Genomic DNA, 72,089 nt, shown 5'->3' on the forward strand with positions numbered 1-72,089 from the left:
GATGAATCAAAGGAAATAGACACTCCTATTGCAACAACCACAAATTTGGACATAGATGAACCAGGTTTATCAGTTGATCAGAAGTTGTATAGGGTTATGATTGGTTCACTTTTGTATCTTACTGTTAGCAGACATGATATTATTTTCATGTAGGGTTTTGTGCTCGATTTCAAGCAAATCCAAAGGAATCCCATTTGACTGCTATCAAGAGAATATTAAGATACTTGAAAGGCACTACTGATATTTGCCTTTGGTATCCAAAAGGTAGTAACTATAACCTAGTGGGATATGCTGACACTAGCTATGCAGGTTTCCTTGTGGACAGGAAGAGCACCTCAGGTATGGCACACTTTCTTGGTTCATGTTTTGTGTCATAGGCTACTAAAAAGCAAAATTCAGTGGCCTTATCTACTGTTGAAGCTGAGTATGTTGTTGCTGCTTCTTGTTGTGCCTAATTACTGTGAATCAAACAGCAGTTGATGGATTTTGGTATTGAAGTTGGTTGCATCCCTATCTTTTGTGATAACACTAGTGCCATTAGTATGACAAAGAACTCGGTTCATCATAAGAGAACTAAGCACATAGATGTTAGACACCATTTTTTGAGGGACAACTATGAGAAAGGCTTGATCACTGTAGAGTTTTGTGCTACTGATAAGCAGATTGCTGACATCTTTACAAAAGCATTGAGTAGAGAGCACTTTGAAAGGAACGGGTTAGAATTAGGGATGATTAAGATCACCTAATGGGACCAGTTCAGAATGCACAATTAAAAAAATGAAAAACAAAATTGTAGGTTAGAAAATCTGGAAAGTGTGTAAATATCTAGATTAATATTTGCTCAGTCTCATACTATAACTAGTATACTCTTGTGCCATGTGTTAGTATGACTCACTAATCTCTAATAAAATTTTCTCTATTTTGGCAAATTGAGGCATGATCAAAAGGATTCTTAGTGAAGAACCTGGTTCATCGGTACTGGTTCATCTGAATAACGAGGCATATTTTCTACACTCTGTACAATTAGAAATATTAATATTTAATTCATGAGCAGAGTCCTACCTATGTTCAAAAACTTCAAAAAGTCCTATCATTTTATGTTTGAACTAGTTTCATTTCAACTAGACTCCTCACTGAATTAAAATGCCTAGATTCTAAGGAAGCTTAACCGCCTTTTCAACCTAAAGTTTCAGGGTGATTAGACTTCTATTTGACTACACAAAGCTGTCGTTATATATTATTTACCCTCTCCCTTTAAAATCTATCATCATCACCACTGCCACTCCCATAATTTTCAAAACCATCAAAAATCTTCTATTTTCTCTTATTCTCTCTTCCAAAACTCAAATCATCAATTTCTTCCAGAATTTTGAGAGAATGACAAACCCTCAAGACAACCCAGGCACACCTACTCCTTCCGATCCTCCACTACTCCCCAACCCAGCACAATCCCTCAACCTAGGAGAAGGCGAGTAAAGATGTTTGCTCGAAAACTGTGGCTACAGGTGCACTTTTCAAGAAATTAAATGCAAAATTAAAGGCTAGTCAAGCCCAAGATTCCCAAAACTCTAATGATTCTTTCAAGTCTGGAGTGAGGGGGAAGGAACTGGATCTTCTGATTCTGAACAGGTAACTTATGTGCCAAATCCCTCTACTGAGTGTTGATACCCAATTTTTCCTATATATTTTTCAATATTAAAAATAACTTTAAAATGGCATATATATTCATATGTGAGAATATCCAAGTGTTTTATTATTTTTCCATAATTTTTAAAGGTTTTTAAAATCAATTTATTTCCCTCTTTTATCCATAAAAACCTAATAATTATTTGCAAAATTATTATTTTGGTAACTCATTGATTGGAGTTTCATATTTATGTTAGAATATAGTTAAGGTAATTTTTGCATATTTTTACAAATTTATTTAGTATTTTTAAGCTAAATTGCACGTAATTGCAATATTAGCCTCTTTTAAGATTTAATTGCGTTTATATTCATAAAATCAAGGAATATATTTTTAAATTGTTAATTATATGTTATAAATTATTTTACTGCTTTTAATTTGTTTTCAGAAATTAATTTACTATTTTTATAAAATAAATAGGGAAATGGCTATTTAAAATCTAGCCTGATTTGCTTTAAATTTCAGCCTAAAATTGAGCCCAAATCAGACCCAATTTCCCAGCCCAATTGCAACTCAAACCCGACCCCTAACCCATTTAAACGACCCAACCCGGATTCCCCACCTAACCCCTTTAATCCTAGCCGTTGATCATTTAGATCAACATCCACAGTCCTCCCTTTCCTTTTTTAACCCTGAACGACCCATAAACCTAAATCATTTCTCTACACCCGTCGCCTTTGAATCCTCTTTCTCTCTCAACTCTCTCTGAAACCTCTCAAGAACCCTAGTCGCCGCCATCTAGCCCCACCCTAATCTACCTCAACCCCTGCCTAATCCATGGCCTCTCATGGTTATTTGAGATATGTATCAGCCTCCTACGGCTCCTGGGTGCTCGTTTCTATGGTTTCATGGCTAGACCTCGAGGGAATCTACTCCAGTCCTTGTATGACTTATGTTCATGGCTTTTCTCCGGCTAGCCATGACTTTTCTTCGTCCATTCATGGCCTTTCAAGGTAGATCCTTGACTTTCCTGGTTAGATAGAAAACTTTCAAGGTCTTTCTCACCTTTTCAGGGTCTTCCGAAACCCCAATTTTAAGATCTTTATGATTTTTCTTTCAGATCTACTTTAGATTTGTACTTGCTATGAATGTTTTAAGTGTTTTCCCGAAAGTTCTTCAACTTTTCTTTCAAAACAACCCTTCATTTTCTCCAATTAGGGTTTCTCTTAACCTCTCTTTTAAAAAATCTCTTCTCTGATTCTTGATATTGTTTTATGGTTTTATTATGTTCAACTCTCACCCAGTTTTAAATAAATCTCTGTTTCTGCACTTCCACTATAATCTTAGAACCTAGGTTTTGCCCCTCTTGTGTAAGCCTTGCCTTAGGACCCTTGACCTCCCTCTGAAATTGGACACATAAAGGCTGGCCCTTCCACACTGCACTTATCTCTATCTAGTTATGCAAACCTGGGTGTAAGCACTTCCTGGGGTCCCTTGAGACCTTTGCGGAACTTTTACACACCCAGGTCTGAGAAAGGCTTTGAAACAAGTGGCATTTGAGGTGGTTTATTCCATAACTCAGAGAGGAAGTCAGAATCAGTCTTCCTATGGTTGTAACTTCTTATTTTGCACTTTTCTGTTGTAATTCAGTACTTGGTCTGTAATAATTTAACAAATATTGGGGTTGGCTAATGAAAGGGATAGGGTAACTATGCATGTTTAGCTATTAGAAGGGTAGACACCATGCCTATAGGATCAGTTCTATTTTAATTCAAGTTTTGCATGCTCCACTTTCACGCAGATAGAGAACATGCCTATAGGACTTGTTTAATGAACTTTGCATGTTATATTACCATACTTGGACACCATGCCTATAGGATCTAAATGGCCATTATCAGACATCATGTCTATAAGATTAAAATCAGTATTTTTCATAGAAATCATGCCTATAGGAATTTCAAGTAAGTCCTGACTGCTTCATTTCATATTCAACTAGATATCATGTCTATAGGAATTAAAAATCAGCAATAATAGAGATCATGCCTATAGGATCTGAAACCAGTCTAGTTTAAAAATCAGTTTGACTCGTACTATTCTGAATCAGTTTTATACAACCTACTCCTTTTATTAATACGGTTTAGATAGCATGGCTATAGGATCCAAATCGCTCGTTTAAAACTGTCACTGCTTTGTTGCACTCTTAATCAGTAATAGACATCATGCTTATAGGACATCACCAATACACACTTAGGCAAGCCTTAGGTAATAACAACAAAACTGAATCCGGCTTTGTTTAATTAGCAACTGCTACAACCAGCAGGCAGGCCTGATTCGGACTTCTTATCTAAGTTATGTAATAAATTGGTCTGCTTCAACAATTAAAACTTCCCTGCCTTAGTACTTTAAATTTTGACCCTAAATGTGTTTAAGTCATGCTATTTATATGCTTTACTTGAGGAGACCTCTTAGTTGTTTATATGTTTCCCCTAATGTGCCGTCCTATGTGTTTTGAATGTCACCTTAGTCTTTTACCTTTAAAAACTCAAGAGTCAGTCTAAAATCCTCCCTCTTATAGGAATAGTAGTCCTAAGTTCCTCCGGGACTGATAGGAATGGGACGGGTAATAGCATGCAATAGAGGTCGAGACCAATCCGCGCTTTAATACCTTAACGGGGTGGGAAGGGTAGATATGGATATGATGACCAGTGTGCTAATACCACGTGTATCTCCTCTTCTGAGGAGTGTCATGCCCGGTATCACATTGATGTGATCCATATTAAAAATAAACCTAGGACCCCCCTTTTCTTTCTCAAGTATTTGTAGAACAGTGACTTCTTTTCAAAATTTGTCTTTTAATAATTGTTCTTTCAAACTCTTATGTCTTTAAACCTAATTCCCCTACTATTTGAGCCTACACTTGTCTATCTGCTAATTGTACAAAATTCACAAAACTATCTAGCCGGGAACCACACAAGTGGATCCTGAGGGGTGCCTAACACCTTTCCCTTAGGATAATTTCAAGCCCTACCATATCTCTGGTTATCAAACAAACTTACAAATGAACCACAAAGGTGTCCTAATACACCTTAAATCATTAGGTGGCGACTCTTCAAATGAAAAACCCAGTTCCCAAAAGGAATGAGTTGTCCTATACCCAAAATGCCATAAACTCGATTTTCCGATGCGAAGAGGAAAAAAAGGGGGCGCGACACTAAGGTAATTTCTAATCTATTTGAAAATTTAGAAAATCTATTTGTTCTGGTTGGGTCTATTGTAGATGTGGAAACGCCTGAGTCAAGAAGGAGATGAGGTAAAAATAAAAGAGAAAAAGAAAAAGAGAGTGCGGGTGTGAGTAGTGATGTAAGGGAAAAAGGGAAAGAAGTGACTGATTCTTCATCCACCTCTGAAACGGTTAGAATGGCTATTTGTGGAGCTAAGCCACATAAAGTAGTAGAGAGTAGCAAGAAAACAGGGGGAAGTGGATCGAGGGAAGCTGCTGATGGGCTAGTTAATCTTGGCAAGCATACATATGAACCTGGTTCATCTGTTGAAGAAACACTAGCAGATCTTCTGAAAAAAGGTAGGTGATAGTTATAATCCCAAGAAAAAGAGGACTCCACAAACGAAGACCCCTGGAACGGCAAGAGCCAACAAGAAAATGAAGGGTGCTCCTTCTAATACTACTGATAATCCTCCCCCAAAAGGAAGGGCCACAAGAAGTAAGTTAAAGCAGAGTGAGGAGGAGTTGCAGAAAGCTATGGCAGACAATAAGAAGAAAAGAATAGAGAAAGGAAAAAGCAAAGGTGGCAGAGACTGTTGAGGCCATTGATATGGATGAGATGGACCCGGTCCATCAGGGTAAACATGTGATTGTGGAGGTGGAGGTTCAGACCCCTAAGCCTAAGAACACCAAGACTTCCTCAAGGAAGTCTTCATGTGTATCCAAGTCTGTTGAACCTTCTACTTTGGCTAAAAGGACAAGGTCTGGTGTGAAATCCAAGCTAGTTAAGATTAATAAGGAGGAAGATTGGAGTGGTGCAGAAGAGGATGAATCTGATAATGAATAAGATAAGTTGGCCAAGTTTGGCAAACGAACCATCTTGAAGGGTAGACTTTTAAAGGACTTGGAGGAATTAGGGATGATTTTATTGGTTGATACGCTAGAGGTTCAGGGGTGAAAGGACATGATCCTTCAGTTAGATGGCAGGCTGGCTAGAAATGAGATAATTGAGTTCATGGACAATGTAGAGGTCAATGATGGAAGAGTCACCAGCCAGGTGAAAGGGGTTCAAGTGTCTTTTGATGCAACATAGCTGGATGAAATACTTGGTATTTCTTCTGAAGGTTATAATGAGTACACTAGGCAAAAATGGCCAAGTCTGGACTCGCTTCCTACTGCCCTAGCCATTACTAGAAAGTTCTGTGATAGCAAAGAAGTGAATGAGGCCAAGGTTGTGTATAAGAGTGAAACGAAGTCATCCCATAAAGTCATGTTTGAATTCGTCAACAAGTGTTTGCTGCCTAGGCAGGAAAAATAGCACATTGCCAACTACATGGATTTGGTTTTGATGAAGTGTCTGGAAAGTGGGCGGCAAACCAACTGGCATGGGTTTATGATCAAGCTTCTTGATAGAGTTATCAATGGCTCCAAGTCCCATGCCACTCCTTATGGTTTCATTCTCACTACTGTTCTTGCCCATTGTAAGGTGTCACTGAAGAAGTGGGAGATGGCCACAAGCAAAGACCATTTTGGAATCAATACTCTCGTTGCTTGTGATTATGAGGTCACTGTCATTCCCAATGAACCTGGTTCATCTAAAAAGACACCTATCAATAGCAAGGTCAGAGCTCTATTGCAGAAGAGTGGGGCAAAAGATGCTGAGATAGAAAGGCTAAAGACTCGTTTGGCAGAGGTAGAATCTAAGAGAGATACTCTCAGAACTGAGCTCACAAAGAAAAAGGAAAAGAATGATGGAATTCTTCAAGACATGTTGTACCTTCTCCAAGGCAAAACCCAACCCTCCAGTTCTTCCAAGCCTTAATTTGCTAGGCCTTAATTTCCTAAACTTTGCCTAGACCTTTCAGTGACCCAGATTAGGGATTTTCTTTGTTGCTCATTTTTTAACTGTTTTGTTTCTTTTTGTGATTTTTGGCAGAAACATATTCTTTATCAATGAAGTTGTTGTTTTTTCTCTTGTTAATTGTTTCTCTTTCCTTGATAGTTTGAATGTGTAGTTGATTACTGATGATTAATACATGAATGCATTTTAAAATCTAGGAATCACACATTGCTTATGTAACTTTTCGATGTTGCCAAAAAGGGAAAAAGATATTGTGCTTTATATTCTGAATAATGATGTTTATAACCTAATGAACCTGGTTCTTGATGATAGGTGAGAAAAACTTCTAACATTGGATTGATGTTGAGTTGTGTTTTGGCAGGGCCTAAGTGTATGAAAAGCATAGAGTTTGTCATCATCAAAAAGGGAGAATTTGTTGGCTCAAGTAAAGGTTAGTTTTGAATACTAATAAAGGAACTCAGACATTAACCAGGTCCATCCTAGTAGAGCACAGATACGGATAGACTTAAGCATGTGAGATGCACGTAAAGGAGATAAACCTAACTTGCCAGAAGTAATATCTCCTAATAAAAAATGTTGCATATTGGATAAGGAGAAGGACTCCTTACTCAACGAGAACATGGGTTAAGAAAAGGAAGGAGTTAGAGGATGAGATCAACTAGAACTCTTTCACTAAGGAAGAGTAGCATCAGAATTCTAGTCAATCTCTATTTACTAACTCTATAAATACCAGTGTTGTTCTCTTTTACAGGTAACGCAAATAAGCAGAAGTTAAACGTGAATTGAGAGCAAAATTGCAAGGTAATTTTGCAAGCAATTTGTGTGTAATTCAAGCGTGCAAACCTGAAGCTACTTGAACTAGATAGAAGAACCAGTTCTAAGTGTTTGTCTTTTATTCTAGTTCAGTTGTAGTTGGTAGTTTCATATTATACCTTTCAGATTAATCTAGAAGCAATTGTTTTTGGTACTCATAGTTTTCAAATTAGAGTTAACTTGAAGTTGTCGCAACAGTTGAGGTTGTGTGCTACAACGGGATTAGAGTTAGTTCTAGGTTTATAAAAGAGTTTTTCTAAATGAAGTTTTTGGCTCAGTGATTTTAGTGGAGAGTTTGGAAAAATCCTACTGGAAAGTAGGTCGTGATTTTTTCACCTTTTGAGTCAGGTGTTTTCCACGTAAAATACTTGTGTTATTTACTTTTCGCATTTACTATTTCTGCAATAATAGGTTAAGGAACACTTCGAAGAACCATGTCCTTCCATAAACAACTTAAGCGAAAAACTGGTCACCGCACAAATCATCCCCCCCCTGTGTGGTATTGAAGTATAAAACATCACATATTCATGAACATAAATAAATTTGGTAAATATTTTTATTTTTATAATGAAGTACATAATACACTATCAGATGACCAAGAAGATGAAGTAGCATTTTTACAAAATAATAAATAGTGGACTCTTTTATAAAATACAAAAGTTTCAAGCAATTTTTAAAATTTTTAAAAACTGTAATAGTAAAATTTTGGGCAGCTGGTTTTGGGATTTGGATTTTGGGATTTTGAAATTTGCCAATATATGGATAAAATTTATGAACAAATATGTATTAGCCAAAAAGAATTTGGAAAAAATTTGACATAATTTATGGCCAAATGGGGTCCTAAACCTTCGGTTTTTGTATTTTTGAAGATAAGCCGATTTGTATAGGAATAAATATACTAATTAACCTCACCAAATAATAAAATTGATGATAATATTTTCCGTAACACATATCAACAACTCTATCACTCTTTCTTTTTTTCTTTCCCCTGTAGAAAATACGTAGCCTAAAGAATTATCTTTTAATTTACTTGACCATTCAAAAATAAATATAGTAGCAAATAAATATGTTCCATGGATATTTCTTTGTAAGCTCTAGCCAAATAAATTATTTCGTTATTATTTTACTTCTGTTTTTTTATAACCCAAATCTAAATACAAAAGATCTTCAAACAAACTTTTTCAAACACAAATACAAAAACTCACAATCACTTTCTGAAAACCACACCTAAAACTAATTCTTTCAGATTAATTTTGAAACAAAATCCAAGGGACCTAACTTTTAAACTAAAATTCGATTCCTTTCCTGAGGAGTTGAAATTCCCTGAATCAAATCTGCTTTATTTCTATCTCAATAAAAATAACTTGCAAAGCTTGTGTGGATGCATCGCAAGCGGTTGAGCAGGTGAATATAATGTACTCCCCCTTCTTAATTTAAAGGCTACATTTCGCTTATCGAGAAACTGTATGAAATTTGACCAATAATTTAAGTAATTTTTTATATTATATTAATATGGAAAATGTTGAGAGTTGTATAATTATATTGTTTATACGTATACTGCTATATGACTAGTTTTGTATGTTAGTTGTTAGAGTAGTGTTAGTTAAGTAGTTAGTGGTAGTTAGTGACCAGCTCAGTCTTAGCTGTAGCATATGTATATATACTCAACACTGTAATGAGAAAAGCTAAGCTTTCCATTTCCTGCATTCTTCACTTTCACTCCCGATGAACTTTCTCTCCCTCAGAATATTCTAGAAGGACTCCATTGGAGCTCAAGTTCGAGCTTAAAGCTCACATCCAGACCAGATCTTAACATAGTATCAGAGCGGGTAAAGCTCATCCTCGATTACCCATCTTCATCTCCGGTTATTTTCCCCAATTTGCTCGCCCGTGATTCTGCTTCTTCAACCAAATCGAATTTTGCCCTAATTTTCTTCAAACCGCAAAATCGATAGTCAATTCTTCAAATTTCTATTGGTGTTAGTATATAACACATACTCATTGCCATATTAGATCAGAAAAATTCATCTGTTGGTGACACTGCTGTTCGAGCTGCGACGAACATCGGAATGGATCCAAGTGATCCACTTTACCTGCATCCGTCGGATAACCCTGGAGCAATGCTTGTTTCAGTTCCTTTTAGTGGAATTAGATAAATATCTTGGAGACGCAGTGTAATGCGTGATCTATACGTCAAAACAAGCTAGGTTTCATAAGTGGAGAGTGTAAGCCACCTGAACCTCAATCTCAGAGATTCAGACAATGGGTGTGATGCGATGATATGGTAACATCTTAGATTCTAAATTCACTTTCTAAAGATATCGCGGATAGTGTAGAATATGCTAGCAATGCTGTTGAGCTGTGGAAAGAATTGGAGGATAGATATGAGCAAACTAATGGTGCCAAACTATACCAGATCCAAAAGAAAATAAATGATCTGTCTCAAGGTGTGTTAGACATTACAGGCTACTATACTAAGCTGAAAAGGCTATGGAAAGAGTTAAACACTTTGAGCAAAATGACTCACTGTAGTTGTGCCTGTACGTGTGGTACTAAGGAGAATATGCACAGCGCCGAGCAGGACAGAAGGTTGATACAATTTCTTATGGGACTCAATGAAGTCTATACTGTTGTGAGAGGTAGCATCCCTATGATGATTCCACTACCAAATGTTGCACAAGCCTTCTCGTTATTAGTTCAGGATGAGAAACAAAGAGAAATTAAGCCAAGTAACCAAATGCTACTGGAATCTGCCTCCCTAAATGTCAACACATCAAGACCTGGCCCTTACAAGACCAGTTATACTATTAATAACAATTCAACATGAGGCAATAGGCCTCGTCCTTTCTGTGACTATTGCAAAAAGTTAGGACATATCAAGGACAAATGTAGCAAGTTACATGGGTACCCACAGAACTTTGGAAACTCATATACTCAGAATTCAAATAGAGGACAAAATTTGAACCAAACTGAAAGGTTCAACAAGGGAAGAAGAATAGTAGCCAGTGCACAGGGCACTTCCTCTGAAGCAATGCCAACAGGAAAAGATGAATTAGAAGATGGAAATGGAGGGGGGGCAAATCAATCTCTCTAAGGAACAGTATGGACAGATCCTGAGCTTGCTGCAGCATTTTCAAATTAGAATAGGAGGAGAAGGCTCCAGTTGCACAAGTCATGCTAATAGTGCTGTGAACTTTGTAGGTATAATAGTCTGCACCTCCTCTATTGATTTAGCAAGTTGTCTTGTGATTTCTTCAAAAACAAGGCAGACTCCTAGATATTAGATTTAGGAGCATCTAATCATATGACCTTCAACTTGTCCTTATTAACTAACATTGTTACCTTACCATATCCCTTACTAGTAGTTCTTCCAAATGGATATAAGGTAAAAGTAACACAAATTGGAAGTATGACATTGTTTCCTAAGATCATTCTGCATAAAGTCATGTATATACCTTCCTTCAAATACAATCTCATATCAATTCATTCATTAACTAGTTCAACTCCTCAGAGCATAGTTGCTTTTATTGATAATATCTGTTTTCTGCAGGCCCCTTCAATGAAGAGGCTTCTGGAAATTGGTAAAGTCAGTGATGTGCTCTATCTCCTCTTGCCAAGATGTCTCAAGAGCAACCATTCAAGGTCATCTATAAATAATCCAAATGTTAGTACTGTTACTTCTACTTGTTGCACACATAACTCACACTGTTTTCATCATTCCACTGTAAACAGCTCATTGCCTAGAGGCAGTTGCACATCTCATTCTGTTGTAAATACTTGTTCCCCAAATAATAAAGTGCAACCTTTCATTGCAAATGGTGTCAATTCTTTGATGTCCTCAAGTAGTGACATAAATGTGTTGTGGCATAACAGACTGGGTCATGTACCCTTTATCAAAATGAAGGAAATATCTAGTATCCCTATATCCTTCTCCCCAAAACAACCCTTTACTTGTTCTGTCTGTCCTATGGCAAGACAGGGGAGATTACCATTCCCAAAAATATCCACTGATTTTACCAAAATATTCCAGCTCCTTCATATTGATCTCTAGGGTCCTTATCACATGCCAACCCATGATAGTTTCAGATATTTTATCACCATGGTGGTTGATTACAGTAGGTCCACTTGGACTCGCCTATTGACCAGTTAAAGTAATGCTCTCCAAGTCATCAAAAACTTTGTGTCAATGGTTGAAAACCAATTCAGTACCACTATTCAATCTATAAGGTCAGATAATGGGCTAGAATTTAATAATACAAAAGCCACTCAGTTTTTCCTCTCCAAATGAATTATCCACCAGAAGACATGTCCTTACACACCACAACAAAAATGACATAGTGGAGAGAAAGCACAGATATTTGTTAGAGACGGCTAGAGCCCTCTTATTCCAATCAAAATTACCCTTGAAATATTGGGGTAAGTGTATCCTATGTGCAACCTATATAATAAACAGACTGTCTTATTCTCATTCCAAAGGCAAGTCACCATATGAACTACTGTATAACAGAAAGCCTATCTATTCCCACATGAGGAGCTTTGGGTGCCTATGTTACCCTACAATACCCAAAATCCACAGAGATAAGTTTGAACCTAGAACTACACCACACGTTTTTATTGGGTATCCCTTTGGAGTAAAGGGGTATAAAGTGCTCAGTCTGGCCACTAAGAAAACACATGTATCTAGGGATGTCACCTTTAATAAAAATTTCTTTCCTTTCGGCATGTCTAAGGATACTATTTAATTCCCTCATATTGTCCAGTCTATTCCTTTCATTGAACATGTGCCTAATGATGATGAGCAAAGGCAAACAAGTGAGTCAAATGATGAGAGGATCTCAAATGTCACACATCTAGATTTGTCTGTTGTATCTTCATCCTCTTCCCCTAATAATATAGATTTACATTCTCCAGAATACTCACCAAATGATTCACTAGTAAGATCTACAAGCACACCTGAATATGTCTTAATACTAAGGCAATCTCATAGAACACACAAAGTCCCTACATACCTAAAAGATTACATTCACAAATTACCTCAACTCAAACCAAACATTAACACCACTACCGCATCCCTTTCTATCAATGCCTTATCTCTTCCTCACACTCACACACCTACTGAGTACCCAAATCAGAACAAACAGCCCTGCCCTGTGAGAAGCACTTGCAGTGACAAGGAACCTAATTCATATGAGGAAGCAACTGTATATCCTGCTTGGCAAGCAGCAATGACATAAGAGTTTGAGGCATTGCATGCCAATAATACTTGGGAGCTAGTACCATTACCAGTGGGAAACAAGACATAGGATGCAAGTGGGCGTACAAAGTAAAGCATAGGGCAGATGGTAGTGTAGAAAGGTTCAAAGCCAGGTTGGTGGTCAAAGGGTATACCCAGCAAGCTGGTATTGACTACACAGAAACATTTAGTCCTGTAGTAAAAATTACAACAGTAAGAGCTCTTATAGTTTCATCAGTGAAGAGAGGTTGGGACATTTTTCAGTTAGATGTAAATAATTCCTTTCTTCATGGAGACCTCCATGAAGAGGTATACATGGAAGTGCCACAAGGATTGGTGGTAGAGGATAGACATTTGGTGTACAAACTTAAGAAATCTTTGTATGGTCTCAAACAGGCAAGTAGGTAGTGGTATGCTAAATTGAGTGAAGCACTGTGCTGCAAGGGATATGCTCATTCTATATATGACTATTACCTTTTCTACAAGAAAACAACAGAGTCAACAATATATGTGACAATATATGTTGATGATGTAGTACTGACAGGCACTAACAAGTAAGAAATAGAAGAACTGAAGGCATTCCTACATGAAAGCTTCAAGATCAAGGATTAGGCAGACTCCACTACTTTTTAGGGCTGGAAGTATTGTATAAAGCTGATGGAATTGTAATCACACAAAGAAAATTTGTACTTGATTTACTGAAAGAGTATAACTGCATGGACTATAGCAATCTTTCTTCTCCACTTGATCCATCTGTGAAGTTATGAGCCAAAGAGGGGACTGTATTATCTGATCCCACTTACTACAGAAAATTGGTGGGGAAATTAAACTTTCTCACCAATACAAGAATAGACATAGTCTACAGTGTACAACACCTCAGCCAATTCATGCAAGATCCAAGAGAACCCCACCTGAAGGCAGCATTTCACCCGCTTAGATATTTGAAGGGTGATCCTTCAATGGGAATATTCATGTCACAGGATCCAACATTTAAGGTTAGAGCTTATTGTGACTCTGATTGGGCTGCTTGCCTAGATTCAAGGAAATCAGTGAGTGGGTACTTAGTTCTACTAGGGAATAGCCCTATATGCTAGAAATCTAAGAAGCAAGAGACAATTTCATTGTCTTTAGCAGAGGCAGAGTACAAGGCACTCAGGAAAGTAGTAAGGGAGCTGGTGTGTTTGTGCAGATTATTTGAAGAACTCAATGTGCCTTTTAACAAACCAGTAGAAGTCTTTTGTGACAATCAGTCAGCTCTACATATAACACGAAATCCTGTATTTCATGAACGAACAAAACATATTGAAGTGGACTGTCACTTTATAAGAAGCAAGTTATAGGAGGGACTAATCTCACTGCAGCATGTAACAACAGACAATCAATTGGCTGATGTGCTTACCAAGGTTCTAACAGGAGTGAAACATTCAGCTATATTGCGCAAGTTGGCAGTGTAAATGACATCTCCAACTTGAGGGGGGTGTTGAGAGTTGTATAACTATATTGTTTATACGTATATTGCTATATGACTAGTTTTGTATGTTAGTTGTTAGAGCAGTGTTAGTTGAGTAGTTAGTGGTAGTTAGTGACCAGCTCAGTCTTAGCTGTAGCATATGTATTTATACTCAACACTATAATGAGAAAAGCTAAGTTTTCCATTTTCTACATTCTTCACTTTCACTCACGATGAACTCTCTCTCCCTCAGAATATTCTAGGACTCCATTGGAGCTCAAGTTCGAGCTTCAAGCTCACATCAAGACCAGATCTTAACAAAAAAAATAGTTTTTTAATACTTTTTGTACAATTTTAAAAATTTATATTTTTGTATAAAAATACTGAGTTAAGCTAATTTATTTAAAATTCAAATTTATTCAAATTGACTTTCAACGGGAGAAATTGTCATCAAAATTGAAATGGAAGGAGTAACTTATTTTAAAAGGTGAATATTTCTACTATACTGGGCCAGGGAAAAAAAATATCCTAGGCACTTTGCCTTCTTCTACAGCAGGTGTCTACATTGACGAGCAATAAGTTAAGATTTTACTCTTCTTCGCATCCTGAGAATGTTATTCCCGAGGAAATGCCACGTTCTTGTGAACAGCAATTGGAATTTTGGACTTATTTAGCTCGAGTAATATTAGTTTTTTAATCTTGTTCTCAACCAACGTTTTATAACTCTGGCTTTAATTCTTTATTTTTTGAGTCCATATTAACCAACGACTATAGAATAAAAGTTGGTCAAAAGATCAAGGCCGGAACTCAAAAAAAATCCGTATTATCCTTGGGTTCTTTGCTCCATTTCCTAGGTGCGTTTACCTTGGTAGAGTTATTTATCAATAATAATACTACTTACTATTTTTCTAGGTAAAAGGTTTTTCTACGAAAATATTTTTCTTTAAAAAGGAGAAAATGATTTCTCTCACTAAATGGACAAAAGTCATTTCCATACAACTTTCTTGGCTTAATTTCATATTACTCACTGCAAGTAATATTTTGATATTACTCTTATTTATTACTCAAATATTTCATCAAAACACTTTTCGATCTGCTACAATAATTATAAAATTTAATATTTCTTTTTTGAAGAAAATTGTGTCAACTCACTAACATTTTCCCAAAATAAGTAAATTTTAGAAAAAATGACTCCGTAATGCCAAACGCTTACTCTCATTTGCAGTTAGGAGTGGCAAATGGGCGGATCAGGTCGGATATGGTTCGGGTAAAAAACAGTCAATGAAAAAATGGATCAATTATCCGACTCAACCCATATTTAATATGGATAAAAAACGGGTTAACCAGCGAATAATATGGTTAACCATATTATCCATAACTTCTTGCATATGATCACTTTTGGGAAAATTCTTGGTCTCCCTAGCTTGAGGAACCCCCAATTTTGAGGCTTTTCAAATGTAAAAGTTAGACCTATTGGTTATCCATTTTTTAAATGGATAATATGGTTCTTATCCATATTTGACCCGTTTTTAAAAAGTTCATTATTCAACCCCTTTTCTAGTGGATAATACGGGTGGTTAACTGTTTTCTTTTAACCATTTTGCCACCCCTATTTGCAGTAAAGAAGAAATGAGTGCCTGTTATGGAAGATAATTTTTGACCTTTCTTGAAGAATAGTACTCCTGTTGGTTTTTTAGCGAAGCAGCTTGAGCAGAAAATAATAAACTGCGACCAATCACAGGCTGGAAAAAGCCTTGGATGCGTTGCGATTAACTATAGTTTCTTGCTATAATTTTTCCAGATCGTAAATATGCATTTTACTTCTCAATAAACTGATTATTTAGTTAACCATATTTTTGATACTTTGGTTTGTTTTAGAAGAAAGGATAACGGATATTTTATTCAATTGGCTAGATCGAAGTAAAGAAAAAGTAGGTAAATTAATATACAATTGCCATTTGATGTCAACTTTTTATATCCTTATAAAGATAAATGTATAAGATGAAGTGAATCCTTTTTTCTTCCTTTCAGTTTATTAAAATGGTTTGTTGTAAATATACAAAAATTAAGGTCGAGAATAAGATAGCAAATGAGAAGAGAAAGGTGTTCTATTTGTCAGTACGTAGCTTTCACTATATTTGTACGTAAGTTAGGTGTTGAAGATTCAAAATTTATAAGTTGTTTTCCTCTTATCATCAGATGATGATATAATGGGCAGAAAATGATACATTATCTAAAATTACCCAATGACTTGTGGCAGATACCTTAGGTTTTTGGCCCATGATAAGGGAAATAGTAGATAACCTTACAGTGTATGAGGTCCATGAACATGATTGAGCAAAAGGGCAAACAACAATATGAAATGTTATTGTCAGCTAAAGTTGCAATTGTCCTTTCAAGAACATGTAAAGATCTTTTCATATGGCTACTTTTACCTGAGATTCCCCTCTTCTTATATACTTATCTACTCTATTGATGGCAACTAATGAGTCATCCCACACTACACCATTCATAAAAGCCCTTCCCCACTTCATCTTGTCAAAAAATATACTCCCATATATAAATAGTTTTTTATATATGGTCTCTACTGCTACTGATCCCTTTAGTCTCTACTGTATTTGTTTTTTATTGTGAGAAATGCTGATGCAACGCAAGCTAAAAGGATCAATAATTGCCGCAGAAGTCCATCCATTACTCATTAGATAAATTCTCAAAAGTGGCCTTTTCCAGTTGTTACCTATGCATAGAAGACTCTTGTCTGAACTGAATCTACAAAAATATATAGTTTAATATATGCTTCAGTAATACCAATGTGGATCACATAATTTATTTTTTGGGTAGTTAACAGCTGTTGATTATCAGTGATGAGTAATGACAATGCATCACAAGCCAAAAGCTGCGAGATTCCCAGCTTTTTTGAGTAATGTTAGGCTTTCCTTTAAGTATATAAAAAGAATACCATTTTAATTACAATTTAGTTATATTTGTCACTAGTATTAGCACCTGCGCGGATGCGCGGACACTAATTATGTCAAATATTTATTTATTTGAATTATGTGTCAATAGTCTTAGAATTAAAACTTTCTTGATAAATATAGATAATTATTGAATACTCCTATAAATTAAGAAACACTACATGAAAAAGATTAACCATTTCTTAAATTTCCTAGTTATAATTCTATTTTCTTTTCTGGTATCATTCTCAGCAGTGTCATTGGATCCTAAAAATAGTCAGGAAGCAAAATAATAACTCATATCTATGGCAAAACAATCAAAGGTTGAGACTATGAAGGATTCTTTGGATACGGCTTGACTCTTATATTACTACTTGAACTCTTATTTGGTATGTTGATATCTTTCAAAAAATATTTCTATTTTAAAATTTCAGTTTCTAAAATTTTATTTTTCAATAATAATTATGTTTATAATAATGGAAGGAAAAATATTATCCTTAATTCAAAAACTCAGTTTAGTCAGGTATCTAAAAATTTAAATATTTCTTTAGCTAGTGAATTTATTTTTTCCAGTATGACTTCATTTTGATATTTGACACTGACCATATTAAACATCTGAGTTATTTGAATTATATCTAAATAACCTTAAAATTTAAACCTTCTATATAATTATAGATAATCGTTAGATATTAATTAAGAAATACTACATGAAAAAAAAACTAATATTTTTTCAAATCTCGTAGTGATTTTTTTTTTGCATCATTCTTGTTGGAGTCATTAGAACCTAAAAACAGACATGAAGCGAAATAATAACTCATATTTATGGTAAAGCACAAAGGCTGACACAATATGAACGACTTTTTAGTTACGACATGACTCTTTTACTATAACTTGAACTCTTCTTTGGTATGTTGTTATCTTTCAAAAAATATTTTATTTTGAAATTCTAATTTTATTTTGGTATGTTGTTATCTTTCAATAATGATTAGCTTTGTAATGATGCAAGTGAAGATATCATCCTTAATTTAAAATCCACTTTAATAGACTATCTAAAAATTTAAATAATTTTTTAGTCGGCGAAACTTTATTTCAGTATGGCTCTATTTTGAGTTTATTGATATCTCTAGCCACGGATTTTAAATTTTGAATATCCTATATATACAATTTTTTTTCTTTGAATCATTAAATGTTAAATTAGTTGATTATTATTATATAACATTGCACATATTGTCTTAAAATTATCAAGTAGTTTTTTCTCGACACTATACATGGCTTAACATCAATGCAAACTACTCAAATTGCATCTAAATTCAGATTTGAATATCATATCAGTTTGTTAGTAATAATAATTTTTTGAAAACGACACACAATGTAAATTAAAAAAAATATCTAAGATATCCTTATCTTATAATCTATGTATTTGAGTTGAAAAAAATATTTTAAATCGATGAGATCAGCTTCCAAATTTTTTATACTCAACAGAGATAAAGAGAAGAAGAAATTCGTTGTCATCTCTATTTTCTGGTTCTTAGATTTTCCATATATTTTTTCTATATTTATTTTCTTTTATCTTATTTTTTATGTCTTTCTTTCTTTTGTAACAAAAAATTAATTTATTTCACTATAAAAATATGATTTTTAATAGAAATTGTCTACATAAGAAATTTATTTATATTTTTAGTCTTTGGTTAAAATTATTTTATATTTTTCTTTAGGATTTATCTAATCAACCTAAATATGTGCTCACCTAACCACTTAAATTAAAAAATTAAAGAATGTGTAATTTAGATATAATCCATATATAATACGTGTATAATCATGTATCGTCAGTATATCATCTATGTATATCAGCTATAAAAGATCAACGATAAATCTGGCCGGATATTTATGTAAATATTCCATAAGATTTCGGTTACTTGATTTCATCCATGATATGATTTCTATTATAATAATTTAAAAATTCTCTACTAAAATTCAAAAATATCTTATCCTTTTATTTTTTAAATTACATTATATTTTAAAAAATAATCACATTTTGAAATAATTTTTTTACATTTTAAAAAAAATATTTGGTGTCATACCATTTATTTTCAAAAATATACTTTTTGTTATGCTTGAAAATCGATATAGAAACTACCAATTAGAAACCAATATTCCTCTTGTTGAAATTCGAGAAACCTTTCACATAATTTAATGATTCAAAACTAATATTATTCAACGAAAAAAATATTTACCCCTGCAATGTTGGCTTGACTACAGTTAAATGAAAAGGTTTCAACTTATACCCTTTAATTCCTAAAAGATGCTAAATTAAAAGTAATGATAGCAATTGTATAACCAATATTTTGTTATTTTTTTGATGTTCATTTATACAATTTGATTCTTCAAACAAACATTCTTCAAAAAAAAGAAAGAAAAATAACTTCTTTTTTTTTAATATTAACACATTATTGTGATATTTCTTTCTATACCATGTAGCTTTACTTCATTATATATGTAAGTAAACTTTTATTTGATTTTTAAACTTTTTTTTGTTATTTGAATAAACATAGACATGTACCCTATATATTATATTTATTTTAAAAAGAAATATGCTTTATTCAAATCTAACTATAGTGTTTTAAAGAACTATAATTATAGGGTTTTAGATGTGAAAGAGTTTAGAATTATATGGAGAATTTTTTTTTTTTGCCCGAGGCAAAGTAATATTTAAATAATTATAAAAAATTAACAAAAGTTCTTAACATGATTGCATATGATCATTAACTGAATTAAGCATGATAACATGATAACAAAAGATAAATTTCTTTTTATTTTTATTTTAATTCAAATTTTAAAACTTTATATATAAAATTCAAAATTATCTTTTAATTCAAATTCAATTATATATATATATATATATATATATATATATATATATATATATATATATATATATATATATATATATATATTTGTATTTGACTAACATAATCAAATATAGAATAAAGTTACCATATATTATTAGCATTTATTAGCTTGCCACTTGGCTTAACTACTATAGTAATTATATTTGATAACTTTATTCCTTTAATATATATATATAGATTAGGATAACCGAAGCCGCTAAGATTAGATAGATATCAAAGATATGGCAATGCCTTGAGTCATATTTTATAATGCAACAACAATTACCGCAATCCCAAACAAACTGGAATAAATTATTTAGATCACACTGTTTATGTTTGCTCCATTTAATTAAACCTATCTTAATTCTGCATATATATACCTAGCTAGATGAATACTTTCTAACTTATATATGTATTTTAAAAATTTATCATAAAATAATTAGTTTAATTTATATGCTGACAGTCAATCTATTATAATTTTTTTTACTTGAAAGTTGATCGACAAGGCGAGCAAGCTTATATCGATGGATCAATGAATCATGGTGGTATGGGACGTAGTTACCGAAGCTAGGGAATTAGAGATTGTAGAAGACGACGAAGAAGATTCATTGAAATTACAGTGGTTGACCCAGAGTACGTGGCATCTTAATCCAAACCACGAATGTCTTAGTCTTATGTGGACCACAATCCATAGTAACATTGGCTCCACATAAAGCTTGTGTTTTTCTGTTTTCTTTTTTCTTTTTGGGTGCAAATTCCAATACACAAATGATGTTTACTGAGAATGGGATTCCAACCCATGAGGGGAGGATGTTTGGCTCTAGTTGAGGAGTTAGTCCAAATTAAATAATGGGGTTGTCCTGTCCTTTTTTTGGCTTCATTTTTTATGTAAAAAAATTGTAATGGAGTTTAGGTTCCAAATATGTAGATGATTGGACCACCTCATGTAAGTTGAGCTGGTCATGGAAAATTCCAAGGTACATTTGGAGTAGGACATTTTGGACTCATTGTCAAAGATCAAGATTATAAAGCAAATGTGTCCCTCCATGTAATAGAGAGGCAATTGGTGTTTTACACTCTCCAAGAGGAGAGCCACCCTGTGAATTATTATTCTCTCTCTTGCTTATGTGTAAATGAGTATGAAAGGCACTTTATCTTGTTATGTTTGCTCCAAAATATATTGAAATCAAACAATTTTTTTAAAAAAGAGCAATACATTGCAAATGTTGTAAGGTAGCACTATTTTAATGATCGGAATTACAGTCTAATAGTCCAGCTACGCTCGACATTAATTATTCTCCTCCCAAAAACTTAAAATGGGAAGAAAAAAAAAAACAAAAAAGAGCTAGCGCTATTATAGATATGTATGGATTTTGTTATCTCTAGTCTCTATTGAGAATGTGTTCACACTAAGCAAGATTAATTACTTACTGGAGGTGGAATAACGGCTCTCTGATAAAGTGACAAACCAATTTTGATTTGTATTGCAAACTGAAAATGTTTAAACGTATCTAATAATGGGAATACAGGATCACTTCATACATGTAGTGGCCAATTTTTCTCGTCTATGAATCTGAATAAAGGGTCATAAGAAACTTCTCAAATTGATGAAAACAGTACTTGAGTTGTGCACATGATAATATTTTGACTATTTGCTTTGTTTCTTGAAACAATGGTGTTCGTGTCAGTTTTGGCACACTTCAATTATTTTACCGAGTACAATTATCCCACTAGTAAAGATACTAGATAACTCTGTGCCAGGGAAGGGTATTTTGAGTACTTAGAATGGATTGATACAGATTATTACAGTATATCCAATGATCATATTTTGGTTTTCAGATTTATATTCAGTCAAACAGTCCTTAAGTTAAAGAAGGATCAATAATGGACTTAATATATGTCCAGTAGTAGTTAGTTTAACTATTTGTGTGACTTCACCTTATCTAAAAATTCAACCTAAAAACAAGGCCATAGATAATTTAGTTAAATATGGCCAGCCAATTGGTAGAGGTCATACCTTTCTAATTCTTTTAATTGGTTTTGTATATGTTTGGATGAATCCGCCAAGCTCACTTAAACTTTTCTCTTATGCACGTTGCTTTGTCTTTGTTTTCAAAATTTAAGTTAAAGTTTTTAGTTTGATCAATTAGCCAACTTCCTAGAAACATTTATTTAATGTAGTTGGTTTTTGTCTACATGTATACAGTATATATATAAGATAATTAGCTGGCTGTTCCTAGTTACTACTACTTTGCAAAATGTCATTTAATGTGACAATTTATGAAGTTGTCCAAAGATAGATTAACATCTCTTTAAGACTTACGAACATTGAGATTTACGCTGCGCATGAAAATCTACAAGTTATTACAGCTAATAAGTGAAAATTACTGTCTCTCTGAAAAAGAAAGATTACTTGGTCTGAAGAAACATTGTTACCTTTTTGTTTTCTTTTAGCTTTAGAATATTCATCCAAACTTTTTGCCGCATCTCCTTTGATATGCGGAAGAAGGGATTTTTTTAACCAGTGTTGAAAGTACGAGAAATTGCCTGACCAATTATTCCATGCACTGTCCGTTGAATAAAGGAAAAGTTTTTAATTATTATTTGAACAATGAAGTTTTCAACCAAGATCTTTTCACCTCGCTAATTATATGAAGAGTGCATAATAGTTTCATCGTGAAAGTGGGTTGGATTATTTGATGTGGGTCAAAACTTCAGGATAAATTACTTTGTTTCGTAGGCATATGACATATCAGGTGATAAAACAATAGTTTTCACACATATTGAGAAATTCGTCTTTTAACATTAATTAGCAATGAAATTGACCATATTAATCTTTATTATCTCTTCACATAAACACTCCTAACACATACTCCAACATTAATTACTCCAAGGGCAATGTAGGAAAAAAATAATTAGTTCATTCTTGAAATCTGGAAAAATCACTTATTTTGGACCACAAGAAAAAAACCAAAAAATCACTTATTTTGGACCGGAGGGAGTACTCTTTTTAGTCAGGGTATTACCACTTATAACCCACGCCACAAATTATTAATATTCGATAGCCGAAAAAGAGTATAAAATTTGTATATTTTTTTGTATATACATGCAGAATATAAAGAAGCTAAGAATATATATATTTCGGCTATTATTTTAAGAACGACTATACAGAGTCATTTTCCCTTTTTAGTCTTAGATCCAGATGCTGGCCCAAAGAAGCTGGTGTGTTTTAACAGCTTATAAGCAAATTTAAGGTTCAAACCCTTGATTCTTTATTTTTATTTTTTTTAAATAAGGGGGAAAATGAACATTAGATGATTTTCATGAGTTGTAATAAATATTCAGACAATTCAACCGCGTAGCTTGATGAAGAGTTCAGTTGCCGACCATGAAAAGTGGAAGGGCATAAGGGCTATAATTTGAAGCAGCGGTATTGTATTGATTTTCTTTTATAAGCACATGTAGAGAGTGATTATAGCTTACGAGACATATGCAACTTGAATTGAGAACTAATGTTTTCCCTACCATAGTGTATCACATTAGTCAAATAAGTGAATTCAAGATACCGAATGATTAAAACCCAACAAAAAAAAAAAAAAAACAGAACAAATAGCAACTTGCATTGTACAGTGTTATAAAATAAACTTACCTTTACCATTCATCATTTCTTTGTGGAGGAAGACTCTGCAAAAGCTACACATTTGAGTGCCTACACTGCATTTCATCCATAAGCCTAATTAAATTCACAGTAATATTTCTTATGATACTAGCATGCCTTAGAGTTCTAAAATTAAAGAGCCACCTAATTTTTCGCATGGACAACTAAATGTTAGAACATCTATACAATAAACTTCTGTTTGTTGGCCCATAAGAGGCTTCATTTCCTCCTACAAACTTTCTTGTCAAACTATATCCTTCATTTTCTTCTAGAGGACTTCAGAGAAAGATGACTAGTCTTTTTGACATGCTAATATCAATTAAGAAAAACCCATCAAAAAAAGCCACCAAGAGTACATTCCTTAAGCTGTTAGAACTAAGAAACTGAATGCCTTCCTTTTCTTGAAGGTGTAGACTTAGCTTCTTCCAAGTTAGCAGATCCAAGACTCTCGGACGAATCTGAGCCACTATTCTCCCCTTGCCCCCCTTTGTTCGACCAGATTTTCGAGAAGATCCTCTTTGACATGAGCAAACCTTTCATTCTACTCATGGCAGCCCTGTCTGCATGGCTCTTGGCGTCGCCATTAACTTTGTCGTTTGTTCCTCCATTTCCCATTCTTAAGGCTGCAAGCTCTCCTCTCAAGGCCCTGAGTTCCTCTGCGGAGGCTGCAGCATCCCAATCTTCTTCTGTATTAGTTGTTGCAGATCTTGAACTTCCATATGAAGCACTGTTAAGGTCCCTAATTGCTTTGGGCAGATCCGGAGTACTGCTCCCAGACGAGGCATTAGCTCTGACTTGCTCGAAAAAGAGCACTTGTACAACAACACGAAGGGGAAGCCTCTCGTTTTGCACAGCATGCATACAAGCATCCACGGAGAGCTTCTTGCAGTCCATCAGCTTACAAATTCTCTTCCTCTCACTCTTGCTGATTCCAGGGTGCTCCTACACCAACAACAGAGTTCGATCAGTACATACAAGGCATTCAATAATAAGAGTTGCATCACTTTTACCCCCAATACCATCTGTTTGTATGCACTGCGTTTAATTTGCTGCAATTTTGATAGGTGTGCTTCTTTCCATAAGAAAACGACTAAACTAAACATCCTAAAAGCATTAACACTGTATATACGAACATAGCTCCAAGCCTAATAACTAATGTATTTGCATAATTATATATTTGAGATAGCATAGATGCAGACAGTTCTTTTCCCATGTCAGTGTTGAAATTCTAATCACGAGTGGCAGGAAAGATATCAGCTAGTTATTTCAATTATGCAATTGTATGCACAATTCAAGAGATTTATTTCAACTATGCAACTTTATGCAGAATTCAAGAGACGCTCACCTTAAGGTACATATCAATTGCGCGATAGATACCATCATGACCGGGTCGAGGAAAATTGGATACCATCTCTGCTAGACCAACAAATGCTGATAAAGGTAGATTAGGATCTTTCGCAATTTCAGTAAGGTATCCATCTACTAGCTTTGCCACCATCAGTTTTGAAGCTTCTGATAAAATCCCAGGCTTTCGGATCTCCTGAATTTCATCTCCATCTTCTAGCTGAGGTTCAGAATCCGTATCTCGCATCATAAACACTTCTAGTATTTTCTGAACGACATGGACATCATACAAGGTTCCTTCCCCATCTGCCGCTCGAATCAAAAGGTCATTTACAGAAGCCTCCTCCAATTGCTGCCCTATTCTTTTAACTAGTTCTGCCTTTGCCATTTCTCCAGAATCAAGTGAAATTGATGCTCTCAGCAGTTTTAACAAGAAACTACAAGAGACACAACCTTTCTCAGAGGGCAATAGCCATACAATCGTATCCAATATCGCCCGACATTTGGAGACATCATTGAACTGGAAGACACCTTTATTAAAGCCTGGAAACCTTCTATAAGCATAAGCTTTCACAGCTTCTCCAATAACTTCAGAAGAAACAATGCCTTTGTTTTTAATAGTGACAATTACCCGCTTATATAAATCTACTTCAAGCTCACTTAAGTCCTCAACCCACCAATCTTTTGGCACCATGCGGCTTCTAATACCGTTCAAGTTAGGATCATCTCCGTTCTCCTCTGGAAGCTTTTTCCGGTTATACGTATAGGACCAATCCACTCTGTTAACATCTATGGAAGCCTTGGATGCTATAGCATCAATGCAGTGGCTGATCAACTTCAGTTCTTCACACAAACGTGACTGAGACTTAGTAGTTTGAAGAACTATTATTGAATCTTTCCAGCTCCGGAAAATGCTCGAGTTCAGGAAAACATCAATCTTGTAAATAAGGTTTCCTTTCTCAATAGCTTCATGCATACCCAGATACTCAGCTGCACACCTCGCTGCAATGACATTATAAGCATTCAGTGTAACAGTCATGCCGTAACAAAACTTGGCACATATTTCAAAGGCAGTAGGTCCTCCAGGAATGTCATGAATGTGAACTTCATCACAATTTGCTTCACTTGCATTAGCAACCAACTTTTGCAAAGAGGTACTCTTGGACAGAAGAGGAAACTGCATAGCCATTTTCAGCAAATAATGAGTACTCAGAGATCAATTATGGCCAACTCAACAAGTCAAGGAGGTAATATAACACACTTCCATTGCTTAGGATACTTCAAAGATGAAAAGTAGTTTAAATAATTGTTTCACGAAAATTAGCATCATAAATTTATTCATACAGTACACCACTTATTGGAATGCTGAACAACTGCTACTGCTACTGTGATACGTATCCGTCCAAGTAGATCATAAGTACCAAAAAGATTTTGAAGGTGACTTTTACACTCGAGGCTCTTGCACAGACATAGAACATAACTTTAGTATATTAGCAGAAACAGCATAGGACAGATAAAAAAAACTATTCACTTCTTATGCTGCAGTCTACTTGACTTGATTAAGAAATCAACCAATGTATGCATGCAGCCAATGCTAATGTAGAAAACAAATTCATCACAATTTGAATGTGGATAAATAGAACTAGTAACCAGAAGCTTTACTAGATTTGTACCTACTGTTCCCCTCCCACCTTCAGGAGAAAAGGATCCATTTTACTTTTTCAAGAAGGGATTGTACAATCATTCCACATAGTAACACTCCCTGACCCTAAAAGACACATCAAAAAGGGAAGAAAAAAGAAAAACAAAACAAGACAAATGCATGCTTAATTATTCATTTTCTCAAGTCCAGCTGGCATAACTTTTCTAAAATAAAGCTTGAAACAAGGAGAATACTGTACTTGTTAAATTATTGTACCTTGTGCAAGTAAAACTTTACATCTCCGACATTAACTGTGATGTCAGAGGCCAACTCTGAAGCAACATATCTGCATGAAAAATCTGTCAGTACAATCGAAACGAGTCTAAACAGATATAAAACAATAGCACTGTTAAGGTAACTAAACACTATGACCATATCTATATAGAGAGTATTCACAGATATCCCAAGACTAACATATTGGGAAGAGACAAATTGGAAAAGATTTAATGATTGTACTCATGCTGCGATGCTGTGGTTCCTCTACAAGTTGAATTACAGAGATTCAAAAAGAAAGAAGTCCACTTCATCCAGCCTTTCGCTTCCATACTGTTATTCCAACTCATCCAAATAAAACAACACTAATCTTCTCTTTCGAAACTGACTAGAAGGTACATATTTTGGCTTAGTTCTTTGGCAGAAATAAGGTCTGATGATCCTCATCCGACCTTAGAAGGTACATATTTCGGCTTAGTTCTTTGGCAGAAATAAGGTCTGATGATCCTCATCCGTCAGTCCAAGACATAAAATGAAGTAAACGAGGTTGCATCATTCATGTATGGGTCATCAGACCAAAACTGATTAGGCTTCAGCTAGTTGACATAATTTAGCTTCCTAAAACCAGAGCAAAATATGAAGAAGAGACCTCATTACCTGTCCCTATCATAAAGTGATCAAATACTTTACTCTTAGAAATAGTTATTACTACTCTTAATATACATTTGGGCTAATATTACCACACCAACTATTATCTTATAGTAATGCTTATACCGACTACTGACACAAAGAACTTGCACTATGAATTTTTATTTTAATATTTTTTTTTGGGATCTAATAGAACATGCACTACGAAATTTGGCGCAGTCAACTCCCAATTCAACTAATACTGACATCCAACTTGGTGATTCTCTACTTGGAGAACAAGGTATAATGCTTTTCAAACCAATAGCTGAGACCAAGAAGAGAAATATATAATGCAAAATATAGCGTGCAATGTTGAACTGGAAACTCCGGATGTCTGAAAAACCTTCTCTTTTTTTTTTGGAGCAACCGTTTATTTGAGCTTCTTTTATTAGGTGAAAGATTCACAATAGTAAAAGAGGTCAATCTCTAGAAAACACCATCCTGTTACCATATAAACTCAAAGCAATGGATTTCCTATAATTCTATCCAGGGTTTGACTTCTTCAGCTGCCCTTAGTAATATCAGAAATGGAAATTAAACAGTAATAAAACCAAAGTCATAGAATAGTTTTTAGGAAAAGATGAATTAGGGATAAGAAGAAACCAACAAATATAATCCCTCAAACCAATTTCTAAAAGCACATATAATATAACTACTCCCACTCCCAACCCCAACCCCCCAAAAAAGAAAAAATCAATGCACGAATACAGGACAGACCACAATTAAATGGATGACAAGGGCATTTATTGACAAGTGACACCAGATACACAAAAAATGGGAAATACTAATTAATTTTCTTATCAATATGAAAGATCAGTTACAATTCTGCAAAACAAAACAGCTAAGAATGACCATTTCATCAAGGAAAAAGAAGTTTTTTTTCCCAAAAAAAAAAATTAAAAAAAAAAACTAGCAAAAGATCTGACCTGATATTGTTCCCATCTGACTGGAAGGTATCAGGCTTGGATCCAAGTTTCATAAACTTCATCTTGGCAACTCAAGGGATCTCTGCTTTCTTGTTGTTCACACTTGAGAAATTATACTTCCTTACTACTCAACTAATCACTGTAAAAAATCAAACAGTACCCTGTGTTCATAACCTGATATTCCCAATGCTCAAACATAACCTGAAACCAAGGACAATAAGGACTCCAAAAATGGTAAAAATGAAAGAATCCAGGTGGGGGGACCAAATTACTGAATATAACCAACTTCCTCAACTTCAAGAGAGAGAGAGAGAGGAAAGGTTAAATGGGATCTCAAAGATATAGTATTTGCTTAGTATGACCTAATCTTGAAAGTAAACAAAAGCAGGAGGAGATAACTTAGGAGAAAGAGTTGAAGAAGAAAATGGTTAAGTGTAGTTTGTTTAATTTAAAGAAAGAAAAGAGGGTTCACTTAAATGGAAAGAGAACCATAAGTTAAGAGATTGTTTCCTTGGTCGGCGGCAAAGCCCACTGACCCCGGAGTCTCCCTTTCAGCTCAGGAGACATAAACAACTGACTCTTTTCACTAAATTATTCACACACACACAGAGTAGCATCCATCTTTCTCACTCTTTCTTTAATGCTACTTTACTCTTTCTCTCTCTCTCACACATACACACACTCACTTTACTCTTTCCCTGTTTCTTCCACAAAATGGTGTCTTTTTTAATATATAGTATTATATAAAGAGTGAGAGAGAGTTAAAGGCTTTGAGCTTGAGGCCACATAGAAGAGAGAAACTAAAAATGGGGTCTTAAAAAGATCCAAACTTTCAACCAGAAATCACATGTAAATCCAGAAAATGTTAAATATTATTGTTATTTTAATTGAAAATTGGGAGATTTGAAGAACCTGCAACGGAAAACAGCATCTCGGTATCAGTTGAAGGAACCACCTAAACAGGAGACAACAAGCATCTATCTTTTATAGTTTTGCAAAGCTGAAAAAGAACATAAAATTAATGAGAAGATCACAAGAATAAATAGAAGCATATATTTAAAAAAAAAACATATTATTCAAAGACAAAATCAAACATCAGCTACGAATAATATCTGTGGAAGCAAAAAGAATCATCTCAGAGAGCAGAAATCTAGCCAGTAAATAATGTTAAAAAAAATCAAAAAACTTTCCTTATGTTTAACTATGCATTTGAAAGACACAACCCAAAAGCCACTCTTTTTGTAAACACCCCAACAAAACCCAAGACTTGCTATTTACATGAAACCCCCTATGTAGAAACACAAGAAATTTACTTCAAATAGACCAATATCAAAGCAAAAGGAAAAATACAACAATTAACAACGACCCAGTTAGGGTGTGGGGAGGGTAGGGTATACGCACAGCTCGAGAGAAAGGACTGTTTCCAAAAGAAACTCGGCTCATCAAGGAAAATAAGGTTCAAAGAGAAATAAGGATGATTGAATAATGAAGACCTAGCAAAAGTTAATACCTAAAGATTGAAAGGTCCATCAGAATCGACTATTATCATGTCGTTCTTAGTGGATCAAAGAAAAAGGAAAAATACATATAAAAATATCATACCAAAACTTGTTCAAGAACTATTTTTTACAGAAGTTTAAACGAAAAAATCACAACCCCACATGCAAAAATGTGAGAGAAAATAAAGAAACACAGAAACCAACAAAGCAGAAATAAAGCCACCATAATAACGTGAGGAGCATCAAGAAAATGAGTTGTAGTATCCTGTTTCCAGTAGCTGGGGAAAAAGAAGTACAAGAAATGCAGAACAAAATAGCCCAAAAAGCAAAGATTTGCTAGTATGTGCTTACCAGTTTTGCTGGAATCAGCACAAACAACTTTTTGGTATCAGAATTTTCTATTTTACTATTTCTTATCAAGGACAAACTAAAAAAATCAGCATATTTGAGAGTATTTTTTTTGTTGTTTAATTACCCTTTTTCCTATTCTTGTTGCTTCTTTTACTAAAGTTTTTTTTCTGTATTTTCACTCTGATTTTTCAGGGCAAAGTGGGAGACTATTCTTTTTTCAGTTTGTAGTGATTAAGACACCCAATTTGCTATGTTATGCACGCCATACTGACACTCAGCTTTTTTGCCCCCTCCCTTATACTTGTGTTTTCTTCTCTGTAACGTGGAGTGTTTATTTAGGGGTCTGTTTGGCGGCAATTAGTAATGCACAAAGCTAATATTTGTTTTATTTTTATATAATTAATACAGTATTGATTATACATCGTATTTGGTATAACTAATACATATCAAGCCATAATATTAGCAATGAATGATTATTAATACTTGCATAAATATGGTTAAAGACATAATTGTTTCTCAAAGTTAAAAAATATAGAGGACATTTTTATAAACATCTAAATTTTAAGGATAATAAATTATCTTAGCATAATTAACGTCAGCATAATTAGTAATACACCTTATTCAATAATTCCTGCCAAACGACCTCTTAGTCCTCTCAAGTCCTGTTAGATGAAAATTGACCCCATTATTATTACTAGTGTAATCAACTAGACACCACTCCTTTTGTACCTTAAAAATGACTTGTCAATCGAATCAATAATTTTATTTTTTAATCTTTTAACTTTTTCTTGTTTATAATCATTGAGCTTGTACTTGTGTAATCTTCCAGGATCATGGAGCAGGAGATCACATCTCCCATCTCTCCACTGTACACACCAAACAAAACATTGATCTAGACTTGTGTTTGTAATCACTCACCATGCATTACTTTATTTTTGGTATATGGTAATATCATGTCTCTTGCGGATTCAATCAAATCAAACATTTTCGATATGGAGTATATATATGTAAAATATAAATAGATTTTGACAGTTGATATTTGAATAGGTGTGGTCCAAGTTCGGTAATTGGTCAAATTTTGATAACACCAACTGGTAGAAAATCTCAGTCAACATATATTTCTAGAATAATAATAAAATATTGAGGTCAGGCTAATTCCACTACCATAAATACCATCAATTTGCATGTTGACTATTATGGATACGTAATTAAAATTTCCAATGCTAAAAACGACCTTTGACCACTTGAAGACCCTATATATATTTCAGGTACATACAAAACAGACACTAGTAGTAACAATTTTGTTATAAATGTACTACTATAATTTTGTTTTGTGGAAAATTATTTACGCAAATAGGAGTAGTAGTATTATTTTCTGTTTAGTCCTCCACGTTGTAAGGCACCCAATTCTCTCGTTTTCTTTATTATCCTAATCCTAATTAATATAGCAATTGACAAGGTCTTTGTATCTAAAGAGACACACATGATGCTGACTGTTTCACTATAATTACTGTTTGGAAACTCTATGCAAAAATATATACTACTATACTATGTGATCCATACTTCAAGTAAACACTTGTCTCCAACGGCATGCTCGTAGGAACTTGATGTGTGGCCTTCCTCTCAATTTAATGTAATAATATTTGAATTTTGAAAGTCAATTTTTTTTAATTTTAATAGTAAATTTCGATATGAATTCTTTCACTTTATATACGTTGATAATTTAATATTTTGTAGCAAATTATTTTAAGTAATAACTGAATCTCTTATTATTAACGATTATTTGTAGCTGTATTTTATATGATCTAACACTGCTAATATATAAGGGGGAATTACGCTCCCTGTCACTTGGCCCAATAGTCCATCAAAAATTAGCCCACGTTTGAAGTCCTTACCTGATATGGCCTAGGTAGTACATAATCTGAAAATTATTTTGAGAATTTTTCACAAAGCACCATCTTTTAGTCCTAATTAGCAATTAATAGAAACCTTTTGCTATATTACGTCCTATAGATATTTTTTATGCAATTCTATAATGTATTTAATGTATTTAAGGTAGTGTATTTAATAATACAACAAAAATTAGCGGCGTACAAAAAGGAAATCCAACTAATCCTAATATGTATTTACTTGTATTCAAACGTATGTAGCGCTAAATACGTAACGTATCTGTGCAATATCTGGGTCGACGAAGATGTTAAAAACGGAAGGAAATCAAATCAATTCTGATTTCCCTAATTTTACTCAACAAACTTAAAAGTTATCCCAACAATCTGTATTCTTCTCAAACTCAGAAATACATAAACGTGAAAGAAGCGAAGAAACAGAGCAACATGCTTCTATATTGTGCGATTTTCTTCTCCTCCTTATCGATTGATACAAATTATATACAAAAGTAGGTATAACTCTTTTATATATATGGCAAGCTTGACAGTTTTGTTGCGTCATTCTGGAAAGTGGAACGATGAGGGCAATTATATCGGCTTTTTCATTGAGGGAATACTGATTAAGGAGTATGCTTCCTTTAATGATCTAGTTGGTTCAATTTCTAATCAACTGGGTATAGATTTGAGCACAAATACCATTAAAATACAATACAATGTTGAAGGCAATCGCACGTCAATGGAAATACACAATGATATGGGTTACAGAGTGTATGTAGAATTGAAAAAAGAGAACAGAGAATTTGGGATGTATCCTTTGTGCATTACAACTATGGAAAAAGAGCTTATCTCCGGAGATGGTTTAAATCAAGGCGACATTGTGCAGATAGACGAAGCAGTTCAAATGTACGATTCCGATACAGATGATACACTAGCTATAGAACTTGCCAATTCTGGAGAAGCGATTGGAGTGTTCGAACTCCACAAGGATTTGATAATTTCAAAAACTAATCAAAAGGAGGTTATGGCTGGACAAGTTTATAAGGATAAGGCTACATTGAAAGAGGTGATGGGGAATTATGCTATAGCTCAACGGTTCCAATTCCGTGTTGATCGGTCTAATGCTGTCAGGTTTGATGTTTGTTTAACTTTGTTGTATTTAGTTGTATTTGTGTATTTCTTCCAGATGATGAACACCTTTAAAAATTTATATTTGTTTAGTATTCTTAATAATATGTATTCAGGTGTATTTTACTATTGAAAAAATACAACAGTGGCTATGATTATTTTCATATTATGTCTATAATGTTATTAAGTGTTTGATTATTCATACGAATGTATTTAGTTGTATTTATTGTATTTAATCACATCTAACAATATTGGAATTCGTTAGTATACAAAATTACATATACACAGATATCAATTTGGTACTTTATGAATAGGAAGTATATATGTCAGATTCGTTAAGTTGTCTGATGTATGAACTTTTCTCTTTCCAGCTATGCATTAATATGTATTTCAGAAGATTGTGATTGGAGGTTTAAGGCTTCAAGCATTAACAAATCGGAATTATTCAAGGTGAGAGAATTCAATGACAACCATACATGTCCGCTGAAGGATAAAGTGTACGAGCAGCGGCAGGCTAGTAGCAGCCTTATAAGTGGTATTACAAGGACAAAGCTTACAAACCATAAGAGGAAATACACTCCGAGGGACATTATTGATGATGTGAAATCAGATCTAGGTGTTGATGTTAGCTACATGTTGGCGTGGAGGGCTAAAGAAAAGGCAATGAATTTTCTTAGAGGTGAACCGGCTGATTCATACAAAAAATTACCAGGATACTTATATACAATGGATAAGACATATCCAGGTTCTCACATAAGAATGGAAAAATCGTCAAAGAATGAATTCATGTACGTGTATATATCATTGTATGCATTTATAAGGGGGTTTGATCAATGTAGACCAATTGTTGTAGTGGACGGAACATCTAAAATCCTACTACATCGGGACATTCATTTCTGCAAGCACGTTGGATGGTGCAGGTGAGTACCTCAATAATAATACAATTTGTTAATATTTAAAGCATTGGAAAACATGTATTTAAAAACAATTATATTCAATTGTATTAAACAGGTCATATATTGCCACTAGCATACGGTGTTATTGATTCAGAGAACGATGCTGCTTGGACGTGGTTCTTTGAGCAATTCAAGATAGCATACGGTGTAAGGGAAAACATGTGCATTGTTTCAGATAGAAATGAGAGCATCATTAAATCTGTATCGAGAGTGTATCCGAATGTACCGCATTGTGCTTGCATATGGCATTTATGGAATAACGTATACAAGAAATTCAAAAAGAGCTATGCCAAGTTGAGTGAGATATACTTCTCGATGGCAAAAACATACACACAAACTGAATTTGATAGTCTGATGGAGAAGGTTGAGAAGGTAGATATTAGGGTGAAAGAATACTTAGAGTTAGCTGGTTACGAAAAGTGGGCTAGGTTGTATGCACCTGTTAACAGAGGATGGACAATGACGTCAAATATCGTTGAGTCAATCAATGCAGCACTAGTTTCAGCAAGGGAATTGCCAATATATGACTTCCTCGAAGAAGTTAGGAAGATGTTTGGTCGTTGGAATTGTAGTAACCGTAAAGAAGCTACTCAGACATACAAGACGCTTGAGAAAAAATACCAGGAAATTATGGAGTTGAATGAGACGATGTGTACCCGTATGACTGTAAGTTAATTTTTTATGGCATTGCTGTATACAACTGAATACAATTTTTTTTAGGCAGAACTACCCGTTAATTTTTATGAATATTTGCTTGAACTAGTAAATAATATAGATGAATACAGGTAAATACATGTGATTATTAAGACTGTATGCACGTGATAATGATTACAATGGAATTCAGGTGATTGATACAGTTTAAATTGATTGGAAATACCTGAATACAGTTGCTCAAAAAAGGTTGAATACAAATGCATACAAATGCAGACTGTAGATCAATACACAGTAATACAGTTGAATACAGTTGCATACAGTTGCTGGAATCAGCTGAATTTAACTGAAATTGGATGAAGTTGCAATTTTCGAAGTTGTGTAACCATTTAACTCAGTAGTATATATTTGTTAATTCATGTAAGTGTGTTCAAAACTTATATTTCTGTTTTTAAATATAGGTGGTACCCTCAACTGAATACTTACATACTGTTAACGATGGTGGGAGGAATTACACAGTCTGCCTGCTCGAGAGAAAATGTGTTTGTGGGAGGTTCCAAATTGATGAATTTCCATGCCCACATGTCTGGGCTGTATTGAAGAGTAAGTTTAATGCCTGAAGAATATTGCTCTAGCTATTACAAGCCAAGTACAATTGTAATGACATACGATGTGCCAGTGTACCCGTTACCGGAAAAAAATGACTGGAATATACCAGAGCATGTTGCAGAGGAGGTTGTACTACCACCCAAATGGAAAAGACCTCCTGGAAGGCCAAAAAAAGAAGCGCGACAAAAATTTAAGTGAATTGTTGTTGCCGAAAAATCAACATTCATGTAGCATATGTGGGCAGGGAGGACATAACAAGCGAACTTGTAGGAATTCTCCACGTAATAAATAGTTGTATTCTGACATGTATTGGTGATTCAACAATTTCTCAACACTTATTATGACATTATCAGCTATAATAAATTCTTTTTTCGAAGTAATATATTGTGGAATGACTTTCATTAATATTTTCTGAATTTATTTAGTTGAAGTATTTTTATATATATAAATATATATGAAGTGGTTATGAGAGTATCTTAGTATAGTTGAATACAACTATATCAATTCCTTAATACATGTGAATACAACATGTTGAATATAGTTGAATATAGGTTAATAATACAGTTTAATTCAATTGACTTTGGAGGAATACACTGTAATACAGTTGAATACAGATCTGGACAGCTGGTTGAAACAGTTGAATTTAACTGACATTGGATGAATATAGGTAATTCAATTGTTCAATACATTTGAATACAACATGTTCAATAATGTTGACTATAGGTTAATAATACAGTTCAATTAAATTGACTATAGCTGAATACATATAAAATCGGAGAAAAATACAGCTGAATAATACAACTAAATACAAGTTAATAAATATAACTTGTATTGTTTCAAGTCAATTCAAGGTTATATCTGAATGGATGCAGCTGAATATACCTGCATACCAACTGTAGACAACTGATAAACACTTTAATACAACTGAATTAAACTGAATAATATAGATTAATACAATCAGCTAAACAGAATAGTACAACTAAATACAACTGCTTAATACTGAAAGATAAAGCTGATCTTATGCAACTGAATACAATTCAAAAATTGGCATTAACAAAAATCATTCAGCATACATAAAGTTTCAGAAATTGTAACTAACATGTGCGTTAACTAAAACATGTTCAAGCAAACTTAACCAAATTTCAGCATGTAAGTAAATAACATCTACGACCAAAACCATTACAATCAGTATCATTGTTCAAGCTAAACTAAAAAAAAAAACTAAAGCTATTCTAAAACTATCTGCATCTTTGCCTCCAACTCAGAGATTTGTCTTTCAATCTTTGAAGGTACTTAACTCTCGCTTATTGCATCAGCATCTATCTTGCGCATAGCATAGTCCCATAACAGAGCACCATATCTTTGATGGAGAAGAGTGGCATCAAATGGTGTTTTTTGTGTAATCTCTCCAATAGTGCTCAGAAACTCCGTGAAGGCTGCAACATGCACTCCACAATCCCTAAAAAATAATTGATTGAAACAGAATATAAAATAATTAATACAATTAGATTTGTATAAAACATATAAGAATGATGATTGGATACTTACATGCTGCCCGCTTTCTGTTGAGGCAGATTTGGAACGAAGATAACTTCAAAAGGTTCGTTATGATCCTTGTTTGTGTATGCGGGATAAGCATATCAATCAATGCCTTGACTATCTCTGTAAAAGCCACTAATTGACAGATACAGAGGTAGTAGCTTAGCTAGCTTTACAATCTCAGAGACTACGTATACATCATGACCGGAAGACATGTACGAGTCGTACACTTTGATATATCTATCTTTGAAAGTCACAACAACCAACACCCAATGAAGTTTTTCCTTCAAGTTCACTGGTATCAAGACATTATCCACTGTATGCCAGGGTATATTAGCATGCAATCTGTAGCCCCTAATATACTCACATACAACGTCTTCTTGTTTGGCTACATTAGCATCACTATCTGTATCTTCATACCTGTCATATATTTCAGCTATTCTTGTCTTGAATATACAATCAACAGTAGTAAACGTGAAGTCCCTATGCTAATTGTACTTGCCCATCTTTCGCAAATAGTAGAATATGGCATCCATATGCTATAAACAAAAGAGGTTGGTAGATAGTGTGAGTTTATTTGCTTGAACTAAGAAATAATATATATGAATACCTCAATACAGATGCTAAAAAAAAGTTGAATACAAATGAATACAGAAAATAGAGGAATACACTGTAATACAGGTGAATACAATTGTATATAGATTATGGACTACAGTTGAATTCAACTGATATTGAATGAATACAACTAATTCAATTCCTTAATATAGGTGAATACAACCTGTAGAATAGAGTTGAATATAGGTTAATAATACAGTTCAATTCAACTGACTTTGGTGGAATACACTGTAATACAGTTAAATACAGATCTGGACAGCTGGTTGAAACAGTTGAATTTAACTGCCATTGGATGAATACAGGTAATTCAATTGTTTAATACAGTTGAATACAACAGTTTCAATAAAGTTGACTCGGACTGCAATTTTGGAATCAACAGAAGAACAACACTCATAAAACCACACCTGCATAGCTAGGGGCATCCCAGCTATCCTGTAATACTTCTTCAAAGCATCCATCTTCTTGTTAATCGAGTTTATCAACACCTCAAATGCTTTAATACCCCAATGATATTCAAAATAGCGCCCACTCTCTACTAAATCAAAATCTAGCCTCGGTATAGTTGCACTATTCTTCTCAGATGAAAATATAAAGGTGTGGATGAAATACAACAAAGATATCTTCAAAGCATCCTCATCATTGTCGGGGCCCCATGCCTTGTCATTGAAGCATTGTCTCAAGTGTTTCTTCTTTACAGTATTAGCACTTCCAAAATAAGTCGCAATAAGCCGGTTAGGAGGAGTTTCACTAAACTCAAAATCTTCATCTTTACCTATACATTTGAGGCCAGTCACAAGCGCAAACTCCCTTAATGTGAAGTGTAATTTAGTACCATTGACGTATACTGCAAATACATTGTTTGGAGTGTCGTTTAACTGTCGAGCCATGAAGCATCTGAAGAGTTGATGTTGAACATCAAATCACTTCATTTGAAGAAATGAGCCAAAACATATATTGCCGAATTGTTGGAACTGATCGGGAGTAAGCTTATCTTTTAGCTGGGATACTATATCAGTGTTAGTGTAACTACTAATATAGGGTGCTAATTTTGGCTGGTGTTTCACAAACAAATCAATTCCCTTCAATGAACATTGAAAGATACATGTTAATACAGATGAATACATTGCAAAAATACATATTAAGTTTTTTTGGAATACATGTAAGACATGATACAGTGACAAGGCTAAATGCATGTTAGACAACTACAAACACTTACAGAAGACTAGATATAGTGACAAGGCTAAATATATGCTAACATACTTTGTAACATACAGATATAATACAAAATATTTAAGATGAATACACCTGAATACATATGAATGCATATGAATAAATTTGAGGTCAAACTGGACAATTGAATTATCGAAATATACATTAGCAAACACTAAATACATATGAATACAGGTAAAATTACATTAAAAATGAACTGTTGGAAACAACCAAATACACATATATACATAAAAATACTATAGAAGAAACAGAATACACTATACAAAAAGGTACAAAAATACAAGAAGATACATATGAACACAACAGAATACATGTAACAAATACCAATTACCTTTTGGTTTCTTGAATCTTTCATAGGTTTTTTCCTCTTTGAGCCAACTTGATTTTTGGTTTCTTTTGAAGCTTCATCAACTTGGACTTCTTTCAACTTGTCATTGTGTAATTTACTTCTTCTTTGATCAACTTTGGATGCGGATAAACCTGCAAAATCTTTCTCCGCTTGAGTCAGTTGCAACGAGAAAGAGGGCCCATCAAAATTGAGAATTTTGGTGGGTATACCTCTGGGTAGTCTGTTGAGTGGCATTGCATCCGACATTAGAGAGAAAACTCAAAGAATCCTAGTGATTAACAATACAAATGGAAGATATATCAGAAAATTGTGTAAATTCGCTAAAAAACTTATAGAAACAAACTAATGAAAAAGCAATTTCGAAGTAGTTGAATTACCTACGGGGAGAAGATTTCCAAAATACAACTGTGAAGCTCTAAAAAACACTTGAGAACCAACTTGCCCGTCAAAATACGCTTGAGAACAGTTGCGAAGAAGAATGGCGTGTGAGGTGATAATGGCAGAGAAGTATAGGCGATAATGGCGGAGGAGGGTTTTTGAAGTGTATGGAACGTGTGTTTATGGGAGAAGAGGGAAAAGTGTATTGAAGAATATAGAGAAAAGCTGATGAGAGGAGATATACGCTAATTAGGTGATAGAAAATAAAAAAAAATTGAGATAGAAAAATATTTTGTAGCATATATTAAGCCTTAATTTTAGGATGGAACTAAATTTAAATTTTTTGCTATAAAATAAAAAGGGTATTTATAGAATGTAATATTTTAAAAGGGTATTTATAGAATATAAATAGGGTACTAACCTATTCTATAGGTGGTAAAATTTTCAATTATTTTTCACCAGTTAGCCCACCCTATTTTTTTCTTTTCTTCGTTCTTCTTCTTCTTCCTCTTTCACGACTTTGCACCCCAAAGTTTCTCTATTATTATATATATTCTTCAATTCTCCTTCCAGATTCAAAGTTGATTATCACTATTAAGATGAAAAAAAAAATATCACTTAAGAGAATTATTATTTTTGGAGTCACCATTAAAGGTCATTTGAAGCTTCAGTTTCACGAATTGAATTTTTCGATTTTGTTAGTTGTTTAGATTGAGTGTTGGCCCAATTGATTGGGATCGTCAAGGGAAGTTCAAAACTCAATTTTGAAGCAGATTTGAGGTAGGTTTGAGTTGAATTTCAGAAATTGAATTTTTCGATTTTGTTAGTTGTTTGGATTGGGTGTTGGCCCAATTTATTGGGATCGTCAAGGGAAGTTCAAAACTCAAATTTGAAGTGCTTTGGAGCAGATTTGAGTTGAATTTCAGAAGATGCCCAAAGAAGAAGAAGAACCAGTGAAGCTCCATTAATAGGATTCATTTGTATAATAGTGTATAATATTGTATAAGTAATGTATAATAATGTATAAACACATCTTATACATTATTTTATACAAGGCTGATACATTATTTATAGGTATTTGGTGGATTTCTCACATTTCTTCTTCTTCTTCTTCTTCTTCTTCTTCAACTGCTACACCTATATACATGGTGTATCACTAACATTTTACATTTTCACTACTATGCTTATATATTTTTATATATACATTTTTATACACTTTTATACAACTATATATATAATATACCTCTTTGTATAAAAGTGTATAAGCATCTCTGATGAATTTTTTGTATGATTTTCACTTGCAATTCTTGATTACGACTATTCCAAATCTCCACTAAATGACTTCAAACTTTGTATACAGTCTACTTAGACTAATTTTAATAAGTTCAAACAATACCCACTCCAAATTTCTCATAAAATCATATTCAAAAACTAACAAGATTAGCATTAAAGAAGATGAGATTATAGATTTCTCGCGTCTGTTTGTGAATTTTCGTAGTTGTGATAGGTATGTAGAAACTTGAGGAAAAAGGAGAATGGAAATATTTCAAGCTTGAAGATATAGAGAATAAAAAAAACTGGAAAAAAATTCAGATCTAAGCTTATTGATATTTGGCTACACATTTGCAAACTTGTAAGTGGACTAAAATAATGCAAGGTCAACTTATGGAGTGCATTATTATGTAATTTTGTCATATATAAAGGTTAAACTTATAACTAAAACTAGGGGTGTACAAACCGAACAGAAAAATCGCACCAAACCGAAAAGTCAAACCAAATCGATTAAAAAACTCGACTTGGTTTGATTTGGTTTGATATTGAGTAAAAAAATCTGAACCAACCCGACATATAAATATATAATTTTTATATATACTTTTAAGATTTTATATAAAATTTTCTTTAAAAAATATTTAGAAATATTTGGGATTCTTTTGCGGGATATAAATTTTAATAGAATATGAAGTGCTCCATATTTATTGACCTTAAATAATGGGTTGTATGATCACTTTCTTATCAAGTGTTACTAAAATGTTTTTATCTCTTTGTTCTCTTATATTCATATCATATGTTAAGATCTATTAAATTCTTATATTTTTTTCGAATGTGAATTGGTTATTAATATTTAGGTACCATATTGATTTTTATGTTTAATTACTAAATTCGATTAACTTGAAAGTGTATATCAACAAAAAATTATTGTCAGACGACTAAAAAAATAACTATTATATGTTATTAATAGAATTCTCCCATAAGAATATTTTAATCGATAATATGTTTGTCAATTTTTTATATTTTTACTAAATAGATATTTACTTATACTCAAATATTTGACAAAGTAAGATTGAAATAATATGTAAGTAATAAAAAAACCCGAAAACCCGAAAAATCCGACAAAATCGAACCAATCCAAATCGAAATAGTTGATTTGGTTTGGTTTTGAATAAAACCGAACTAACTCGGTCCTTGTACACCCCTAACTAAAATTCTAGTATTATTTGTTCAAACTCATTTTTTCCTTTTTTCTTCATCCTTTATTGGATGGTATTTGACCCCCAAGATAGTCAACGATTTTCGTCATACTCTTGCCGAGAAGAGAAGCATTCAAAGCATAGGATCTTGATTTATTTAGAATATTCTTCTTAGAGGGAATATAACGGTTGCTTGTGGACGTATGCTAACTCGGTGATAAAGGAGGGTCCTTTCCCTTGTGATTAACTTTGACCCATCACATAATACATAAATTTCGCGGAATATACTCCCAAACACTTCTACCCCTCCCTCCCGCTAAAGGCGGATCCAAGATTTCAAAAAGATTAGTGTTCTATTATGAAAAGGTTATCGAAAATTTATATTTGACTGATTTGACTTTAGTCTACTATCATGACCCACTACACTTTTAAAATTATAAGTTCAAAATTATATTCCCTTTTCACGTATATATCTATACTTTGTGCCGAAAACAAAACTGTTAAAAGTGTGATTTGAACTGACATATTTTTCACACACATATATTTAAGTAATTTTGAAGAAATATAATATTGTTATTCATGGTTTAGTCCCTCAACTTGGATACGCCTCTGCCTCCAACGGGGTGGAATTATATGGTTTAAAAAGGTTCAATTGGATTCTTTTCGTTACAAATTATACGGCATAAATAGGATTAAAACATTTTTTTTATACATGTTACATGTAAAGATAATCCAAAAATTATTTTAGAATTTGTTGAGATTTTTTTTTTTTTTTTTTTGCATGTTCAATCTTCAGAAATTTTGACTATGTTACAACTCCAACCTTATTCTCCAAAAGAGAGAAGAAAGTGCATTTTGGAAGGGGAAGGGTGGTTTGCCCTAGGAGGGAGGGGATTGGGGGACAATGGTGAGACACTAGACAATAAAGGATTCTCTCTGCCTAAATTTTCAAGATTTTCAATGCTAGACAAAGGAGGATTTGTTAATTATCTAAGATTCAAGATCATTAGGGTACAACCAAAGTAGTTATAAAATCTATGGATGGAACTAATTATTCCTCAGTCTTAGTCATTGCTGACCAATGCAAATTAATTGATGACTAATGAGATAACTTGTTTACAGGACTGCCACAAATATGATTTCATATAATAATTAAATATGTGAAGTGCTCACATTTACAACTCAGTTCTGGTACATAGCTGCAGAAATATGAGAAAAAAAGAGTACAGTCATGTGATTTATTAGACTAACTCAATGAGCACATGGCTACCCATTGGCAGATTCTATACGTAGATTTATGGTTTCATTGAAGAAAAAACTCACTGATGTGTTAGCTTAATTGACCACAACTTTAATTAATTAAGATGGATTTGATTCTTCCTTAATCATGATTAAAATCTATTTGGTTATACTCATGGCACGTTGCTAAACTCTGGATCACATGCATCCATTCGTCAAGTAATATTCGTATATGGGCATTTGTTAAACTCACAAGATGATCAATTCTATAGATCTAGGACCACTATGCTTCCTTTTTCCTTTGATGTTTTTCTATTGAATCTTTTTCTTTTACTATCTTCTTTTGGCGCGAGGGTGTATGCAAAAGCTGCACCCACGAAAAGGTAGTAGATATCTTAGAATAGGAAACTTCTTGGATGGAAAACTCCCATTCTAGTTGTCCATATCGTGTTATAGGATCAAGAGAGACTATTTGAATTAAGAGTTGTACGTTTTTCCCACCACTGAGAGTACAAATCATATTACTAAAGATCAAGTAATCAAAGTATGATTCGTGGCGGTCGGTAAACGTATCGTTGGTAGAGCCAACCGACTGATTTCGGTCGGTAAATCGATCGATCATTTAAATTCAAAAAAAAAAATTGCCGAAAAAACTGACCGAAGTCGGTCGATATTTTGAATTATGTAATTAAAAAATGCACCATCTGGGAATCGAACTGGGTCTGTACTGTGGCATGATATTATTCTACTTCTAGAACATTGATGCATTTTGTTTTAAGACTTTTAATTTATTTATACTCTTTAATTGCATTTTTGCACGGAAATAAGCGACTGATGTCGGTCGATTTTATTAAAAAAATAAAATTACCAACCGAAATTGGTTAGTTTCTTAAAATGACCGGCCGAAATAATCGACCGATTTCAGTCGATTTTTTTAATATTAATTTTAAATAAAAAATCGACCAAATTGGTTGGTTTCTTGAAAAATAAATTTCGTGGGACGTAAAAATAGTTTCCCACATTTTTGCACAAAAAAAATGACCGAAGTTGGTTGGTTTCGTAAAAAAACGAAAAAAATAAAATATTATAAAAAACCGACCTACTTCAGTTAGTTTTTCGGTTGGTTTTTTGACCGACCAAAGTCGGTCGATCGTTTGCGAACGGTTTTGACCGAATTTGTAGTACTGTTATACTGATATTCATTATGCTTCGAGTGAAGACCTTTTGAATGATCAAAGAAATTGTAAAGGTTGATGAGCATTTGGCCAATTCAGTAAGAACAAGTTCCAAAAATATCAAAGACGTAAGTTAATATATGGTCCCACAGCTCATTAAAAATAAAATAAAAACCCTGGGAGATAAAATTATGAGGGGTGGAAATGCACGTAAAGCAAAAGAGATAAGTAGAATAGACGTAAGAGTCAGTTTTGAGTTAAAATCAGAATGGAGTAGAAGATAGAGATGGGAAATAAATGAAAGAGAAGAAAACAGGCTGGAGTTGACAAGGAGCTACGTTGATTTTTAGATGGATATCATATCATATAGGTCCAGCTTTAAACTGCACAAATCAGACCCATATTTATTTACTACTATAAGCCTATAAAGTAGCCCAGCAGCAGAAAAATCGAACTAAATCGATCAAAAAAAGGATATTTTTTAATTTGGTTTGGTTTTGATTTTAATAAAAAAATAATCGAAAAAATTCAAACCAAACCGACTATAGGAGTAACTATTTCAAATTTATTATTATTATTACACACACACACACACACATATATATGTATATTTTTATACAAAGTTTCAAAAAATTTATAGTAAACATTAAACATTTGCACTTTTAGTACCGTTCTTTACCTTTATATTCTAGTTTGATTGATATTTTTTTTTGTTAAGTGTAAGAATCCATTTCATGTTAAAAAAATATATTTTTAATTGAGTTCCTAAATTATTCATCAATATATATAGATTTCTCAAAGGGCAATTGATTTGATATTGTGACGTTGAAAATGTGGTCGCCGAAATATGTTGGTAATGTATGTCTTATATTTAAGAGAAAACCAACAAATAACCGGAAAAAATCGAAAAACCGACAAAACCGGACATATACCGAATCGAAAAAAAACCCGACTTAATTGGTTTGATTTGATTCTAATATTTGAAAAACCGACTTACTTGGTTTGATTTCTTTTTAGAGAAAATCGATCCAAACCGAACCATGAACACCTCTAATAACACTATAACTCCTCCCCTTAATTATTTTTGAACAGTAATCATAGGAGCTAGCTATATAGGGCTTGAGTTTGAGTGCAGTAATGTCTATTAACAAAAATATTTCTACGTGCTTAGTAAAGAAACTAAATTAAACATGCATGTGAAATGATGTACTGTGAAGTATGAATATATATAACTAAATAAATAAATATTCTCCAACAACTCCAACTTTTTAAGTTTCAAATAAGGCAGTTTATTAACCCCCCAGTTTGGTAATTGGCTTCAATAAATATACCTTCTAACTCCAACTTTATAGAGCAAAATATCACAGAGTGCACAGTTGTTGCAATTATTAAACTTGGTACCACATAAATGATTAACACAAAAAGTAAAGTAGCTACTTTATGAGATAATAGAATAGAAATAATGTCATTTTCCATTTGCGAAGAGAGTCAATTGGCTTGTACGACAATTGGGATAGCTGTGAACCAACTAGTATTAAATCGTTGCTACCAACGGAACAGATAAGAATATCATTTTTTTTCTTTACCTTTTTTTTTGTTTGTATTTTTTCTCTTGGGAGATTTTACAAGAAAGGATGAAAAACATTACATTTTTTAGGGAAAATTTGTTAGCTTTAACATTTTACGTGCAGATGATTATGTAAAGTTTTGTCCACAAATAAAAAAAATCAACAAAATGTCATCGGAAAGAAAGTTTTTCAATTTTTGCAAAAACATAAATAAAAAAACTTACTCACTCCAGAGCTGTTTTTCAACTTTTGCAAAAGCTGAATATTTTCTAATGGTGTTTCATTGAAGGAAAAAATGAAAAATACATAAATACTTAAGTTATTGGGAAAAACAAATCCCAAAACAGTCCTTAATATCAGACGCCTAAATTATCCTCGGGATATTATCATTTTTAGCCCGCGTCAGAAACTATTTACAATTGGTAACCAAAAAAGTATATAAAATTTGTATATAAAATACAGAATTTATATATATACACAAAAAATATACTAATTTTATATATTTTTTCGGTTATTATTTTTATAGCGATTATACATTATCCCTTATATGCTTAAAGCTTTTAAGCATCATGGATCATCTTTCAGATCCAGTAGCCCCCCGAGTCCAGACCAAACTTTACTAAATGCAATAGCGCAAATTTTAAACTGGATAACTAAGGATCAAGTAGTGGGCCTACTTCACCATGGATCAAATAGTGGGCCAAGTTCACTGTAGATCAAATAGTGGGCCAAATTACTATAGATCAAGTAGTGGGCAATTCCAAATCTTCTGGGGTTTCTCTCTCTAGCAGTTTCTCTCGGCGCACGATTAGCGTGAAAGCTAACGTACGCCCACCGGAAAATGGGGAGGGGGCGGCCAGCAAAAAATGCTAAAAACGTTAAGAAAGATGAAATTAAGATTGCTGAGGGAAGAAGTGTTACTGTGGGAATCAATGTTACCCCTAATCAACAAGGGGAAATTCTCACAGCAGCACCGGTATTATTAGAAGCGAAGGAAATCAAAGCCACCACTCCAACTGGAGCAAGTGGAGCCAGGGAAACAGGAAGCAGTAATGAAGGAGCACAAAAAACACAGAGGGCACAAACAAAAGGAAAAGAGCAGGAGAAACCAGATTCAGAAATATGGCCAGTGTTACTAGTAAGAGTAGAAGGGACTAAGACGCCACTGAATAATGAGAACACGCTGACTACTATGGGACTAAATACAATCTTAATTGGGAATCAATCTAGTGGAGAGGGAGGAGACAAAACAGAACGGCCTCTGGAGATGGCAGCTGGAAAAGGAAACATACAACGGAGGCTACAACTGGAGCATAAGGAAAATGGAGGAAGAACATGGGCAAGTAAGGTAGAGGGAAATAAATTGGCTACTAAGGGAATGAAGCTTCGATTTGTTCCACCAACAATAATAAATGGGGAGAAGGTTGCAGAACCAACACAGGCAGATGTGAAAACTGAGAATGAGAAATGGAAGTTTGCGTTAATTAGGTATATTGTTGGAGGCACACCTACAATTAGGGGTGTTCATGGTTCGGTTTGGATCGGTTTTTTCCTAAAAAGAAACCAAACTAAGTAAGTAGGTTTTTCAAATATTTGAACCAAACCAAACCAAAGTCGGTTTTTTCTCGATTCGGTTTATGTCGGTTTTTCGGTTTTTTCGGTTATTTGTCGGTTTTTTCTTAAATATAAGACATACCCTACCAAACATATATTTCGGCGACCACATTTTCAATGTAACACTATCAATCAATTGCCCTTTGAGAAATTTATTATTTACCAAGATATATTGATGATAATTGAAACAAATAGTGATGAATAATTTAAGGACTCAATTAAAAATATATTATTTTTAACATGAAACAGATTCTTACACTTAACAAAAGAAAACTACCAATTAAACTAGAATGTAAAGGTAAAGAACTGTACTAAAAGTGCAAACGATTAATATTTACTATAAAAATTTTAAAACTTTGAACAAAAGTATACATATATATAGGTGTAATAATAAATTTAAAATAGTTACTCCTATATTTGGTTTGGTTCGATTTTTTTTAATTAAAACTAAACCCAAACCAAATTTGATCGGTTTTTAAATTTCAAAACCAAAACCAAACCAAAAAGTATCGATTTATTTGGTCGGTTTGATTTGGTTTTCGATTTGGTTCGAATTTTTGGATTTTTATGAACACCCCTACCTACAATTGCAGGAATAGAAAGATATGTTGCAGCTCAAAGGAACTTTGAGACTAAACCAAAAATATATTATCCCAATACAAGATACTTTGTGATAAATTTCAGTTGTGAGGAAGACAAGAGTCAATTGCTATGTGTAGGTCCTCATATGATGAACAATAAGCCGATAATTTTGAAGGCATGAACCAGTGATTTTAATTTTGATGAGGAAGAATTGAAAATTATTCCAATTTGGGTGAAACTACCAAACCTTCCATTAAGATGTTGGAGTACTATAGCTTTGAGCAAAATTGGAAGTGGGCTGGGTCTACCTTTGTATGCAGATGATTGTACTACTAATTCAACCAGAATTTCCTATGCTAGAATACTTGCGGAAATCGATGTTACAAGAGAATTTCCAAACAATGTTAAGGTGAAGGATCCACAATGAAGGATGTTTGAACAAGCATTATGGTATGATTGGAAGCCGATTTACTGTCCTAAATGCTTACAAATAGGACACAAATATCAAACAGAAAAGCAAAACCAGAATGAGAATAAGCCAGGGCCACAACAGAGGATGAAACAGCATCAGCAGAAAACAGAATGGAAGATTGTTGGAAACATAGACAATAACAAGAGTTTGCAGATCAATGAAACAGAAAAAACAATTCAGCAGGAAACGATACAACAAGGAGTTGATGATGATGCTGGAGATTGGAGAGAAGTGAGGGAACGATCAGCAGCAAAAAATCCACAGATTCCTCAGAATGGTAGCCATATAACAGTGTTGAATGGTTTCAAGATGCTAGTTGAAGGAGGAAAACCTAGGGGACAAAGCTCAAAGCAACATATTCAGACTAGTCCAGGGACATGTGGAGAGACAGGGGAAACAAGTGTGAGCAGCTAATTTTTGACCATGTTTGAACTCTTTTCCCCACTCATCTCACCAGTACCTCACTTCTCGCTCCATCTTTCCCGCTCCCATTTTTTCCCACGCTGGTCCCCTTATCCCACTAATAAAGTTATTCTTTATCCCACTAATAAATTTATTCCCTATCCCACTTATAAAGTTATTCCCACTCCTTGTCCCCCATATGTTCCCCATACACTTCCCCATTTCCCCACTCGACTCATGCCTCACCCCCACCTTTTGCAAGACTCACTCACATTGCACAGATACACGATCATCTGCACACACTCACATCCCAATCCCCATTTCCCCACTTTCTTCACATAAGTTATAAAGCACATACACATCTATATATAAAAGGAGGTGGAATCTGAAAAAAAAGAGAACGGACGAGAGAATATTTGGAAAACGAGAAGAACGAAAAAGGAAGCATCAGTTTTGGGCGGTTAACAAGAACAAAAAATTCCATTCTCACAAAGCACACAAAGTTGGGATTTTCCGTTCAAGATCCAGGTCTCAAAAAGTTCTCATTGAGTTTTCGGCTTATGGTTCACTGTTGTTCGTTGTTATTTCAAAAGTTCGACATTTTATATCTATTTGTTGGAGTTTTCTCGATACAGTAAAAATCGTCACCGCAAAGGTTCTTATTCTTCTCTTCATAGTTACAATTTGTGTTTAATAATTTGTGGAGAAGTTTAGTTCTATTGTAAATTTGTTCATTGGGACACATATCTTTAATTCAAATTAATTATAAAAAAAAAAATTAAACATTTCTTGGTGACACTATATAAATTATGTGATTACCGAGAGCATTTTCAATATTTATTCCAAGTATTTAGTAGCTATGGTTTAAACAAATTTCTGAATAGGCAACTTTAGAGTATACTAACTCAAGAATTAGTATTAATCTATAGTTACGATATAATAAATTATTTAACTAATCTATGAAAAGTACACATCAAGTTTTCCATTCTAGGACACTTTCAAACCCATTAAGATATGGTGTTACATGATATGGTATCATATAGTTCATGCCCTCATATTTGGATTTTATTTTTGAAACTAATTCAATGGAAATTTTTATAGCTTATGTTAAAGGTTTAGTTCGCTTTAATGTAACTTTATTTGTTCCCAAGGTCACGAGATTGGAAGTTCGCTCTAATGTTCCAAGCCCAAGGTTGTATGTCCTTGGAGGCCACCCCATCACAAGGCAGAAATAGGGCAGTACAAATGGTATAACAGACCCGATCATAATCAGACCTGCCATGCAACCCCCTGTGACAAATACAAAAACCATTCCTTAGAACTACAACAAAACTGTGATGACGTACAAAGGCAAGGAAATCATAGAAGAAGTGGGGGAAACTGGAGGTTTGACTCGATCAGGGAGGTGTTACTCTCCAGAGGAGTTAAGGAAGGCCAAGCAAATCAAAGAGGGACAATTGCCAATAAAGAAATCTGTCACGGAAGAAGAGGCAGAAGAGTTTTTGAAAAAGATGAAAGTTCATGACTAATCAATCATTGAATAGCTAAGAAAGACTCCTGTCCAAATCTCTCTACTATCTCTGCTCCTACACTCAAAAGAGCATGTCCGTGTACTAATCAAGACCTTAAACGAGGCACATATCTCAGAGAAGACCACAGTGAATGAGTTGGAGAAGATGGCCAATAGATTTTCAAGGTAAACAAAATCTCCTTTACTGATGATGAACTTCCCGAGGAAGGAGCCGGACACAATAGGGCTTTGCACCTGGTCGTCAAATATGAGGGGCATTATGTAAAGCGAGTCATGGTCGATGGAGGCTCGAGTGTAGATGTATGCCCTCTCTCTACTTTGTAAGGCATGAAGATCAACACAGACAGAATCTGACCCAGCAATGTTTGCATCCGGGCTTTTGACGGTTCAGCGAGAGATACCATTGGGGAGATCAACCTCTCTATGACGATTGGGCCGGTTGACTTTGAAATTGTCTTCCAAGTAGTGGACATGGACACTTATTATAACTTTCTTCTTGGAAAGCAATGGATCCATATGACTCGAGCTGTGCCATACACATTGCATCAGATGGTCAAGTTCGAACACAATAGGCAAGAGATTATTCTTCACGGAGAAGACGAGTCATCCATTTATAAAGACCCGTTAATCCCGTGCATTGAGGCCAAGGAAGGGTGTGAGTCCATTGTCTATGAAGCTTTCAAAGTGGTTTCTGTGGACCATGTTGAGTAAGGAAAATCCATTCTGCATCCTCGTCTTTCCACCATATCTGTAATGGTTGTTGCGGTTATGATGAGACAAGGTTATGAGCCATGGAAAGGCTTGGGGGCATCATTGCAAGGAATTTCGGATCCTATTTCTCCGTTTGGTAACCGGTGTACTTTTGGTTTAGGCTTCAGGCCAACACAAGCAGACGAAAACAAATCCTAACACCGCAAAAAACATGGATGGGTCTTACAACAGCCTATCCCTCCTATTTTCTACACTTTTGTCAAGTCACGACTCCGAAAGGGTCAAAATTCCTCGGCGCATGCAAACATTGATGAAATTTGCCATGGCCTCAGCCAGATATTTTTTGATGTGAATATGATCCAGGCTGGTGAAGGCACTAGTCATGCCAATATGCAACTAATTTACCCAAACACCATGCTCACCAACTGGAAAGCAACTTCTCTCCCCACAAGGAAAGAGTCTTGGTAGTTTGCTTTCGCAACTTTTTTTTTGTATTTTGGGTTACTTCCAGGGTTGTAATCCAAACATCTCAGTGTAATTGTTTTATTTTAATGTTAACCCTTCTATCCTTTCGAATTCAATGAAATGCAGTTCAGTTTCGTAGTAAGTTTTGTATCTTTCCCTTTTCCTAATTCCTGTCATTTTATTTCCATTTCAATTTTGTTAATGTCGGCTTTAATAACATGACATGTATGAGGAATTCACGCCCAGATCTTAAAAAGCTATCTAATATCGAAATAACGCATCAAGAGGTGGAATATGATGAAGATGAGGTTGTTGAGGAAATAAAAAGAGAGCTGGAACAATTTGAAAACAAACCTAAGCCCAACCTCAATGAAATTGAGCCAATTAATATCGGATGTCTTGAAGAAATTAGAGAAATGAAGATAAGCATTCACACCGAACATAAAACTAGAGATGCCTTGATTCAACTGTTATTTGCTTGGTCTTACGATGATTGCCGGGTTTAAGTGCCGATATAGTGGTTCATAAGCTTCCTACGTATCCTGATTTTCCACCAGTCCAACAAAAGCAACGAAAATTTAAAACAGACGTAAGTGATAAAATTAAAGAGGAAATAATGAAGCAATTGAGTACCAATGTGGTCAGAGCTATCCGATACACCACCTGGGTGGCGAATGTTGTGCATGTGCCGAAGAAGGATGGAAAGACAAGAGTCTGTGTTGACTACAGAGACCTAAACAAAGCAAGTCCAAAGGATAATTTTCCTTTACCAAATATCCATATTCTTGTAGATAATTGCGCAAAGCATGAGATACAATCGTTCGTGGATTGCTATGCTGGGTACCACCAAATTCTAATGGATGAAGATGATGCAGAAAAACCCGCTTTTACCACTCCATGGGGTACTTATTGTTACAGGGTTCTGCCATTCAGTTTAAAGAATGCAGGGTCAACTTACATGAGGGCCATGACCACCATTTTTCACGACATGATGCCCAAAAAGATTGAAGTATATGTCAATGAAGTCATCATAAAAGAAAGACACAGGCTGATCACGTGTGCGATTTGAAAAAGTTCTTCGAACGACTTCGAAGGTATGACCTTAAACTTAATCCAGCCAAGTGTGCATTTGGAGTTCCATCTGGGAAACTCTTCGGTTTTATAGTCAGCCGAAGAGGCATTGAATTGGATCCATCTAAGATAAAATCCATTCGAGATTTGCCACCTCCGAAGAACAAAAAGGAAGTCATGAGTTTACTCGGGAGGTTGAACTACATCAGTAGGTTCATTTCTCAGCTCACAACCATATGCGAGCCCATCTTTAAGTTGCTAAAAAAGTATTCCGCTATCAATTGGACGGACGATTGCCAAAAAGCCTTTGATAGGATCAAAGATTATCTGTCAAAACCCCATGTACTGGTCCCACCTGAACCTGGTAGGCCTTTGTTTTTTTATCTATCAGTGATGGATAATTCCTTTGGATGTGTTCTGGAGCAACATGATGCAACAGGCAAAAAGGAACAGGCAATCTACTATTTGAGCAAGAAGTTTACCAATTATGAGGTTAAGTACACCCTTTTAGAAAGCACATGTTGTGCCTTGACTTGGGTCGCTCAGAAGCTGAGACATTATCTTTTGGCCTACATTACTTACCTCATATCCAGAATGGATCCTTTGAAGTACATCTTCCAAAAGCCAATGCCCACTGGCAGGTTCGCAAAATGGCAAATCCTGCTCACAGAGTTCGACATCGTCTATGTCACTCACACTGCAATGAAAGCACAGGCTTTGGCAGATCATTTGGCAGAGAATCCAGTTGATGATTGTAAGCACGTGATTTTTGCTTCAGTTACACCAAAAAAGGAAAAAAAAAAAAAAAGGAAAATCAAAAATATATGTTAAAATGGTGTGTTAATTGTTATAGGTGCTAACCAATATGTGTGTAAGTTTATTTTAATTTTTACAATTTTTAGGAATTTTTAGTTTAATTTGTTGATTTGAAAAAAAAAAAAAAGGGAAAATCGGATTGGGCCCCAAAATGAGGCCCAAAGCCAAGGCAAGACCCAGTCCAAACCAGGCCTGCCCAGGCACGCCCCCAAAACGACGCCGTATAGGGCGTTCGATCTGAGCCGTCCGTCCAGGCCAATCCAACGGCTCAGGACCTTTTTCAGTAACCCATGTTCAAACCCGACCCAATAACCAATCCGACCCAACCCCTCACTTAAACCAAACGACCCCGTTTAACTATCAAACGACCCCGTCCCATTTCTCAGCATCAGATCTAAGCCGTTGAGATCATCTGATCTAACGGCTCAGATCCGATCAACCTCACCATATATAAACCTTCCCTTACACCCCACGCCCTCTATCCGAACCCCACCCCTCACTCGTCTCCTTCCCCGAACCCTGAAACCCCCAAACCCTAACGCCGCCCTAGTTTCCCTTCCACCAAAACCCGGCGGCATGAACGCCGGTGACCACCCCCTTCACACCCCTAAAGCATCCAACCACCTTGAACACGAATCCACTAACCACGAACCTCGAATCACCTCCTATCGTCTCGAATCTGGATTTGAAGATTCGAGACAAAACTCGATCTATGCCAAACCACCCCATCTTCATACCAGACACTCCCCTGACCTTCCTCGTGACCAAACCAAGCTTGGTTTGGTCCGAATCTACCCACAACTCCCTAAAAATCAGATCTGGAAATCCAGACTTTAGAACACATGCACCTGGGGAATCCGGCCGGTTTGGACATGGGTTTGAGGTCTAATAGACCTTAATCAAGGTGTTCTCATGTGAGAACACCCTGATTAAAGTTTGTTCGGCCTCAAAAGTTCGAAGATGAATCAGATTTGGGTCTGTTTGATTTAAACATTTTCGGTAAGTTTTCCTTTCTTTTGTGTTAGTTTTGATTAAGTGGTCAGCATGCTTTCATTGTGTTTGTTTGTTATTTTTTGTTTTTTTTCATTCGGATTTCTTTCATCTCTGTAAAGACCTTTTATTTGGTCGATTGTGTTCTGTGTATGATTCTGAATGTACTCTGTGATAAACATGATAACTCATATAGGCCCCAGTAATTGAACAAAAATTGTCTGATGCCCTTTAGATCCCTAAATGTATTGTTTATGTGAGCGACTGATTATTACCTGTTATAATTAGTATAGTCGACTCGATAAATGTCGTCGATTAGTTTGCTATAACTAATGAATCGAATGAGCTAGTATTTTCACGTAACTAATTGAACTCGGACACTGACTGAATGTCCCAGTAATGTTTGAAATGGTTTGTTGGCATTATAAAAATGACTAAAAGGGTTCAGTCTAGGCAGTCCTGAATTTGAACTCTCATCAGTTCAAAAATGCCCTGATGTTGCAATAGGCAGGGCAGTAATAATCCAGGGTTAACAAGGGTATTCTGGGGTGTTAAAAAGAACAGAAATAATTAGTTTAAATGAGCTGACAAGTAGGGTACTAATTTGGGATTAAACTAATGCCAATGGGGAACAAGACATAAGAGCATGGGAATTTAAAATGAATACTAAAATAATGCCCATAACTCTTGATTAAACAAAGCCAGGCGTGGGGAACCAATGGCTGGCATCAAGAGATGCTCAAGCATGGGTTTAACAGAGTATGGGCAGGCTGCAAGTTGCAGCAAAAAGGCAGCTTAACTGCACTGGTTCATTTGGCTTATAAATAAGCCATTTGAGAACTTAAAAGAGGGCTGGAGTTTTGAGTCTTAGGATGGACTTTTAGTCTTCAGAAAAAGAGAAAACAAAGGGTTGGAATTTTTAGTCTTAAGGCTGGAATCTTTAAGTCTTAAGAAAGAGTGCTGAGTTTAAAGAAAGCTGAATAACATAAGGTAGTTTCCAATAGACATTGTAACCAAACACTGCTTGAAAGTTGTACAAGGGTGCATATTGGTCAAAGCTGTCTTGGCTAAGTTCTGTTGCTTGCATTGGCTGAGTTGCTTGTTGGTTGTTGAACTATTAGTTTTACTGCATTTGAACCCTCAGTTACTGCTGTTATTTCCTTACTCTTTCCTGGGATTGCTGGCTTGGTGCCGACTATCTGCTAGTCCTTGTATTCTGGGAGATATTGTTGGTTAACTGTGGCTGTGGAAAACACTTGGTCTAGTTGGTTGTTGCTGTGTGTCTGCTGCTGCTGTATTTACTGCATACTGCCCAGCTGATCATTTCCTTCTTCTTTTGTCTCTCTATACCAGGTACATGACTAATACTCTGTCAAATGTAATTGGAAAGTTGAGCATGAATACAAAAGAAAAGACCTGAAGAGTGACTTTTATACATAAATTGTTACATTAGATATCATGTACTGTATAATAATTTTCATTCCTGTTTTGACAATGGAAGTAGCCTGTACGCCCAGTATATATCAATGTAGATTAGCTGAATGTTAGTTTATATATGTATGTTGTTAGGTGGAAATATTCCCAATATAATAGGTTGTATCTTAGACTTAGTTTAACTGTGTAGTATATTCTTTAATGTAGGCCAAGCATGAAAACTATCCCCTACTAGTTAATTTCTTTCCCTTTAATAGGCGATCCCTTTATACCACGCCAATAGAACCCAGAACGAGTTCACGGCCTCAACCTCACAAGGGTCGAGCCCAGGTCGAAGACAGACCAGGCAGGCCCGCATCGAACGAGCAGTGGCCCAGGTCTGGCCAACCGCGCGTGGGCTGGATTTGGGCCCATGATTATTCGTTTGGCCGACTGTGCACGCAGCTTCGGTCCTAATTTTGAAGCATTTCCTAATCACATTACAAACAACTTGCAAGCATGTAATTAATTAGGACTATCTACTGTTTTCAATTGATAGAGACGAATACGACAAGAAACATAGTTGCTATAGGATATCCTTTAAAAAATAAGAACGAGATGAGCCTCGACGAAAATAAACAAAACGCGCAGATGCGGGGCCCTTGTTAAATGTATATTATTGAAGCATTTAGTTTCCGGGACGGGTTGTTTAGCAAATCTCACAACCCTCCTAAAATAACAATACGTTAGTCTCTTTAGGATGCGCTTTAATAAGCCTTACCTTCTTAAAAACTCGGGTGCACATTTATGTGACCCAAATCCAAATCTCGACGGATTCGAAATGTATTTCTAATCACGGGTACATTGATTGTGACGTGATCCGAGAGGCATATCCATGACGTCGCTAATTCCTTTTAAAAGTAGAACGAGACGAGCCTCGTCAAAAATAAAAAATGTACACAGCCACGGGGCTCTCCAACTGTATATATATTAAAACACTTAGAATTCGGGACAGGTCATTTAGCGAATTTTACGGCCCTCCCCAAAACAACCATACGTTAGTTGCTTTAGGCGCGTCTTAAATAATTTATTTTTCTTAATTCGGGTGCACATTTATGTGACCCAAATCCAAATCTCAACCGAGTCGAGATATATCAATAACCACGGGTGCATTGATGTAACGTGGTTCGAGATATGTTTTCACGACGTTGCAAGTCCTATAAAAATAACAGTGAACGATAAAAGCGGATAAAAGATAAAATTGGCACATAGGTTCATAATTGTATTAAAAATCAGATAAATAAGCCGAATATAACAGTTGAGCGACCGTGCTAGAACCACGGAACTCGGGAATGCCTAACACCTTCTCCCGGGTTAACAGAATTCCTTATCCGGATTTCTGGTACGCAGACTGTAATATAGAGTCATTATTTTCCTCGATTCGGGATTAAAATTGGTGACTTGGGACACCCTAAATCTCCCAAGTGGCGACTCTGAAATAAATAAACAAATCCCCTTTCGATTGTCCTTTAATTGGAAAAACTCCTTGCGCCCCGCGGGCGCGAAAAAAGGAGGTGTGACAGCTCTGGCGACTCTGCTGGGGATGATTTCGACCCAGAACCACTGGTTCAGGGTTAAGAATTCGAGCTTAAAATAATTGTTATTATTTGGCTTTATTTATTATCTGATTTTTACATGTTTGAGCCTAATGTGCTAAATGCTGCTTTTACCGCTTTGATATTATTTGGACTGTATATAAACTGTGCCGAAACCCTTCTCTTCTTACCTCCGGGGAGAAGCTCGCCGGTCGAGACTCCCTATTCTGTTAGTGTCAATACCCGAAATAAGAAAGAGGACGGATAAGTTACGAAGCCGGACGGCCTTTTGGTTCCTGGTAAGTTGCCCCTCCTCGACTCGAGTTGTCCGCTCGGGTACACTGTCTAGAACACTGACCCAGGTTTTTGAACATAGAATAACGTGACTTCATGCCGGATCCCTAGTAGGAACGCTTATTTGCATCACGTTGCATTTTGACTTAGGGGACTCAACACAGGGGTTGGGTCCGTCTAGGACAAGCAACCTGATATGAAAAGACCATCCTAATGCATCCCATTTGTTTTCCGTGCATTTATTTGTCTCGAGCGTGCATGCTGACCAGTGTTTGAATAACGTAAAATTGGAAAAAAAAAAAAAAGGGGGAAGGAATAGCGGTTAAGGGGTTAATTGTTTATTTTTGAAAAAAAAGGGCCAATGCCAAAATACCGTCAAAACTCTGCCGAAATTTTGAGAAAATGAAAAGAAAACGTCTTATTAGTTTTGTTTTATTGAACGCAAAGGAAAAATAGAAGAACAAGAGAAAAAAAGGGTCGTCGTTCTGTGCAGGATGAGCACGGTAATAGAAGTCATGAAAGTTTTTAGACGTCTAAATAAAGTTTTTATTCACTTGGCATAATCACCCTAATAAATGTGCAGGATGAGCACGGTACAAAACGAACCTTTTTCACTAATGACCAAGGTCCCGTTTGAGTTGCGATTATGGTGGAACGACTTAGGCAAAAAAGGGCAAGACAAAGTAAGGAAATATCTGAAAGGTCTCCCGGACCTACTAAACATTCAGCCTCGGGGTGATATCATCAGATCATTGGTCACTTGTTGGGATTCCGCACACAACGTGTTCCATTTTTCGGACTTCGAGCTCACCCCGACGTTGGAAGAAATAGCAGGGTACATCGGGATTGATGAAGCCCCTTTTAGGTTCAAATACTTGATTGCACCTAGAGCTGTCACGGTACACAGGTTTTTGGATTTCCTAAAAATACCTCGGACGTTCCACCATCCAGATCTTGCCAAAGGATTCTGCAGTCTCCACCTCATATATGCTAGATACGACCACGTGGGCGGGTTCAATAAGCCGGATTTCAAACTATGCAGTAGAGGCAACCGACAAAAATGGGACGAACACAGGCTAGTGGCTTTTATGACAGCCTTTCTGGGTCTTATAGTGTTCCCTAGGAAAGATGGAAACATTGATCTAAGGATAACCGGGGTCGTCAATACTTTGCTTACCCAAGATAAAAGTACTCTGGCGCCTATGATTATGGCTGACATTTTCCGGGCTCTCACTGCTTGTCGAGCCAGGGGCGACTTTTTCGAAGGATGTAACCTACTGTTGCAAATGTGGATGACCGATCATTTATGCCATCGCTCCTCACTTTTGGGTTATGGTTCGCCAGAGAAAACTTGTATTGGAGAATTCTACACGAGAATCAAAGGGCTCAATTTACCTGAGGGAGTCACATCATGGACCTCATTTCTCCGAACTCTCACTGCCAGCCAAATCCAATGGACGCTCGGATGGTCACCTATCGAGGAAATCATATACATGCCGGCAACCCGGCCTCACTTTCTGTTGATGGGACTGAAAAGTATCCAACCCTATGCACCGTATCGGGTTTTGAGGCAACTTGGGAGGTACCAAGTGGTACCAAAAGATGAAGATTTGAGTACCCAAGTGATTGAAATCAGTCCGAACGGTCATTTCCCTGAAGAAGAAGTTCGCCAAATCTGGAGTGAATGCCAACATCTGACAGCAAACACTTGTGTGATTGATACGGCAAAAGGGGAAGTCGCCCCAGGATATCACGCTTGGTTTAGAGGTAGCCTGTCCTACGAAAGACCGGCTAAGAGGCCGCATCTCAAAGATTTCGTAGAATCATCCCAAGGGCAATGGAACTGGTTAGCAAAAGAGAAGGGTTATCGGGCAGAGATTGGCGATTTGAAGCTACAAATGGATAGTCTGAAATTCGATAATAGCGTACAAGTCGCGGCGGATCGAAGCGAAAAGAATAGATTGATCCAAGAGAACGAAGAGCTTAAGGCCCAAATCCAAAAATTGAGATTGTCTCTCGACGAGCAGCCCAGGAGTCGATCAGACCAGCGGTTGATAAAGGGTTTGAAAAGAGAGATCACGGAATGGCGAGACAGGTTAGAAGAATCTGAAAAGGTCATGGCAGAGTTCAGGGCACGGTGGGGAACAAGAGTAGATAAGCATCGCCGATGTCTGAACCAATTGAAACGTGACCACGAGAAGACTGTGGCCAAAATAAAGAGGGAGATGGCTACACTTGAGTTTAAAGCAGTTAAGCAGGCCGGGGACTTCCAATTGGAGAGTAGATACTGTTACGACTTGTTGGCCCAAATGAAGGAAGAAGTGCGGCAGCTGAGGGATCAGCATATACAGGACTCACAGGTATTCAAGACGTGCAGTGATCAGATAAGACACCTACTCATAAAGAAGAAACAAACCAGAGACAAGATCAGGGCCATTGCCCATGCCATCATCCGAAGGTGTCGGCGGTGTGAAAACATGACCTGCGCTACCATTCTCCCAGCAGTGATGGGTTATGTCAAACAGACCATGCACGAGTTGGAGCAGCTCGAAAGGGATCTCGCACCTAGAACCGCGAAAAGGCTGAATGATGCCTCGCGGGTCCCTAAGTTGGAAAATTAACCTCTGGTCGAGTCTTGTTTTAGTTGAGCTTTGATGTTTTCCCATATGTTGTTTTCCATTTTTCCTTCAATCAAATAGGGTCAAAGAACCGTGGAGTCTGTACTGTTGCTATTTTGTTTGAAGCAATGTGTAATAGCAAATTTTGATAATGAAATTAAGTGACTCCGGAAGAATTTCTATGTGTCTTTACTTTAAGGCAGAACTACGCCTGGTCTGATTCACGCGGGGACGTGATACGTAGGCAATCCCCATAAGATTCGACCGCTTTTAATAAATAAAGAAAAAATGTAAATAAAATAAAACGCGGGGTTTCGCAAAATACTTTAAAAAGAGACGAATGAACAAACCGAGATGACGCATGTTGTTTGAAGCAAAGCATGTAGAAACGGTTAACTGCCTAGGTGCATTGCATCCTCTATGTGTTATGATCAAATCTGTTAAGCTCTAACACTAACAAAGTTTGTTGTTGTCTGATATCAGACAGTTAGTTGTTAAAGAATTCTGGCAACACATTCATACCAAACCAGATCCAAAGGACCGGTAGCAACAAGCATGACTACTTCAGAGAATAGTAATGAGGAAGAAAGGCCGATGAGCCAGTTGCTAAAAGAGGCAATGGAAAAGATTGAAAGGATGGGACTAGAGATGCATGCAATGCAGCTAGCCCTAGCCAAAACACAAAAGAGTCCTGAAACACTGGGACACGTGCCGGAGTACCCTCACTCTGGCCCTTCCACAAGCCGCCCAAATCCCCTCTATCATCAAGAAAGAAGCCCTCATGATTCCCAAGCTCCACCACCCCATCAACCTCTCCCAACACCCAATATTCCCATTTTTGTGGGACCTGCATCAGCCCCTTTGCAGCGAACGACCAGTGAGCCATTGTTTCAGGCTCACGATACACAATACTATCCCCCTGAGCCTACATTCCACGCACCGGAACCACAGGCTTACAATCCCCATTTGGAAGTACCGGCAGAGGTTGAGAAGCCGATTAAGGCCCCTGAACAGGATGAAGTGTTGAGAAAGTTCAAAAGCCTGGAGCAATCCTTCAGGAACTTACACGGGCTGGGCAATCAAGTCAGCGTGGCATACAAAGATCTGTGCCCTTTCCCAGATGTCCAACTCCCGGCTGGGTTCAAGATGCCCAAGTTTGATTTATATGAAGGGCACGGTGATCCCATGGCACATTTGCGGGGATTCTGTAGCAAAATGAGAGGGGCAGGAGGCAAGGATGAGCTTTTGATAGCTTATTTCGGCCAAAGTCTGAGCGGATCTGCACTGGAATGGTATACCAGGCAGGATTTCAGCAGGTGGTACACGTGGGATGACCTGGCGCAGGCTTTTGCAGGTCATTTCCAATACAATCTGGAGATAGTCCCTGACCGTCTCACGTTATTGAGAACTGGGAAGAAACCCGGGGAAAGTTTTCGCGAGTTCGGGTTCCGCTGGAGAGAACAAGCAGCTAGGGTCGATCCTCCCATGAGAGAGGGAGAGATGGTAGACTACTTTTTGCAGACATTGGATCCAACCTACTTTGGTCACTTGGTGACAACGGTTGGAAAATCTTTCAACGAGGTGGTCAAAATAGGGGTCATGATAGAAGAAGGTTTGAGGTCGGACAAGATCTTAAACTATTCGGCACTTAAGGCCACAACCCAGGCTATTCAAAGCGGCACGGGAGGTGCGCTAAGAAGAAAGAAAGAAGAGGTTGCCACGATCGAGGCAGGCAGTTGGCCCAGGGCTGGCAGGCCACACTACAACCAACCCAGGCCTCACAGGTCAAACTACCCATACAACCCACCACAAAATTTCTATCCACCTCGAGAACCACATTGTTCCGTACACCAAGCCCAGGTATACACTCAGCCTCCGGTTCGCCCACAATGGCGCGCACCGGCTCCCCAGAACATATATGCACCACCACAAAACACTTACCCTCCACCAAGGGCATATAGAAATCCTTCAGGGGCAGGTTTCCGGGGAAATCCAGATGCCAGAAATGACAGGTTGCGGAAGCAAAGAACCTTCACCGAACTGGGAGAAACCTACACCGCTGTGTTCCACAAGCTGCGGCAATTGGGTTTGGTTAGTCCCGTCCATACTCGGGAACCAAATCCCCCGCCTCAGAATTTGGATCGTTCAATCAGTTGTGAATACTGTTCAGGGATGCTCGGGCACGATACCGAGAAGTGTTGGAAGTTAAGGCATGCCATACAGGATCTTATTGACACCAATAAGATCGAGGTCCAGACACCGGAGGCTCCTAACATCAACCAAAACCCACTGCCAACGCACCACGAAACTCACATGATTGAGTTGGTGTGTGAGGGAGGAGAATTAAGAAAACCCTCACAAACAGTGATGATGATCCAAGCTGCCCCAAAAGAAGTCTTAACCGGTGGAGGAACAAAGGTACAGTCGCAGGGAGAAGGCGTCAAGCCGGTAGTAATATGGGGGAAGAACCCGTCCGTCATAACAAGCAAACCCGAGCCAAGCAAATTGGTAATACCAGGGATCCTGCCCACACCGGCAGTCATGTTGAAAGGGGTATGTAGAGAACGGGTGACCATAAAGCCGGTGGTCCAACTGCCTATGCTTGACAGCAGGGCTGTGCCCTGGAAATATGAAAAAGCAGTGGTGACGTACCAAGGAAAACAGGTGGAAGAAGTCAGTTGTGAAGCGCAAGGGCTGACTCGATCAGGTCGATGTTTTGCTCCGGTGGAGTTAAGAAAAACCAACCCAGTGGCAACCAAGAAGCCAGTGTCAGAAGAAGAGGCTGAAGACTTCCTGAGGAAGATGAAAGTGCAAGACTATTCTGTGGTTGAGCAGCTGAGAAAAACACCTGCCCAGATCTCACTATTGTCCTTACTCCTCCATTCCGAGGAACATCGCCGGGCCCTGTTAAAGATATTGAACGAGGCCCATGTACCCAGTGAGATTTCTGTAAACCACCTGGAAACCATTGCTAGCAAGATTTTCGAGGTGAACAGAGTGACATTCTCAGATGATGACCTGCCGGTGGAAGGTACGGAGCATAACAAAGCTCTATACCTAGCTGTCAAATGTGAAGACTCGGTGGTAACCCGAGTATTGGTGGATAACGGCTCAAGCGCCAATATTTGTCCATTATCCACCCTGGACCAGTTAAAGATTGACCGTGGAAGAATCCGGGAGAATAGCATCTGTGTCCGAGGGTTTGACGGAAACGGAACAGCCACTGTGGGGGATGTTGTACTTGAACTAACCATTGGCCCGGTCCTGTTTACCATGGAATTCCAGGTATTGGACGCCACGGTATCTTACAACTTGCTGTTAGGACGACCCTGGATTCACGCAGCTAAAGCGGTGCCTTCCACCCTACATCAGACAGTGAAGTTCGAGTGGGAAAGACAAGAGGTCGTGTTGCACGGCGAGGATACAACATGCACCATGGGCGGAACCATTGTGCCTTTCATAGAGACCACTGATGACAAGGGTCCCTGGGTCTACCAGATTCTCGATACAGGGTCGGCCAACAAAATTTCTGAAGGAGAAATCATCCCGCACCCTAGGGTAGCTGCCGCAACAGTAATGATGGTATCAGAAATGCTGGGTAATGGGTTTGTGCCGGGAAAAGGCCTGGGAGTTGAACTTCAAGGGATAGTCCAACCTGTCTCCCTTCCTAAGAATCTGGAAACTTTCGGGTTGGGATTCAAACCAACCGCAGCAGACAGGAAGCAAGCGCGAAAAATGAAGAAGAGGGTCTGGTTTCTGCCTAAACCAGTGCCACGCCTCTCAAGGTCTTTTGTTAAAGCAAGTGCCAAGGGGTCAGCGATCCCAAAGATTCGAGGACCTTTGATCGGTATAAATGAAGACCTCAATCAGAGTTTTGAAAGGCTATTTGCGGATGTCAGTATGGTGGAAGCTGGAGAGGGTTCCAGCAGAGCAGAGATACAATTCGTGGGGCCTAAGGCCAAGACCAACAATTGGACGGTTACTCCTCTTCCTGTCCGAGGGGAGTCTTGGTAGTAGGCTTTGATTAATGTTTTGTTTGTTTGTTTGTTTGATCGGATTATTCAAGGGTGTAATCCCAGTTTTACTTTCGTTTTGTAAAAGTGTGAACCCTTTTTATCCTGCAAATTTAATAAAGTTCTTTTCTTTTGTCCCATTTTAATTTCTTGTTTTGTTCTTTTTCTTTCTGAACAGTTCTCTTTTTACTGGTCCTAATGACATGGCATGCACAGCGGATCTTCGACCTAGTCTAATAAATCAATCTGAATCTGACTCAACAATGCAAGAGGTCGTTTGTGATAATGAATCCGAAGGTGACGAAGGGGAAGCCTTCGAAGAAATAAACCGAGAACTGTGCCAATTTGAAGAGAAACCCAAGCCTAACCTAAATGACACTGAGGCTGTGAACCTAGGAGACGCTGATAACATCCAAGAGACCAAAATTAGCATCCACATTGAGCCGAATGTCAAAGCAGAATTGATCGAAACTCTCAGGGAATTCAAAGATGTTTTTGCATGGTCATATGATGATATGCCTGGATTGAGCACCGATTTAGTGGTTCACAAATTGCCCACTGACCCGGCATACCCTCCGGTCAAGCAAAAACTAAGGAAATTTAAAACAGAAATGAGTGTAAAGATCAAAGAAGAAGTGATTAAGCAGTTGCAATCGAAGGTCATTCGGGTCACTCGATATCCCGAGTGGTTGGCCAATGTGGTACCAGTCCCAAAGAAGGATGGAAAAATCAGGGTGTGCGTCGACTACCGCAACCTTAACAAAGCAAGTCCCAAGGACAATTTCCCGTTACCCAACATTCATATCCTGATCGATAATTGCGCTGGGCGCGAGATCGGATCCTTTGTGGATTGCTATGCGGGTTATCATCAGATCCTAATGGACGAAGAGGATGCTGAGAAGACAGCGTTTATTACGCCATGGGGAACCTACTGCTATCGGGTAATGCCGTTCGGGTTAAAGAACGCCGGGGCAACGTACATGCGAGCAATGACTGCTGTGTTTCATGACATGATACACAAAGAAATAGAGGTGTACGTCGATGATGTGATCATCAAATCTTGGCGTCAGGAGGACCATGTGGCAGACCTAAGGAGATTTTTCCAAAGACTCCGGAGGTATGATATCAAGCTTAACCCGGCCAAATGCGCATTCGGGGTTCCATCAGGAAAGTTGCTAGGATTCATCGTCAGTCGACGGGGGATTGAGTTAGACCCATCCAAAATTGAATCCATCCGAGACCTGCCACCGCCAAGGAACAAAACAGAGGTAATGAGTTTGCTGGGTAGACTCAATTACATCAGCAGGTTCATCGCTCAACTCACAGCAACTTGTGAGCCCATATTTCGGCTACTGAGAAAGGATGCTGCAGTAGGTTGGACGACAGAGTGTCAGGAGGCTTTCGACCAAATCAAAGGGTATCTGTCTAATCCACCCGTATTGGTCCCGCCTAAGCCCGGGAAACCCCTAATCCTTTACCTGACGGTCTTGGAAAATTCATTTGGTTGTGTACTGGGGCAACATGATGACACAGGGAGGAAGGAGCAGGCCATCTACTATCTTAGCAAGAAATTCACAGTGCATGAGGTCAAGTACACTCAACTCGAGAAAACATGCTGCGCCCTAACTTGGGTAGCTCAGAAGTTGAAGCACTACCTGTCTTCATACACTACTTATCTCATATCCCGTTTGGACCCGTTGAAGTATATCTTTCAGAAACCTATGCCCACGGGAAGGTTGGCAAAATGGCAAATTCTGCTCACAGAATTTGATATCATCTACGTGACAAGGACGGCCATGAAAGCCCAGGCACTGGCAGACCATTTGGCAGAGAATCCCGTTGATGAGAAATACGAGCCCTTAAGAACGTATTTTCCTGACGAAGAGGTGATGCATACGAAATGAGTTGGAATTGCCTGAGGAACCGGGTTGGAAGCTTTTCTTCGATGGAGCTGCAAACGCGAAAGGGGTTGGAATAGGAGCAGTACTCATTTCTGAAACAGGACGGCATTATCCTGTTACGGCTCAACTACGCTTCTATTGCACCAACAATATGGCCGAATATGAGGCTTGCATTCTGGGTCTGCGCTTGGCTGCTGACATGGGTGTCCAAGACGTCTTGGTCTTGGGAGATTCGGACCTCTTGGTACATCAAATTCAGGGTGAATGGGAAACACGAGATCTAAAGCTCATACCATACCGACAATACTTGCATGATCTGAGCAAGAAATTTCGATCGGTAAAGTTCAAACACATCCCGAGAATTCACAATGAGGTTGCGGATGCCTTAGCCACCTTAGCATCAATGCTGCACCACCCTGACAAAATGTATATTGATCCTCTGCATATCCAAGTCCGTGATCAGCACGCCTACTGCAATACCATAGAAGAAGAAGCAGATGGCGAACCCTGGTTTCATGATATTAAGGAATACCTCAGAATGGGAATATACCCGGAACATGCCTCTGGAGACCAAAAAAGAGCCCTTAGGCGTTTGTCGAATGGTTTCTTCTTCAGTGGAGGAGTATTGTACAAAAGAACCCCGGATTTGGGATTGTTGAGATGCGTAGATGCCAGTCAAGCAATGACGGTCATGGAAGAGGTACATGCGGGAGTTTGCGGACCACACATGAGCGGATATGTATTGGCGAGAAAGATCCTTCGAACAGGGTGTTATTGGCTCACCATGGAACGCGACTGTATCACTTTTGTGAGGAAATGCCATCAGTGCCAGATACACGGAGATTTGATTCATTCTCCGCCAACAGAGTTACATACGATGTCAGCACCTTGGCCGTTTGTGGCCTGGGGCATGGATGTCATTGGGCCCATCGAGCCAGCAGCGTCCAACGGTCACAGGTTCATTCTAGTGACCATTGATTACTTCACCAAATGGGTTGAGGCTAAAACCTTCAAGTCGGTAACCAAGAAGGCAGTGGTGGACTTTGTTCACTCCCATATCATCTGCAGATTTGGGATCCCAAAAGTGATCATCACGGATAACGGTGCGAATCTTAATAGCAGCCTGATGAAAGAGGTATGCCAACAATTCAAGATTACACACCGCAATTCCACCCCATATCGTCCTAAGGCAAATGGAGCAGTCGAAGCAGCCAATAAGAATATCAAGAAGATACTGCGAAAAATGGTGGAAGGGTCCAGACAGTGGCACGAGAAATTGCCCTTTGCTTTGTTGGGTTACCGCACTACCGTCCGGACTTCCATAGGCACAACTCCTTATTTGTTGGTGTATGGAACTGAGGCCGTGATACCAGCGGAGGTCGAAATTCCGTCCCTCCGAATTGTCGCTGAAGCCGGGATTGGTGATGATGAATGGGTCAAAGCTCGATTGGAACAGTTGAGCCTGATAGATGAGAAAAGATTGGCAGCAGTGTGCCATGGTCAGCTGTACCAGAAGAGAATGGCAAGAGCGTATAATAAAAAGGTGCGCCCCAGGAAGTTTGAAGTAGGGCAGCAGGTATTAAAGAAGATCCTCCCACATCAGGTCGAGGCAAAAGGCAAATTCGCCCCAAATTGGCAAGGGCCTTATGTCGTGACCAGAATATTGTCCAACGGTGCTTTGTGTTTGACAGATGTCGAAGGTAGATGTGTCGACATGGCTATCAATTCAGATGCAGTCAAGAGATATTATGCGTAATTTCTTTAAATTATGGCAATTTTGGTTTATTTGTTTGTATTTGGCATTTGTTGAATAATGAGATGACGGAGGCAATTCTTTCTTCTATCCAAACACTTTTAACCCTCGCTTCCCCCTTTGAGCATTAAGCAAATTCTTTCAATACCCCTCTTTTGGAATCACTAATGGGAAAGATACGAAAAAAAAGAAAAGAAAAGAAAGGAAAAGAAAAGAAAAAGAAAAAGAAAAGGAAAAGAAAATGAAAAGAAAGAAAAGAAAAATCAAGGAATATAAAACCGTGGGAACTACGTTTGACCTGATTCCTCGAAGAGGATACGTAGGCGCCTCACGGCTCGGTCATAGTATGCATCATAGTAAATATAGGATGCATAATGTACATAGTGTGCATAATAGGCACAATGTGCGTAAACGCACATAGCTCAGCATAAGCATAAAAAATAAATCCCCCAAGCAAGAAAACTGGGGCAGAGGTTATGTTTTAAGTTCCAACAAAGGTTTGATTCCAAAAGTTGTAGCACATCACCCTTCAAGTTGTTTTCATTTTATAGCCTTTCTTCAATCCCACACCAAAACCAACATCGACATCCAAAAGACCTCCCGATCAATGTTCGAGAGATGCCAAATCCGGCAAATAAGGCCGAGAATAATACACTGATCCCCAGCAAAGAAAAGGATCGTAAGACTGGGAATGAGTTGATAGTCAAAAGAATCCCCGGAAGAGAGGGTCGTATCTACAACACACCGGATTCTCGAAAGAAATAAAATGAGAGAGTCTTATCGGTGAAAACCTTCACAGGCACCGAGAGGCGATGTAAGATGAGGGATGTGAAATGAGAGAGTCTTATTGGTGAAAACCCTCACAGGCACCATAAGGCGCCGGGAGATGAGAGAAAAGAGAGAGTCTCATTAGTGAAAACCCCTCGAAGGGCACTATGAGGCGACAAGATAGAGCAGCAAAAGCTACCACATTCGCAACAAGATGAACATCCATTTATCATCCCCAGCAAGTCAGACCGTCGGACAAATCGATTGATACAAATAGACTGGGTCGGGAATCTATGGTGCACGTCATGATCATGGGGACCAGTTGCGTCCTCCAGATAAGTTCTTTGGATTGTCTCCTCCCACAAAATATTGGTTCAGAAAGTTTTCTTTTTTTCCATATCTTTATTTCTTTTCCTAAAATGTGTCTTGAAAGGATTTTTCAAAGCTTATTACCAGGAACCAAAGGGGAATTCATCCAGTGCAGGATAATACAAACAGTCTTAAAGGCCGGTCCCGGGCAATGCAGTAATTGTGCCCGGAAATTTTGGAAGAAGTAAGCTCCAAAAGGGAGTGGTTTCAGGAGTTAGAAGCAGACTCCCACATCATGTGTTTAAAGAGAAAGAAGAAAAGGGGATAAATTGAAAACCAATCCCCAGCCGGCTAGAGACCCCCAACAGGCAACTTTGCCCGCCAACCAATTATGGGGACAAAGAGCAAGAGAAAGGGAAGAGAGAAAAATGGCTTGCCAGAAAGGCACCACCACGATTAAAACTGACTAAATCCTTTTGTCTGTTGCAGGAGATCAAAGAATTGATGATGGCAGCAAGATGCACCGCCATGGAAGTCACCAAAAATCGGGGCAGAAAATTTTCTGCCGATTGTCGAAAATTTTCTGGAAGAACGGGAAAGCAATTTCAATACTTTTAAGTTCTAGGTCGCCCACCAGTATAATGCGGGAATACTTTTAAGTTCTAGGTCGCCCACCAGTATAATGCGGGAATACTTTTAAGTTCTAGGTCGCCCACCAGTATAATGCGGGAATACTTTTAAGTTCTAGGTCGCCCACCAGTATAATGCGGGAATACTTTTAAGTTCTAGGTCGCCCACCAGTATAATGCGGGAATACTTTTAAGTTCTAGGTCGCCCACCAGTATAATGCGGGAATACTTTTAAGTTCTAGGTCGCCCACCAGTATAATGCGGGAATACTTTTAAGTTCTAGGTCGCCCACCAGTATAATGCGGGAATACATTTAAGTTCTAGGTCGCCCACCAGTATAATGCGGGAATACATTTAAGTTCTAGGTCGCCCACCAGTATAATGCGGGAATACATTTAAGTTCTAGGTCGCCCACCAGTATAATGCGGGAATACATTTAAGTTCTAGGTCGCCCACCAGTATAATGCGGGAATACATTTAAGTTCTAGGTCGCCCACCAGTATAATGCGGGAATACTTTTAAGTTCTAGGTCGCCCACCAGTATAATGCGGGAATACTTTTAAGTTCTAGGTCGCCCACCAGTATAATGCGGGAATACTTTTAAGTTCTAGGTCGCCCACCAGTATAATGCGGGAATACATTTAAGTTCTAGGTCGCCCACCAGTATAATGCGGGAATACTTTTAAGTTCTAGGTCGCCCACCAGTATAATGCGGGAATACTTTTAAGTTCTAGGTCGCCCACCAGTATAATGCGGGAATACATTTAAGTTCTAGGTCGCCCACCAGTATAATGCGGGAATACATTTAAGTTCTAGGTCGCCCACCAGTATAATGCGGGAATACTTTTAAGTTCTAGGTCGCCCACCAGTATAATGCGGGAATACTTTTAAGTTCTAGGTCGCCCACCAGTATAATGCGGGAATACTTTTAAGTTCTAGGTCGCCCACCAGTATAATGCGGGAATACTTTTAAGTTCTAGGTCGCCCACCAGTATAATGCGGGAATACATTTAAGTTCTAGGTCGCCCACCAGTATAATGCGGGAATACATTTAAGTTCTAGGTCGCCCACCAGTATAATGTGGGAATACTTTTAAGTTCTAGGTCGCCCACCAGTATAATGCGGGAATACTTTTAAGTTCTAGGTCGCCCACCAGTATAATGCGGGAATACTTTTAAGTTCTAGGTCGCCCACCAGTATAATGCGGGAATACTTTTAAGTTCTAGGTCGCCCACCAGTATAATGCGGGAATACATTTAAGTTCTAGGTCGCCCACCAGTATAATGCGGGAATACATTTAAGTTCTAGGTCGCCCACCAGTATAATGCGGGAATACATTTAAGTTCTAGGTCGCCCACCAGTATAATGCGGGAATACTTTTAAGTTCTAGGTCGCCCACCAGTATAATGCGGGAATACATTTAAGTTCTAGGTCGCCCACCAGTATAATGCGGGAATACATTTAAGTTCTAGGTCGCCCACCAGTATAATGCGGGAATACATTTAAGTTCTAGGTCGCCCACCAGTATAATGCGGGAATACTTTTAAGTTCTAGGTCGCCCACCAGTATAATGCGGGAATACATTTAAGTTCTAGGTCGCCCACCAGTATAATGCGGGAATACATTAAGTTCTAGGTCGCCCACCAGTATAATGCGGGAATACTTTTAAGTTCTAGGTCACCCACCAGTATAATGCGGGAATACATTCAGCTCTAGATTTTGGAATCAGTCACCCCACCTGAAGACGGAAGGGTACAACAGAGATCCCCAAACGGGAAACAATGAAATCCCAGCACCAAGAAGCAGACAACTGCAGAGGCAAGCGCACAATGCAAAAGGAAAAAGGAACGCGTCTCAAAAGAAGCAGTTTGGGAACGTTGTAGCATGCCCAGTATAACGGTGCTGATGAAGAAACATACCACTGAAGAAAC

The 72,089-nt window shown here is 36.9% G+C and overlaps 3 protein-coding genes and 1 long non-coding RNA gene across 7 annotated transcripts; 2 read left to right on the plus strand and 2 right to left on the minus strand.

Moving 5' to 3' along the window:
- Positions 1 to 23,675: 23,675 nt before the first annotated feature.
- LOC104216032 (phototropic-responsive NPH3 family protein NPY2) lies at positions 23,676 to 30,707 on the minus strand. 4 transcript variants are annotated; one of them, XM_009766016.2, is made up of 6 exons: positions 30,424 to 30,707; positions 29,486 to 29,573; positions 28,574 to 28,712; positions 26,964 to 27,033; positions 25,047 to 26,222; positions 23,676 to 24,643 (listed from the first exon to the last, which is right to left on the minus strand). In XM_009766016.2, the coding sequence occupies exons 3-6, from the start codon at positions 28,633 to 28,635 to the stop codon at positions 24,077 to 24,079; spliced, it is 1,875 nt and encodes a 624-aa protein (XP_009764318.1). In that variant the 5' UTR covers positions 28,636 to 28,712; positions 29,486 to 29,573; positions 30,424 to 30,707; the 3' UTR covers positions 23,676 to 24,076. The 4 variants fall into 4 exon arrangements, with proteins under 4 accessions (XP_009764318.1, XP_009764381.1, XP_009764456.1 ...); XM_009766079.2 differs by lacking the exon at positions 30,424 to 30,707 and adding an exon at positions 30,296 to 30,394; XM_009766154.2 differs by lacking the exon at positions 30,424 to 30,707 and adding an exon at positions 30,084 to 30,150.
- Positions 24,604 to 25,190, plus strand: LOC138888778 (uncharacterized). The gene is made up of 2 exons (XR_011406321.1): positions 24,604 to 24,765; positions 25,029 to 25,190. It is a non-coding gene; the product is annotated as an uncharacterized lncRNA (long non-coding RNA).
- A 2,134-nt stretch (positions 30,708 to 32,841) lies between the features above and the next one.
- LOC138877113 (uncharacterized) lies at positions 32,842 to 35,401 on the plus strand. Its single transcript, XM_070156665.1, has 6 exons — positions 32,842 to 33,437; positions 33,806 to 34,094; positions 34,288 to 34,354; positions 34,446 to 35,056; positions 35,111 to 35,175; positions 35,278 to 35,401. The coding sequence occupies exons 1-6, from the start codon at positions 32,842 to 32,844 to the stop codon at positions 35,399 to 35,401; spliced, it is 1,752 nt and encodes a 583-aa protein (XP_070012766.1).
- Positions 35,402 to 37,290: 1,889 nt separating this feature from the next.
- On the minus strand, positions 37,291 to 39,629 carry LOC138877115 (uncharacterized). Its single transcript, XM_070156672.1, has 3 exons — positions 39,366 to 39,629; positions 38,209 to 38,679; positions 37,291 to 37,635 (listed from the first exon to the last, which is right to left on the minus strand). The coding sequence occupies exons 1-3, from the start codon at positions 39,627 to 39,629 to the stop codon at positions 37,291 to 37,293; spliced, it is 1,080 nt and encodes a 359-aa protein (XP_070012773.1).
- Between the last annotated feature and the right edge of the window lie 32,460 nt (positions 39,630 to 72,089).

This window comes from Nicotiana sylvestris, chromosome 1 (genome assembly GCF_000393655.2).
Source record: "Nicotiana sylvestris chromosome 1, ASM39365v2, whole genome shotgun sequence".
Lineage (NCBI taxonomy): Eukaryota > Viridiplantae > Streptophyta > Magnoliopsida > Solanales > Solanaceae > Nicotiana > Nicotiana sylvestris.

Coding starts and splice junctions, on each gene's coding strand:
- LOC104216032 (XM_009766016.2), bottom strand. CDS start 28,635: ATGAAGTTTATGAAACTTGGATCCAAGCCTGATACCTTCCAGTCAGAT. Junction 26,223..26,963: donor TAAAGTTTTACTTGCACAAG/GTACAATAATTT, acceptor ATGGCTATGCAG/TTTCCTCTTCTGTCCAAGAG. Junction 24,644..25,046: donor CAATTGATATGTACCTTAAG/GTGAGCGTCTCT, acceptor TTGTTGGTGTAG/GAGCACCCTGGAATCAGCAA.
- LOC138877113 (XM_070156665.1), top strand. CDS start 32,842: ATGGCAAGCTTGACAGTTTTGTTGCGTCATTCTGGAAAGTGGAACGAT. Junction 35,057..35,110: donor CGATGTGTACCCGTATGACT/GTAAGTTAATTT, acceptor AATTTTTTTTAG/GCAGAACTACCCGTTAATTT. Junction 35,176..35,277: donor AATAATATAGATGAATACAG/GTAAATACATGT, acceptor ACCTGAATACAG/TTGCTCAAAAAAGGTTGAAT.
- LOC138877115 (XM_070156672.1), bottom strand. CDS start 39,629: ATGTCGGATGCAATGCCACTCAACAGACTACCCAGAGGTATACCCACC. Junction 38,680..39,365: donor AAGATTCAAGAAACCAAAAG/GTAATTGGTATT, acceptor ATGGCTCGACAG/TTAAACGACACTCCAAACAA. Junction 37,636..38,208: donor GGATGCCCCTAGCTATGCAG/GTGTGGTTTTAT, acceptor TGTATATTCAAG/ACAAGAATAGCTGAAATATA.